Consider the following 72,089-nt stretch of genomic DNA (forward strand, 5'->3'; position numbering starts at 1 on the left):
CGGGATCGCTATACTAAGACAAGTACAAAACACTATCATACATTCACAATCACAATCTGGGTATTATAGGTAGACAACCAAGATCCGTTCTGACATTCACATTCGCATTCACCTTCACATTCACCATTACAGTAACGTACACCTTCACATTTACACAACCACATTCACATTTGCATTTTCCCACTCCCTAAGACAAGTACTAAACATTGTCATACATTCACAAACACAATCTGGGTATTATAGGTAGACAACCAAGATATGTTCTGACATTCACATTTGCATTCACCTTCACATTCACTATCACAGTAACATACACCTTCACATTTACACAACCACATTCACATTTGTATTTTCCCACTCCCTAAGACAAGTACCAAACACTATCATACATTTACAAACACAATCTGGGTATTAGAAATGAACAACCAACATTATTTCTGACATTGACATTCACATACACCTTTATATTTTGAGTCACATTAACATTTACATTCACATCTACACAACCACATTCACACTAATGTACCCAACATTCTTACTGCCCTTAACTTCCTACTGACATTACTGAATGACACATAAAACCATATTACCAAAACCAAGTGCATACAAAAATAATGAATTAACCATTGTAACATATTCCCAAAACAAAATGTACGAATCCTCAATCCATATTGACAATACAACCAAAAACATCAAAAACTTCCAAAATTTGTTTACCAGCAAACTTACTATACCATTCAAAAACAAATTAACCGTGAATTTATACCAAAAATATCGATGATGCACTTATCTACCACCATTGGAAGATTGTCAATTGATAGCAACAAATGACCTTTTCCGGTCATTCACAAATGACTTCACCATACTGGCTCGCATCGTTTTGCAGCTCTCCCCTCTCATTGACTTGTCCACATCTAGGTGACGCACAAGTTGCTTCATAATGAAGCAAATTATAATTCCATAATCATTCATATTACAAAAATTAAAGACATTAGTAACAACATCAAAACAGACCACGTGCAATGTATGGAAACATGAATGGTATATGTTGCAAAGAAACGTAACACACATTTAGGAGTCTGCTTTTTGTTGCGGACAATAATCAACCACTAGAAGTTCCTTCACCAAGTCTTGTGTTTCAACTGTGCCAACCTTCAGTCTCTGGTTTATGTAATCCTCAAAGTATTCCTTCTACGTTATTGTCAAATTTATATTACCAAGTAATTAGTTTTGTCGTCCAAAATAAAATACAAAGATCACTGCAATTAACTAATTCACGTTTACTAACCAGCAACCACACTTCCCAGTAATGTTTATCTTCCCTCCCACGTCTTTGTTTCATTGAGTTGTAATGCATCCAAAACCCCTCCTCAGTGTCATAAACCATTAGTGTCCAATGGTTATCTAAGTAGATTGGGAATTGAATATATCTGGCCTTGAGGGCATGAGGGGCATGCATGGCCAAGTACCTGTCACGTACATCTTCGCCTACATCTCTTATTGTAGATTGCACGCATTCATTTTTGTGTTCATTAGCACAAATAAAAAATGACTACAATCAATTCATCAAAGGCCACGTCTTACCAAACATAACGTGCTGAAAATGTATGATTTTTCCTCGTTCGTGGATGCAGGTGCCTTGATCTGTTGCTCATACATCGGCATTTTTGTGTATACGTCAATTACCTACGTGCACAAATAAAACATCTATGATTTTGCTTCCCTCATATACATTTACGTAAATTGCATACGCATGTTAAGAAGCTTCAGAAGTTTGACAAATAATTATGAATACCATACTTATATTGCCTTGTAACGTCAGCCCCTTAACGATTACTCGTATATCATTGAAAGACACAAAATTGGAACCATTTTGCCCAGTCCAGACTTGCACACTACCAGTTAAATAAGACATTTGTTGAACACTAAATTCATGTACAAATGCAAAACGATAAGAATAAGTTGCGAAACCTACCTGTCTTCTCATTTCTCGTATGCTTCTTTAAGCTTGTCTTTCTCTTGAGTTGATAACAACTTCCAGATTGGTAAACGATTAGTCAAGTCGAACCGAGAAAATGTCCTCTCCGGCTCTGCAAGGTCATCAACCTCTATGATCTCATCTTGTATTTTTTGATTATCGGCACACTCACGCCCATTGACCACACCATTATCAGATGGTTTCATTAACCTCCCCAAAACCAATGGATATTCATACTCTGGCAGTTTGTGCTCCTTCATATTTTTATTTTTAATGTTTTTCACAAGCAAGTTCTGTAACGCAGTTGTTGTTCCAGTGTTTTGATTAATCCCAGACATTATATCCACATCACACGCCACATGCCCAATGTCGTCAGTCGGGGTCACATGAGTATCCATCCCTCGTAACTCTGTCTTCTCATTCACATTAGATGGAGACGACGTTGATAATGGCATAATGTCAAGTATGTTTGCCTCACAGTGGTACATGTCGTGATTACTTTGCTTCATCTCCTGTACACCAGTAGCTGTTTGGGTGTATTCATACACTGCGTACTCCTCCAACTGTTCCATAAGCTTCGCGTTTTTGCCGTTAAGCTCATCCACTAGTTACTTCATCCTTTCAATGTCACATTCCTTCTGGTTATTGGTCAGTGTGATTTCATGTGATAATTTCCTACATTTTTCTTCGTATGATGCCCTAATTATTGATAGTTGTGTCTCTAAAGCAAATATGACATCAAATTTACAGCGGAGTTCTATCTCGAGCACACCAATTTTATCTAATGCTTTCTGGTATTCTTCAACGTAGATGCACACTGTCCACAATGACCATTACTATCAGCACCACCTCTGTTGACATCCCTTTCATTTTGTACATTTTGCTTTACGTTGTCCAGTCCATGGACACTAATACCATTAATTGAACCCAAAATAATTCCATCTACAATTATCCCAGTAGTCGACCCCATGTTCCCACCAACCCCACTGCGATACGAACATTCGGCATTTGCTCCAATTTCCTTGACACCTTTCGCCTTCGTGATGCTCCGTTCAGAATGACTCATGTGCAGCTCTCCTACCACAACCTGTAAACAAAATAAAAAATAAAGATCACAAATAGTAATTGTCACATCTAATATTTACACTAATAGTACATAAGTTCATACTTCAACATCATGCGGCTGATCGATGTCCACTACTCTTATCTTTGTGACCAACTTGCTGATGTTCCATTTCATAAGCCTCAAAAATCCATCTCCACAATCTGCTTGTATCAAGTTGGTGTGCTCACATATCTAAAACTGTGTAACCATGGGTTAAAAAAATAAGTTGTCAAATTTATTCGAAACAAATACACGTACAAAAGCTACCAAACAAAATCAAAATTATAATGTGGGAAAAACAAAAAATCAGAGCACTTACAAGCAGGGCAGTTACATATCCAGTAACTTTCTCAAGCTTAGAGTAAAATCCATTAATTGACTCCATCAAAGTTGCGTAGATTGCTCCAGCCCAATCATATGCTTTTATGTTCTCTAGATCCTCAACAACAGACAAACCCCCATCTCACGGTCTCGCCCGAAGTGGCAAAGAATAACTTTCCACATAAGTGCAAATACAGTAACTTTGTAACATCCTGGCGGTCCTGACTAGTGTTCCCAAGTAATGCATCCATTAACAGTTCCTTAATAGTATTCAAGTTTATGCGTACTATGTTTGGACACCTTCATTGGATGAAGTCAGTCGGAAGTCTTGGCCCATGTGACACATCTAAACTCTTCTTGCCACCATGAATTCCAAATATTAGTTGCATATCAATGCTCGTCAACTCAATGTGTTTACCACCAATTATGAAAGTAGACTTTTCTGGAACAAATGTTTAAATGATCCTCATTACAATGTTATTGCATTTTTGGAATTCATATTGGTTTAGATCAGTTTTTCACATTGCATCCAACAGAAACCAAAACGGTGTTTTCTGAAGATGATGCAATTGCTTATCTTTCAGATTTGACGCTGTCACCAGGTTCACAATTCCAGTGATGTTGAAACGGTAGCAAAATCTTGGTTGTTTGGTCAGTGGTTATTGAGGCTCATATTTCAGCTTCTTTCTTTTTCGAACAGTGCTTTGCCCTACTGCGTTCACATTCCATGACGGAGTTTGACACCGTCGTCTTTTACCAGATGTAGTCTCTTCATAGATGTTCACTTTCGCCTTGTAACCCTTTTGTGATGTACCTTTAATTGTTTCTCTTGAAAAACATGCCACAAATATTTCACATTTGGTATACAAACAAGTTGCCACTAATAACTTATGTGAATATGTAAATTAATAGCAATATGTAACTATATATGTTAGTATGTTCCTCGTGAATATTAGAATGTGGTACGATAACGGCCCTGTTTGGTGTAGCTGTTAAAACAACTTATAGATTATAGCTTAACAGATTATAGATTATGACTTTAATTAGAAGTTGTTAATCTGTTTGGTGTAGTTGTTGGATTATAGATTTAAGTTGCTGGGTAGTGTTTGTTAAATAAGCTGTAAAATAGCTTTTTCAATTAATTTTTATTTTTTGTTTGACATTTCTCATAAAAAATAATAATAATAATCTATAGTCCATTTGAGTCTTTTTCTATTTTTAAAAAAATAAAAAATAAAAAAATTTAAGAGTATAACCATAAATTAACATGTCCACAGCAGAAGCTGATAATCAGAAGCAAGGGGTGAGCAGCTTCTCAGAATCAGCTTTTTTGAGTTAAAATAAGCTGTTAGAATCAGAAGCTGTTTGAAATAAGTTTAACCAAACAGTCCAAAATAACTTTTTCAAAGCTAAAAGCCATAAGTTGGCTCTGAAAAGCTGAAACAAACACCCCCAACATGTGGTTGTACACGTATTCAATTCAAACCCATTCACATACCCACACCGTACATTGACATCATTATAATTGGATGACAATACAACATGTGAAGACCACAACATCCTCTACGTATGCCTCAACAATTGTGTTTACTTCATTCACTAAACGTTAAAATTAATTACAACATTTTCACATTCCATTACGCTTTACTCGTGTTAGTTTGACATGCCTTTTTTGAGTAGACACCATTTAATTCACATCATTCTTTAGTATGAATGTACTTATAAATCATGTAAACATAATCCAAATGACAGAATAACATTGTGATTCGAAGCACAACAACACTGTTGGTTCATTACAACAGATTAAAAAAAAAAAAAAACATGGGGGTTAACGTCTTCAGCCCAAAACATAACATCTAGCATAACGTGGCGCATGCCATTTTATCAACTAATGTCACAATAAAAGCCATACTGTAAAATGAGTCAATTTCCATGTAACACACCCCGAACATGAACGTGACAACATTTAAAGGACATGTGCATGTGCCACTTTGTGCATGTGCTGTTGTATCCTAAATATTTAGTTGCACATTCACAGTTCAAATATGTAATTTGTTTCCCTCGAATTCCAATAGACATTATAACGAAAATTACCATCACACAATTCAGAAATTTAGAAGTAATTACGCACCCACATACACGACCATGGTTCAAATGTGACTGTGAAGTACTCAACGTAACCATGAATAATGCCACACATGCCGATTAATGCGGTAATCTGAACCAAAAAATAAACAAATATGTGCTACGTGAAGCTTGATAACCAAAACCACTACAAACACGAACGTGACCTCTTCACATGCTGACATGAAACCATAACCACACACCCCAAATCATGTTACTTTCGTTGTTCCTCTCCATGTCACAATCTACAAACACTGTCCCTCGAATATCTTAAAGTACATCAAAATAGGACGTGACACCAACCACGTTCGATAACTTACTTTTATATCTAAATGAAAACAACCAAACGACACCGTACCACAACGTTGCACTATACACACAGTCCAACAAACATGTGCTTCCACTCACATTCAATAGTAATTTAACATTGGGTCACAATCACATTCATTAACTGTATAACACATAGCACAAAGACGTGGCACCATTCATATCCAACAACTGATTTTTTAAAGTTAATGCGCAGAACCAAACGGCATCGAACCACAACGAGAAACCCCCAAAAACAGTCTACCAAACACGATACTTTGCATGGATCGGAAAAAAACAAAAACAAATAGGCCACGTACTAGGCAATACAACAAGGAATCAAGCACAAAACACCCACACTGGACAACCCGCCTAGCCCCCATCCTACAACCCCCACATACATACTATTTTCAAATCGGAAACTGTAAAATCCTTTTGTTCCTCACAAAACATACAAGTAACATAACATATTATAACTGAAGTTTACCGAAATTATCAAAACCCCATATTCACATAAGCCTTAGTTCTGGGTTGTTAATCAAAATCAAATGAATGAACATTGCAAAATAGGGGCAAATCCACACTTACGTTTTGGAGCCATCATTCCTCATTGTTCATCGGAAACGGTATTTCGTTAGCACATTCTCGTCGAGCGTATCGGTCGAATCACGCCCCTTCTCTTGTTCGTGGTGGGTTTCGAAATGTTATCAACTGAATCAGCCGTTCACATTAATGTAGAGCCACAAAACATATCTACTTCTTTTTTATCCCTAAAATTTTGCCTAAGTGAACCTGTGATTTCCACAAATTATGTGTATTTTGAATTTTAAAATCACATTTACATGAATACGATCTATTGTAGTATTCAATTTCTTATATATGATTTTTATATTATTTATGATATTAACAACTACTAATAAGGGTAAATGTGTCAAGTAACTTCTCATAGGAACATAAATTTTTGCTTAGGACCATATGTAACATAAGACTCCAAAATAAGATTTATAAATAATTCTCCCTTTATTTTAATTGATAAAAAAAGTATTTTAATCATTAAAATGAATATAAATATACAAAAAATGTCTAAATACCTATTTTAATTGAGTAATGACCAGAATATTTATCTTTTATTAATTTTACTTAACAAAAATAAATAAATAATTGAGATGAAAAACAAATCAAAATTTAAAATTTAAATTGATAAAATAAAAAAACTCAATTTAGTTTGATATAAGAGTTAAATTCAGATTTTAAAAAAAAAATTAAAATACATTCTCTTTTCATTAATTTATTTAATTTTTTCTCACTATTTTTTTTCTCCAATTTAATTTATTTAATTTTTTCCCACTATTTTTTTTCTCCAATTTAAGCTAGGACAGTCTCTCACACTGCCCAACAAGTACTACCCAATAACCCAATCCAAAAAAAAAAAAAAACCTAAATCAGACACGTAATAAAAGTCACAAACTCAGAACTCAGAGAGAGACAGAGAGAGTAATTTCACATTCAGATTTCATTAATGTCAACACGAACTCATCATCTTCATCTTCCTCAAATCTTCCATCTCTCTCTTTCTCTCTCTCATCACTGACTCCACTCCATCATCCCAATGGGCCGCAACTCAGCGAGTCCCGACCACGATTCCTCCGGCGACGACGACACTTTCCCCGCCTCCGCCGGCGGTGGCGGCGGCAAAGGCGGCGGCCTAGGGCTCCGCTCGATCCGCGACCGCATTCGCTTCAAGCGCAACCCTAACCCCTCCACCACAACCTCTTCTAATCGCGCCAAAACGGCGTCGTCCGCGGATCGGCAGTGGCGTGCCGGCCACGGCAGATCGCACCACCACGGCCGATCGGCGGCTCGCCGGTTCCTCCTCTTTCCTTTCAGAGGCAGCTCCTTGTTCTACTTCTGCTTATTGTTTGCCGTTTTTGCCTTCGCCTTGGCTTCCATGGTGCTTCAGAGCTCGATCGCGTCGGTGTTCCGAACCGGGACTGAGAGAGGGAGGTCGGTCCGTGAGGGGTTGAAGTTCGGGAGTTCGTTGAAGTTCGTGCCCTGGCGGGTGCGGCGAGGACTCGGTCTCGATCGGTTGCGGAGCGAGCTCAGGATTGGTGTTCGCCCTCCCAGAATTGCACTTGTGAGTGTTCATAAATTGAATTTGAAGTACTTGTTTTCCAATTTTGATTCAAAATTGAGTTTTTCTTTGGTTCGATTTAGTTTCTCATTATAAAATCACAATTTTATTTTCTTTTAGTAATTGAAATGAATAGAAACTAGTAAGTACTGGCTTGGTTTGGAAAGTTAAATTAAAGTACTATGAGACTATGAGAATAGACCTAATATGAATTTTTCAAAGAACAGGGTGATCAAAGTAATAGCTAAGAGAATTTTGGAAGTTTTGGAGTTTATGATTGTAGGTTTCTTATGAAAATGGAAATTATCCCGTGTTAATTCCCATTAATGGAGGGTGTTGAGAGGGTGGGACTTGACTTATTGAAATGGATGAGTTAATTGTGTACTATATGATTTTTAAAAAAGTAGTTTTGACAAACCAAAGTCTATAAAGCAATTTTTGAAGAGCCATTAAATGCTAATAGGCACATTCCATTGGAGGATGTGGACCGTTTGGGAGAAGGAAACATGATGGCATTAAATGCTTTTATGTACTTTTTTCTTTTGGAGGGGGTGGACCATTTGGAAGATTTGGAAGTTAGGAATGGTTACTGTTACCTTGGGACCTGGATGAAGGGTCCCAGAATACTCTATAAAGTTAGATTTGGAAAGAATTATCGAGTCAGATTTGGAACGAATAATCAGTGTGCCACTGTTTCAAATCTGTCCCTTTAGGATTGATTATTGATGACATTAAGATCTTGTTGATCAGTTTGATAATCGGTTGCTCTTGTCATGCTAAGAGGGATGGATATGCAGCAGCTTATCACTGAAAAAATTTGTGATTCCAATGTATGAATTTTTAGTTTGAGTGGACATGGTCGTCCCTAGGTCTCTATGAAACACGTCTCGTCTAAGTAAATGTTGGCCATACAAAAATGTAATCTAAATCAAACCAAACCAAATTAAGCCTTAAATCCCATCAAATGGGGTCGGTTACATGAATCCTTCTTCTCCACGCGGCCCTATCGAAGGCCATTTCATTAGTCAAATTAAGTAGATTCATATCTCTATTTAAAACGTTAGTCAACATTAATCTAGGCCTACCCCGTCCCCTAACACTTCCATCTACCGTTACAGCATCGCATCTCTTGACTACTGCCTCTGTTGGTCTCCGTTGAATATGACCAAACCATCTCAAACGATTCTCTCTCAACTTATCTTTTATCGGTGTTACTCCTACTTATCTTCTATGCTTTCATAAACTAGGAAGAAGGAAAGTGTTAGTTCGGCAATACTTGAAGACTGCCCTTGATCTGACTTGGTTGGCATGAGTTAAGATTACCAAAGACACAGTTCTTGGTTGAGCTCGTAATCTCTTGGCTTTGAAGCTTCAATCTCAGAGGTGTCTTCTAAACCTTATTATCTAGGATTTGAGGGGCTGCAAAAATCCTCATTCAATAAAACAATTCACTTTGATTATTGTGCTCTTAGATACTAAGTAGCACGAACACGAACATGTGACAAGACATGATAATTTTAAAAAAAGCAGGACATGATAGATGGAGGGAGGAGGGCGCACACAAAATATATAGTAAAAAATATATATATATATAATAAAAAAAAGCAATTTTTTTTTATTTTTTTTATTTATAAAGATGAATGATTAATAGATATAAATTTATATTATTTTTCTTTTATCATTGAATGCAAAGTTATTTTGTTTATACTTATAGTATGTTTCATGTGTGTATAAGTGATGGATATGTGTGATTGTCCAAAGAGTGTCTGGAACTAAATTTTTTTCCAAAAATAATAGGACCCATTTGCATGTGTTCAATGTGTTGAAAAGTATCCAATGAGTGTACCTTTGTGTTGAACGAAAAATAACATCTCATTACCAAATCCTCAATTTTTCGGTTGCTTTTATTTCTTCATGGCATACCTTTGTATACATGATGCACCGATGCCTTCTATTTTTCTGGGATAGTAATGTAAACTAAATGTTCTTGAAGGAAAAATAACATGATTTCTTACATTTGAATATAATTCCTGTAGATCAATGTGTTTGCTTAACTGTATATTCATCATTCAGAAAATTTGATATTTGAAGAAACATTTTATTTAAATTGGTGCATTGAAGTGATTAGACTATGTCCCCTAAATAGTGCTTTTGTTTTGATGGACGTTAGATCTTGGGAAACATGAAGAAAGATCCAGCGTCGTTGATGCTGTCTACTGTTACAAATAAACTGCACGAGCTTGGCTATGTGCTTAAGGTGATTCTCTCTGAATCATTTGTACTTGTTTGTGCTAGTTACAGATAAATATGTTGTTTATATTCTTCATTGCTAGTGATAGCAAATGTTGTTTTGTTTTTATAGGTAAATATAATGTGATTAACAAAGAGTCTTTTGGATTATCACACTTTTTACATAGGTTTACAAGGTCTTTTTTTCTTGTCCTTTTGTGGGTCCTTCAAATTTCTGGGGAAAAGTAAAGCAGTCATTCTGATTCTATTATCTTTTCCACAGATGAGAGTTTCTTTTTGTATCCTATAACATTTAAATGTTATGCAAATCAACCAGGTTCGGTAGGTTGCTATGATTTGTATAGGGAACCCTTTTGAAGATAAGTTCTTTGCTAAAGCTAATTAGTCATTATGAAAAACCTGCTGAGTTATGCAGATCATACCTCTAGAATTTTGATTGTTGTACACTTATACATCCTTATAATGTTTCTTTGACAGATTTATGCAGTAGACGATGGTAAAGCGCGTTCTATGTGGGAGGAAATAGGAGGTCAAATCTCAATCCTAAGTCCTGACAGATATGGCCATATTGATTGGTCAATGTATGTGTGCTATTTGATATAGTGTGGTTGCTTTGTACTTTGTGTAGTATTTTTTGTTTTATTGCCAACTCTTTTGGTGACATCTGTTACTTTGTTTATTTTAGTTGGTACAGATGGTTCATGTTTTATCTTTTTTGCAGCTTTGAAGGTATTATTGTAAATTCACTTGAAGCAAAAGATGCTATTTCAAGGTAGGCCTTTCATTGACTTAATTCTCATAGACACTATTTTAGTTGGTCTTGTTTATTACTTTTTTAAATGTTTGGCCACACGTAAAAGGTTCATATCTTTTCCTTTTCTCTTTCATTATATATATATATATATATATTTGATAAACAGAGCTAAATATGAGAATGAGCATCAAAAGGGGATCTCAAAATAGCTTATACCTCATTCTTTACTTAATAAACTATATGAAATCTAAAATATAATGGTGTCATCTGCTTATAATAAGTGAGATAATATTGTAGGCGAACCACTCATTTGCCCCACAAGGAAATTGTCAAAAAAACCATCTTGAATTGTTCTTATCAAGAATTATAGATGGACACTGAGAGAGACCAGACCCCTTTCTTTTTTCTTTGTTTCCCTCCTTACTGCTCAAAGAAGAAGTCGTTCTGTTAGGTGTATACAAACTTTCTATGAGAAACAATATAGAAATAGTGGTTGTCTAATGAGAGATACTATGCATAATAAGCTCTTGCCTTGGGAAAGTCGCATATTGTGCCTCTATAACCAAAGTGAACAAAAAAGATGACAATTAATCTCCTTGACACAAGACGTCCAGAAAAAACCTGCAGTAGATCCATTAACCAGTAATAAAACTCACACTGGCATATAATTATGTTACCTTTCTCCAAAACCCATCTTCTTCATCACATACAACAAAAATTCTTAGTTTACATGATAATACGCTTTCTCAATATCCACTTTGCAAACCACCCTTGGGATACCACAACCTCTAATCCACACTCTCATTAGCTACAAAAGCAACATTCAAAATCTGTCTACTCCTCTGACACTACCTTTAGAAGTACCTTCTTCAATGGTCTAGCTAAAACTTTAGCTAGGATCTTATATTCCTTCCAATAAGGAGATGGGCCTAACATCGTTTGTATACTCTACCCTCCTTTCTTAGGAATCAATGACACAAAAACATTGAAACTTTTCTAAGAAACACCATGCTCAAAAAATAAGGATATCATGCCCAACACAACTATGTAGGCTTATTTAACGCCTTCCTAACGCTATTGGAAAAAGGCAATAGTCATATCATCCACCAACCTACCCATGACCTTATCTCCTTTTTGAGACTTCAATGCCACGACCACTTCCTCTTCTGAAAATGTCTTTCTAACCAATCCTTATCAGTGGTCGCGATGCCACCAAAGTCCAACCCATCCTCCTGGATCTGAGTAAAGCTCCTCATAGGAATCCTCTGTACTAGTTCTAATCTTCTCAACCATCCACACCCTAGCCCCAGTAGGAATTTTGCCTATGTATGAGCATTAGCCATTCTCTAAGAAAAATGGGTATTTCCAGCACCCTCTTTAAGCCATAAAGCCTTAGCCTTCTGGTTTTATCTCGTTTTCTCCATCTTTGCAATGCTACCAAATTCTTCTTTCAAGTACTCGGTATGCCCCTTTGAGATAATGAGATTACGAACACTCTCAATCTCATTGAATTGAAGGCCTTTGTGTCCTTCAGAACTGTTGGCTTTTGAATCCTGATTCCATTTCTTCAAATCTTCATTCAAAAGCTTTAATTTCATGTCTGAAATCAAACTAGGTCTTTCTTCAACATGATAGCAGCTCCTCACTCACCAACCATTTCCTTGACCCCATCCACTTGAAGTCTTTTCAAAAAAAAAAAAAAAAAAAACTAATTCTTGAAGAATGATCAGACACCATCTCCAGTTACAAACCCTGAGCCATGTATGAGAGATGCTTCTCCCAATTTGTGGAAACAGAAAAGCAATTAATTCTTGAAATATAAGACAAATCATGATTATTTGACCAAGTAAGGTTAAGTTGTTTTAGCCATTTATTACTTCCGTATTATGTTCCTCGGATAGATGGTAGAAATGTTATTGCTAGTCTTAAGACAGTTGACAGTTGAATAGAAGGTATGACTAACTTACCAAATGAGCCAAAATAATGATTTGTGGGGCATTCAACTGGAGTGCTTGTTTTTAGTGGTTACATATGAAGAACTTTATTGTTCGTTTGCTTCAATCTGAGATGCTGTAAGCAGTGAGTTTTATATTTTTGCAGCCTTATGCAGGAGCCTTTTTGTTCTGTACCACTTATATGGATAATTCAAGAAGATACCCTTGCAAATCGCCTTCCGGTGTATGAGGATATGGGCTGGGAACATCTTATTTCGCACTGGAAAAAAGTTTTTAGCCGAGCTGATGTTATCGTGTTTCCAGATTTTTCTTTACCGGTAATTTTTCTATTCAATAATCCTTGTTTTGTTAATTTCCCGCACACAATCTTTGTAGCTTTGTATTAGGCATTCTCGTATTGTTTCTCAATTACTATTCCTTCCTGTGTCAGATGTTATATAGTGTGCTTGACATGGGAAACTTCTTTGTGATTCCTGGATCACCAATAGATGTGTGGGCTGCAGAAAGCTACAGTAAGACCCACTCCAAAATTCAGTTGAGGATGGACAATGGGTTCAGTAAAGATGATATACTGGTTCTAGTTGTTGGAAGTTCTTTCTTTTACAATGAGCTATCTTGGGACTATGCAGTGGCAATGCATGACATAGGACCTCTTCTAATCAAATATGCAAGTGAAAAAGACTCCATAGGGGCATTTAAATTTCTCTTCTTGTGTGGAAACTCCACTGATGGATACAGTGATGCTTTACAGGTATTCTACTGTTGATTGCTCTATTTTGTGTTAATTTGTTCTCCCATGTAGGTATTATATTATGAGGTTTTTGAATCATGTTTGAGTGTGCAATAAAAGGACTTCGTAATAGGGAAGGGAAACTATAATGAATGCTTTGTAGTTGTTGCATGGATCAATCTGCATTTCTCAATACTTTAATTTTGTTTTCTGTTTTTACCCGACTTTAATGATGATTCTGATGAACCAAGGTTTTAAAAAGCGGCTGCAACCGTTACGTAATGCCGTTACGTAACGGTTGTGGTAGTTACCGCCACCCGTTACGGCTGCTTTTCCAGTGTGATTGAGATTCACAGGTGTATCGGCCGTAGCGGCTGCTATAGCGGTCGTAACGGTGCCGTAACGGCCGTAACGACCTGTTACGCACCGTTACGTAACGGTTCCGAATTGCTTCTTTCAAAAAAACACAAAAAAAAAAAAAAAAAATTGAAAATGAGGGAAGAGAGATAGAGAGAGAAGAGGGAAGATGGAGGAACAAGAGATAGAGAGAAAGAATAGGGAAGATGAAGAACATGTTATTGATTTGTTGAAGTTGTATGACCTATGTTATTCTATTCAGCTGCTGTCACTCAACCATTTTGTTTGTGTGCGTATCTATATATTGTTTGATAATAATAATAATAATAATAATAATAATAATAATAATAATAATAATAAAAAAGTGTGGTCATTATCTATTTGGCTTGATTAATATATATATATATATAGGCTTTTATTTATTCTTACTTTTGTCATTGTTTATCTTATATATAATAGTTAGTGATTGATTTTTTGTATAATATAAAGTCATTAATTATTAAAATAAAATGTAAAAAATTTAGTTTATAGTGATTTAAAAATATGAAATATATTGGATCAAACTTAAAAATTTATAAAAATTGATCAATATTTATTTTAAAACCCAATAAATATGATTATGGAAAAAAAATGTGCGTATCGGTAAGTTTTTTTCAAATTGTGCGAAAAATAGAAAAATTCACGGTTCCGGTTCCTGCAACCGTTACGCTACGGCCTTTACACCCCGCAACCGCGCCACCGCCACCGTTACGGCAACCACAACCGCTTTTCAGAACCATGTGATGAACACATCATCTAGCTTTGTGACTCAGTTTTAATGTTTACAATTAAATCTCTAAGTGCTAGTCAAATGAAATAAATATTTATGTTTTTCTATTTGAATGGTGCTATTGAGAAGCTTTGTCTAATGTTTCTTTGCAACATATAGGTTACATGATGGAGATTTCTGGATCTGCAATTTAATAGGCTTGTAGGAGAACTAATGGAAAGATTTAAATTTCAAAAAATACCCTGAGCTCTTATTTTGGAAAAAATCTTTACATTATATATCAACCAAACCAAACTAAACCAAGTCTTAAGTCCCATCAAATGGGATCGGTTACATGAATCCTTCTTCTCCACTCAACTCTGTCAAAGGCCATTTGGTTAGTCAAATTAAGAAGATTCATATCTCTATTTACTACACTAGCCTACGTTAATTTAGGTCTACTCCTTCCCCTAACACTTCCCTCTACTGTTACTGTATCGCATCTTTTCATTGCTGCCTCTATTGGTCTCCGTTGTATATGATCAAATCATCTCAATTTATTCTCTCTTGGCTTATACATTATTATATATACATTATGAATGAATATATATGTGCTTATATGGGAACTTGTGAGAGAGGGAGAAGTGAACTTTTTAAGATGTTGCCTTAAAGATAGATTGTAAAGAAAAATTACCATAAAATTATTAGGAAAATCTGACAGGGGCACACATAGAAGAGTTTGGGGGAAGAATTTGCTCGTCTGTGCAATTTTCATGAAGTGTTCTTTGTTAAGTTGTGCATGCAGTCTGTTCAACTTGTAAGCTTTTTGTATGTAAATAGTATGGGAGCGCTTTTAAATACACCCTAATAATTTCTCTGTACCCTCACTTTTATGCATTTAAACCCTTGTGGCTTGTACCTTTAAAAAAAGTGTAACGAGAAATTTTTATGGTGTATTGAGAAGTTCCCAAATAGTACGGTCGTGAGTTGGGTGCGACTAACTCCAAATATGGGAACTTGTGAGAGAGGGAGAAGTTTTTTAGATGTTGCCTTAAAGATACTGTAAAGAAAAAATATTGTAAAATTATTAGGAAAATCTGATGGGGGCACACACAGAACAGTTTGGGGGAAGAAGTTACTCGTCTATGCAAGTTTCATGAAGTGTGCTTTGTTAAGTTGTGCATGCAGTCTGTTCAACTTGTAAGCTTTTTGTATGTAAATAGTATGGGAGCGCTTTTAAATGCACCCTAATAATTTCTCTCTACACTCACTTTTATGCATTTAAACTCTTGTACCTTAAAAAAAGTGTAAAGAGAAATTTTTATGGTGTATTGAGAAGCTCCCAAATAGTACGGTTGTGAGTTGGGTGCGACTAACTCCAAATATGGTCTTTTATTGGGTGCACTGAGTCACCTTTTGTTATGTGTGTATGTGCGCATGTGTGTATTTTCTTTATTTTACATTACTGGTGAGCCCTAAATCTTAAATATTAAAAAGAATGCTTCCGGAACTTGAACCTTTTTTATTTATTTATTATGTTTATTTGATTTGTTTGCTATTCAGTCATGAAGTTTATGTCCTAAATCTTTACATCACAAAACTAAGTAATTATTTAATATGCTTTAAATTTTCAATTGATCTGCCCTAGCTCTATTTGTGTAGGAAATTGCTACACATTTAGGACTCCACCGCGGTACAATAAGGCACTATGGCGTGAATGGTGATGTGAATGGTCTGTTATTAATGGCTGATATTGTTCTGTATGGTTCCTCCCAAGATGAACAGGGTTTTCCTCCATTACTTACACGAGCCATGTCATTTGCGATCCCCGTTATTGCACCTGACTACCCTGTCATAAAAAAATATGTGAGTCCATTCAGTTTTTTTAATTATTCTTTCATAGTTGCCTTCAGAGGGTTTTTGTCTCATGTAAATAGTGAACTTTTTTAAACTGTTCAAAATTTTCAGGTTGTTGATGGTGTTCATGGGATGATTTATCCAAAACATAAGCCTGATGCATTGATGAGAGCTTTCTCACTTTTGATATCAAAAGGAAAACTCTCTAAATTTGCTCATGTTGTGGCTTCCTCTGGAAGGCTGTTGGCTAAGAACATGCAGGCATCAGATTGCATTGCTGGCTATGCAAAACTTTTGGAGAATGTCCTCACTTTCCCATCAGATACCCTGCTCCCAGGTCAGATATCTCAGCTCAAACAAGGTGCATGGGAATGGAATTTGTTCAGGGAGCAGAGAGGTATTGACCTGGGAAGTATGGACCAGATTTACATGAAAAATTCTAGTGTTGTTTATGTGCTTGAGGAAGAGTTGACCAACCTTATTGATTTAAGGAATGCCTCTGAGAGTGAACCCAAGGATCTGGTGCAGGACATTCCAACTGAACTAGATTGGGACATCTTAATGGAGATAGAAAACTCTGAAGAGGTTGAAAGGCTTGAAATGGAGGAGGTATGGTCTTTCTTTTGCAAATGGCTGTTTTTTTGGGTCACCTCTCTCTCTCTCTCTACATTTCAGGATGACAGTTAATGATGGAGTGTGGTTTATTATTTGTAGAGTGAAGAAAGAATGGAGAAAGATTCTGGTGCATGGAACGAGATATATCGCAATGCTCGAAAAGCTGAAAAAATTAAGTTTGAAGGAAATGAAAGGGATGAAGGAGAGCTAGAAAGGGTGGGTCAGCTACTATGCATATATGAAGTATATGATGGAGCTGGGGCGTGGCCATATTTACACCATGGTTCTTTGTATCGTGGGCTAAGTCTTGTGAGTTTTCTTGACTCGGATCGGACTGTTAGTTTTTTTCTTCTTTTTCTTTCATCAATATTTATTATATATATGTTTATATATATTTCTGAAAGAACCCAGTTAGAGCAGTACAACTTGATGCCACTAATACTGTGCTTGAGATTCAACTTCCTTTTACTATAAATACAATATTGCACTGTGTGAATATGCACTTTGTAATGCATCTACTACAGACAAACTTGTTTAAGGCCAAGAAGTTGTTTTTGTTTTTGAGAGCTCCAAACTTCATTGTTGCTTCCTTGGAACATTTAATTCCATTTTATCTTGTTTAGCATCTGTCACTGGTTTAATGTTATTTAAATAATCTATTTTGTATATAAAAAAATTGTTGATATTGTACTTAGTTCAGACAGGCATCATAGTATTTATTCCTTCTTGTTGATCTTTAATTTACTTCATATAGGCTTCAAAATTTTATTCCTTTTGAATGTGTTATTTTGTTGCTTATAATCTTCCTACATTATGTCAGTCCACATCAGTGCGAAGATTGAGATCGGATGATGTGGATGCAGTTGGACGGCTTCCCCTCTTAAATGACTCATACTATCGGGATATTCTGTGTGAGATTGGAGGCATGTTTGCTATTGCTAATTGTGTGGATAACATTCACAAGCGACCGTGGATTGGATTCCAGTCGTGGCATGCTGCTGGCAGGAAGGTAAAATCATATACTGGTTGATGCACAGACATGCATATACAATAAGCAAAACCATACTACTCTTAGTAGTTGTGCTATTGAATTTAATTCTTAATATAGAATATAATACTCCGCGTATGGTTGCAGTCTGCAAATTATAACCATCTTCTCTCTCTCTCTCTGTGTCTGTCTGTCTGTCTCTCATGTAATCTGAAAGCAGGTTTCATTGTCGACTAATGCTGAAAATGTTCTGGAAGAAACAACACAAGAGGAAACTAAAGGAGATGTAATATACTTTTGGGCACACTTGGACATGGATGGTGGACTTTCGAGAAATAATGATGTGCTTACTTTTTGGTCCATGTGTGACATCCTAAATGGAGGAAACTGCCGGTATGTGGTACAACTTTTGGTGATGATATGTGGGTGCCGGTCATGTTTAATATATTGTGCTGATATCCGCTGAGTTGGTGACCTGGCTGTTTTATTATATTCTAGTTTTCCCCCCCTTTTTTTATTTTTTTATTTATGTGTGTGCGTGGGTAGAGGGTTTGCCTGCATCCTAAATGGAGGAAACTGCCGGTATGTGGTACAACTTTTGGTGATGATATGTGGGCGCAGGTCATGTTTAATATATTGTGCTGATATCCGCTGAGTTGGTGACCTGGCTGCTTTATTATATTCTAGTTTTCCCCCCCTTTTTTTTATTCTTTTATTTACGTGTGTATGTGCGTGGGTAGAGGGTTTGTCTGCATCCTATGTTGTGCACCTTTTTCTTTTTTTTCAAGAGAGTCCCCAAAAAAATGATAGCGAAGCTTATGGTTGTTACTGAAAGAATCTTAGGTTCCTTTTTCTGGTTTTATCCTTTCATATTCCTAGGGTGCGCTTAGAACTGCTGGAATATTGGGTTTTTGTTTATCTGTTCCCAGTGTTCAGAATGAATTTTTTAGGGTGCATTTTGAGGCTAGTTTTGTGTATAATTTTCTTTGACCATTAGCTGAAACAATCCTGGATTACTGGAATCACTCTCTTTGGGAGTAGTTATATGGTTGATCATCTCAGAGGTTGGAAATGTATATCTGCTGGAAATTGCACTCCCAAGCACCTCATTTCACCTTGTTTTTTTTTTCTTTTTCTTTTGAAGAAGAATAAATTTTACATATTTCTTTAAGATGGTGGACTCATCCTCTACGGATATACCATTTTCCCTAATTCTTTGAAAACAGCATATTTTGGACAATATTATAGACGTAGTTTAGTGGGAAATTTTTTGTTCAACTGTAGCATTGCATAGTGTTGCTAGCCGTAAATCTAATTGGGTTAGAAAGGTTCACAGTTTCCTTGACGTTCCTTTGAAAGGACATATCTTATTTAATTCACTTGTGACGTGCTACAAAAGCACTTTTCAGTATTCCCATACATATAATTTTTTTTCTTATATTATATTTTTTCATTTTTTATATTTATCTTGTTATCTAGGGTTTCAAACAAACTAAGCTGCTTGTGAACAACTTGTTACTGCCTTGTTAAGAAGCTTGTTCATGCCTTCTTTCCTGTTTAATTATCTTAGGTTTTAAGCTCAATAGCTTCACATGAAACAGTTGAACACCTTGCTTGGCTTTATCACACAAACCGTTGATATATGTTTAATAACCTTAGTAGGTTTCTGGACTCTGATGTTTTGTGCAAGCAATTAAATTTCTACCAAGTGCACTTGAACTACTTGATCATTCAGCTCTGCTGGCTTGATCATCATGCTATTCTCAGCTAAAATGAGTTGATTATTCCTTACTTGGGAATTATCTAAATCTTGTTTGAAAGCCTAAGTTTGGGGTATAGATGCGTAGAAGTTTTTCAATCTTCCAAACACCTTTATAAGAGTAAGCATGGCTTATAGTCATGTCTTACGGGTCTGAAACCTCTTGAGCTTTCATTTAAATCCAGTTTAAATTTTTGACAGATAGCCATGATTTGAAAACTGTTCTCTTTTTCTTCGCCTTTTGCTTCTCTTACGTCATCTTCTTCTTTGTCCCAAATGCACGCAGAACTACCTTTGAATATGCCTTCCGCCGTATGTATGCTTTGCCATCACATATTGACGCTCTTCCACCCATGCCTGAAGATGGTGGTCACTGGTCTGCTCTGCACAGCTGGGTGATGCCAACCCCTTCCTTTCTAGAGTTCGTAATGTTTTCCAGGTATGTTTCTTGGGGGAAAAAAGTTCTGTTTCTTGTAGCATCTCATTACATTGTTTGATCACAACATGCAATCAAAGGCAGTTGGTTGCTGATATAGTATATATGAGATTCATATTATTTATTTATTTTTTCAAAAAAATTGAAACAACAGGATGTTTGCTGATTCTCTCAATGGCTTGCACACAAATTCAAGCAAAATCACAACTTGTCTTTTGGGCTCCACAAATCTGGAGGTAAGCCCTGTGGGACATAAAGCACCTTGCTTGCAGTTTTCAGTGGGATTTAGGTGGGATTTTGCCAATTGTTTTTAAAAAATAAAAAATAAAAAAATTGATGTATTTGGTAATTTCTTAAAAAAATTGTTTTTTTTTTTTTTTGTTAGTGGGAAAGTTGGCTTTTTAAGCCGAAGACAAACAAACAAACAAACAGACTTTTGAGGATGGCTTGTTTGGGAAGAACTAAATAAGTAGCTTTTTTGGTTAAAAAAGCCAAAAACAAACAAGCCGGTTTAGGATAGCTTCTCCATAAAAAAGACAGCTTTTTAGCAAATTGTTGAAAAAACAATTTTACCCTCCATAGTCTTAGAAATTCTACTGTGTCTCTATAAGGTAATATGGTAGTTTCTCACAAAAAAAACAAGTTTGAAAAGACCGAAAAAAAAGGTAATTTTTTTAGCAATTACCAAACGCACCAGCTATTTTAGTTTTTAAAAAAGAAAAAATACTACTTAAAAAGCAATTGCCAAATCCTAACCTTAGCTAAAGCCAAACTGGTATTAGTCAGATTAGGATTTCTCATTTTTGCTGTTTCATGACTACCAGAAAAAGCATTGTTATTGCCGGATTTTGGAACTCTTGGTCAATGTTTGGGCATATCATAGTGCCCGGAAGATGGTTTACATTGATCCACGCTCAGGTGCATTACAAGAGCAACATCCAATTGCACAACGGAAGGGATATATGTGGGCAAAGTACTTCAATTCTACTTTATTGAAGAGTATGGACGAAGATCTAGCAGAGGCTGCAGATGACTATCCAAACGAGACATGGTTGTGGCCGTTAACTGGAGAAGTATATTGGCAAGGCGTTTATGACAGAGAGAGAGAAGAGAGGTATCGACTAAAGATGGACAAGAAGAGGAAAACAAAGGAGAAATTATTTGACAGAATGCAACATGGATACAGACAGAAGTCACTCGGAGGATAGGAAAAGCTTAAATGTCAGCTTAAAAGGTTGATTCTATTGATGAAATATGCTTGACTCCTAACATAGCAACCCAACCAATTTTTGGTTATTGATTAAAACAATAGGGAAAAGGCTTGTACAGATGAAGCGGAGCTCGATTCTTTCCAACGTCATCAAGATTTTTGACTGATAGAAGCTCCTGATAGCATACTTCTAGGAGTGGAGAACATAACCGGAGATCGCTAGCAAGTCGAGTTCACTAGCATTTTGAAGACTTCTTGCTCTGATATTTATAGCGGCTCTGAACACATACTACGAGATTTGATGTGCACCCAATTTTAATTAATTAAATTATTATTTTTCGGTAATTGAAAACATGATGCAGGCAATGTATTCTTTCATCCATGTATATACCTATGGAATAACAAATACAATTTTGATTGGTATACCAAAGTGGCTTCATGCTTGGTTGGTGTCTTTCTGGGTTTTTTCATGGAATTGATTTTGGAACTATGGCATACAGGTGATCTTATTGATGTGGTGGGAGTGACCTGCTAAATTTTCTTACTCGTCAAACATGGTTGTTAGGAGTGATTGTCAGTAGCAGAAAGTGTTGGCCAACCATTAGAGGCGGGAGTGACCTGCTAGATGTTTGTCGATTGTTGGGTTGGTGGCTTGAGGTGGGGGTAGCTCACCTTAAGTGATTGCCTACAATGGTGGTCTAAAGGAGTTTGGCGATGGTGGTTAGAGATAGTAGCCAGGAGTGATGGGAAAAGGAATAATGAATACAAATTTATTTTCAAAACAAGTAAAAATAATTTCTGTGTTTGGTTTCAATATTCTGAATTCAATATTTTAGAAATTGAGTTTTTTATTTTTTTGCGTATTTTTTTTATTTTTAGTGAATATTTTTAAAATTTTAGATAATTTTTTTTTTTTTTAAATTTTTAGATGGATTTGACTTAGATATATCTAAAAAGTGACATATTAGTAAAAAAAAGGGAAAATTAGTGTAAGGTTCATTTCTCATTTTTAGTAATGGAAGAGATCCACAATATTATTTAATGATGTCTGAGGTCCCTCAACCCCCGATACCCATATATCACTAAGAAATTTGATCCCTCAAATCAACAGCCTTTCCCTCTCTTCCTCTCTCTCTGCTCTTCTCTCTCCGATGAACTCTACCTCTATCACTAAAGTTCATCGTCGTCATCGTCTTCTCCAACTCACTCTCCTCTGTCAAATGAAGCTCAAAGCATTCCAGAGAAGGAAGAGCAATGAAGAAAAAGTTGGTCTCCAGTGGCGCCGCCATTAGTCTCTGAATTTCTTCACCGAATTGAAGCGATTCAACTCCGATTTCTTCAGTTTTCTCTCTGCAACTCGCGGATCTAATTTCAGTACCAGAAATTTGCATGGAAATTCCCCGAAGATCGACGAGGATCTTCATAGGCATCACCATCTAAGCCGATGATGGAAGTGATCTTCACAGCAGTGGTTAAGTTGATCCATCAAAGAAGTGGATATCTTGCAAAGCTGTTGTGATCGTTCTGTTAATATGTGGTCTTCTCACAACTCTGGCATTTACTACTTCTATTAGAGTATGTCTTGTGAGTGTTGGCTGATAATATAGTTTGTATAATCTAATCTAGGAATTTGGAATACACAGATTGCATCTTGACATCATTGATTGAACTATTTTTGGAACAAACATGATCTTAGTTTACTAAATCACTATAAATCTGTAATTTATTACACGGTGCATTCACAAGACTTTATTATTATTCAGAAGCAAAAGAAAAACAATAATTATAAAAAATCAGAGAATTTGGAAAAGATGAGGAATGGAGTTGGAAGAGAAGAGAGAACTATAATTTTCTCTGGCATGTTTAATTTTCTTTGTGATGTTCATTTTTCTCTAGATTTCTTTGGTTTGAATAGAATTTCTCTAGAAGAGAAGAGAGAACTGCAATTTTCTCTGGCATGTTTAATTTTCTCTGTGGTGTTCAATTTTCTCTGAATTTTTCTGATTTAGAATTTCTCTAGAAGAGAAGAGAGAACTGTAAATTTTTTTGGTTTGATCAATTTTCTCTGATTGAGTCAAAACACAATTTTCTCTGTCTTGAATAATTTTTGCTGTGATGTTAGAATCCTGTGACAAAAGGGGACAAAAGAGAAATTTTCAAGTGCATTTTGTTGAGTGATGGAAGTTAGAATTTTGTTATTGAAGTAGGATCAATATTATTTGTGAGTAATTTTTAAAAGATTGTGAATTAGATTGTCATAATGCTGGTATTTACCTCCACAATTGGTACTAGTTTTTGAGTTGCAGGTTGCAAAAATTTGAACTTAGAGAAATTTCAATTTTCTCTTGGTTTGGAAAGTCCAAAATTTCTCAATTTTCTTTGGTTTGAAACCACCACTCAGACCACCGTTGCATTCATCAAAGGCAGTGTGGTAAAGATATCATACATAGATGAATTGTGGGAAAAGAGTAAGCTTGAAGAGATTTGTAAACTAGAGAAAATAGTGAAGAGATTTGAATACTAATGAAGCCTTGTGAATTTTCTTTGGAGAGTGGGAAGTCTAGAGAAATTTGGAGAGAATTTCTCTGGAGAATGGGAATCCATAGAAAGTCCAGAGAAATTTGGAAAGAATTTCTCTGGAGAGTTGGAAGTCTATAGAAAGAATTGCTGTGGATATGGTAAAAGCAATAGTGGTGAATGGGATGATCTTAAAATAGTAGCAGAAACTATTACTGGTAAATAGTGTGTGGCAGTAATATATTTAAGGCATCAGAAATGTCCCTTAATAGAGTTTAATGCAAAGAACAGGTTTCTAGTTAACCCAAGGCTTTTCTATATCTAATCTTTTTGCATATACATTTGTCTTTTATATGTGATTGATTATCATTAGTCGCTACCTCTGTCATATCGTAATGAGCTATTCAATTCTAAACTTACATGTTAAGCTTGGCAAGTGCAAAAGCAGGTTCTAGTTTTTCAAAATTTATCAAAATGTTGCTTATTGACAATAAAATGGGCAAGGGAAATCCAAAGAAAGTCCAGAGAAATTTTGAAAGAATTTCTCACAAATTTCTCTAGAGAACTCTCCAGAGAAATTTGGGGAGAATTTTTCTGGGAAATTCAGAGGATTTCTCTGAATTGAAATTTCTCTAGATCAATGTGTGAGGGACCTTAGATATTATGAAAATATTAGATGTCTTTTATACTATAAAATCTTAATACCAAGGACCTTAAAAAAAAAATCCCTAAAAAAATATTTTAAAAAATTAATAAATACACAAGAATATAAAAAATGTATTGAATTCTCGTATATTTTTTTGTATTTTTTGGTAATTAGTGAATTTTTCAAATTTTTTTTAACAAGTATTATACTTTTTAAGTGTATTTATATTAGATGTATTTAAAAATTAAAAAAATTACTTAGAATATTAAAAAAAAATCTAATGAAAACAAAAAAAACACGAAAAATAAAAAAAATTAATTTTTTAAAAATTAAATCCTGAAAAATCAAACCAAACAATTTTTATTTACATATAGAATTTTGTAAGTTTTGTAACTATTTACATTTTCATTCATTAGAAACGAAAATATAACGCCAAACGAATTTTTTAATAATTATTAAAATGTTTGCAAATATAAACAATCACCAAATGGAATTATACGCAAGTTATTGTGTAGTTGTTCGGAATATTAAATTGAAAATTGACTTCAAATAATGTCATGCAATCTTAACTTAAAAATTTCGTGTTAGAAATTTGAATAATTATTAATCTTTTTTGTGGAAATTTTAAAAAATTAAAATTTTATTGTGTTTTGATGTTTTTCTCCATTTCATATTTTTCAATTGCTAAAATTGCTATTATGAAATCGTTAAAATAATCAATTTGTCAATTTTAAGAATTTAACAGATTAAGATTGGGTAAGAAAATTTTCAACCCTCAAATTAAGTTTGCGTCGATGATTTTTCCTCAAAATCCATACCGACTCGCAGGCTAATTACGATATGATTAAATAGATAATCATTTTAAATGCCGATTGTTTTTAATTTTTCTATTTTTTAATTAAATTAGTTTTTAATTTTATTATTATTATTTTGATTTTAAAAAACAAAATTTGAAAATAAAACCAAACCCTGCATAAAACCCAAAACCATGTTCGGAGTTGTTTGGAGTTTGGAATGTTTCCTTCACCTCCGTCAGGGTTTTTGCGCAGTGGGGACTAGGGTTTCCTACGCATTTCTCTCTCTCTCTGAAGGTAACACTCTCTTTCTCATTTTCACTTTCACTTTGATGATTCTCGGTTTGAAACCCTATGGAATTTAGCTGCTGTCTGTTTCAGTTCAGCTCAGTTCTGGTTTGATCACTGGTAGTTTTCTCCATTTTAGAACTTAAATTTTAATCTCAAGTTGTGATTATTTGTTTTCGTGTAGACATTTCTTAGTCTCTTGAATGTTATTGTTGAATTGTACTTCCCACGTATGAGATGACCTTTTTTTCTTGTTAATTTGCTTTGTTTGGTATCTGAGAAAATATGAGAAAAGAGGAAAAGGAAGTAAGAAAACAACAAGTTTAATCTTATTATGCGCCATACTTCTTAGGTTTCTGGAGTGAAAATCTTACTCCAAGCCTAATACTTCGGATTATGCTCAGTTGATCAAAGAGGAATTTGAGAACCAAATCATTAAATTCCTTTTAAAAAGAAAAATCCTAGGTTTTCTTGGCGATGAAATGGATGATCAGCTCAGCTCGTTCTGTTTGTTGTTGTTGAAATTTCACAAAAATGGGTGGGCTTAGATGAAATGTTTGTTGGGTTGCTTCTTTTATGCGAAGTTTTATTGGGGTACTGGTGAGGGCAGTGCCTTATTGCATTTACGGATTTTGTTAGCAACATAACTAGACCTCAAATTTCTCCAAATTCTGATCTTTCAGTTTCACACCAGTGCCTTCTCTTTGTTGGACATGCAATAGAATACTTATTTATTATTTATTTTAAATCCAAGGCATTGGTTTTTTTGTTTCAATGCAGAAAGTATACAATACTGTTATGTTACACTCAAAATTTCATATTTGCCATGTAGGGTTCTAGATGGGAGTAGACCTATAAACTCTGGTGTATGTGCTGGTGTATATGAAATCTTGGGTTTGCTCCTTCACAGCCCGGCTGTTCTTTAGGTAAATTATATATAGGATCTCCCAAGTCCTAACCTGTACCCTAGAATTTCTTGAGCAGATATCTCTCTGACATCACTCTGTTTAGATGGGTCACTATGTGGTCATTTATGTGGTTGTAGCTTAGCTATTCATACTGACAAGATCCTGACACAGAAGGCTGCACTTTTGATTTTGTTACATGAAGGTTTGCATCCTGAGGTCTGGTGACTTTCAACTCCATGCATGTTAGGGTGGCTGGGTTAGGCAGACAATTGCTCTAACTAAGTGATTTTGTTACATGAAGGTTTGTGTCCTGAGGTCTGGTGACTTTCAACTCCATGCATGTTAAGGGTGGCTGGGTTAGGCAGACAATTGCTCTAACTAAGTGCAATGACTCTGGAGGGATGAAACTACGGATTCGGCGTTCAAAAGAAGAGAGGAAGGCAATGGTTGAGTCTTTTATAAAGAAGTAATTGCATATTATTCTCTTGCTTTTTGAATTCATAATTTTTTTACCAAGGCTTTATGGTTCAAAGACATTTAGCTAAGGTTTTTGGCATCATATGCATCACTAATCATGCTACACATCTTTTTTTCTCTTGTATTATGTACGTATGTTATCTGCCAAAAGTTATAAATGAAAAGTCCCAAAGGATATCCCATATAAATCAATTATAATCTATCCTTTTGAAGTCTTTCCTGGATGCTCAGTCTATGAGCCAACTTGTACAATAATTCTTGTCACCGGCTCGGCTAGATGAATATTTTGAATAGAAGTATACGTTTGTGATGGAATTTTAGATTTATATAGTGTGCGTAAGTACTACATTCTTTTGTAGTTTTCATTGATTGTTTTGTTGCTCAATGGAGTGCCATAGTGTTTACATTTTGTGTATGTGGGCCTTAGTCTCTCTCTCTCTCTCTCTCTCTCTCTCTCTAGTAAAGTTCCCCATAAAAACCCTAAATTTATGAAAAACAAGTTTTTACTTGTTAATTAGAGCCTCCTTCAAGTTTAATTACATTAGTGTACTCAATTATACCTATATAGGTGGTTTGTATACTTAGCTTCAGTTCACCAATAAAAAGGCCATTATGCAGTGCTGGTCCTACCAAGGCTGAGTGCTGGAAGCGTAAACAAAGGATCAAACTTTTGGGGGGGAAAAAAAAAAATTATTGCACAAAATAGTTGCTTTTAGATTGGAATGGACATGCTTACACTTGATTTGCAACTTTTAGTATTGCACCAAATGATGGTGCTTTTTGGTTATTTCATGTATTAGAAACAAAAAATATATGAACAAGTAAATATATGTACATATATACTTGGGAAATTAGGACATTACCCCTGCTAGTCCTTGACAATTTGAGGACTGGAGATGGACCTAACCTTGGCAATAATTGCACGAAGTGGCTGATTTTGGAGTTGAACCCACATTCATGATTAGCAGCCTGAGCTTTTATCCTTGTGTCAAGTAATGCCCCTGCATATGTATATTGTAGAAAACAGTTCTGTTTCATTAACTTGCAATTGAGAACATGGCAATATTCATCTCGATGTTCTAAGATGATTGTAAGCTAGAAAGCACGGATACGGATACGGATACGAGATATGGATACGATACGATACGGATACGGCAATACAACAAAACCTAAAAAAGTAGGATACGAGTACGGTTAGGATACATTTGTAAAAAATAAAAAATAAATAAATTATTAGCAGTGAGTTACACAAAAGCTCAAGAATGTTGAGAAACCACAGTAACTTTATGATGCAAAATACTAATCTTTAAGAATTAGGTATTAATTTAAGGCAGTAGCTAGTTTAGTTTTTAAATTTTCAATAGGTCTTGCAAATATTTCATTTCAATATCAAGTCTAATATGTTGATATTATAATATCAAAACAATCCACAACTTGACCCTATACTTTTTCTTTTTGCACTAGTCAAAAATATTCTATGCAAGTTTATTTGCTTATTTATTTATTGATATTTAATTTTACTATTGTTATATTATCTTATTAATCCTTACTTCTATATAGTTATAGGGGACATGCATGATACAATGAAGATATGTCAATTTGATGAATTCTATACTTTAGCTTACTATGTTTTTTTTATAAAAAAACTAAGCAAAGTATTGTAAAAATATTTTATTTATCTTCGCAATTATATTATATTATGATGTTATGCAAGAAATGATATAATTCTAATTTCGTAAAAGGAGTAATATGTGACTTGGAGCATTTGATACTTCAAAATTAATTAAGAAGTATCCGATAATATGTGACTTGGAGCATCCAATACTTCAAAACTAAGTATTCGATACTTCAAAATTAATGAAAAATTAATTAAGAAGTATCCGATACTTTTAATAAGTATCTGATACATATTCGTAAGTGTACGGGGAGCAGATATTCCGGCGTGCCCGTATTCCTTTCTTCCGAGCTCCGTCGATGTCCGATCACCTGCGAGTCAATAAGGATGAGCTACCCGGCGGTGTGTGGCCGGAAAAACCCCTCCGACGGTCAAGTTAGCACACACCTTAGAGGGAATAGAGAGAAGGGAGAGAGGGTTTGTGTGTAGGGATTTTCTTACAGAGTGTTCGTCCCCTCCGTATGGGGGGCGCAGACAGGCTTATATACCTTCTGTGCCCCATATCCACTCCCTGTCATCTCCTGACACGTGGCTCTGCTATCCCATCTGTCAGCTTAAACCATGCCGTTCATCACCTGCTCTCAACTGCCTGCCAGCATAGCTGGAGCTCGGCAGCCGAGCTGCCCTACCTCGGTCATACCATGCTTCATACCTTAAGCGCCCGACCGGATAACCGAATGAAGGACCGGGCTAGGCGGCATCTCGGCAAAGCTTAGCCCGGGATCCTCCTTTGGTCGGTCTTCTCGCCGGTCAGTCAGCTACCTCGGCTGACCGCGCCTTTCCGAGCGCCGGCCTCTCGGTCTGTCTGATCTCGACAATCCTCAGACCGAGCATCCTGGTCTGACCGGTCACTTCCTGGCCGAGCACCTTCTGCACGGTTCGGGGCAGCACATAGTCCAAACTCTGCCCGGCCCAAGTTCTGGTAGCCCATCTCCGGGTGAACAGTCGATTATCTCGGCCCACTGCTCTGCTGGGCCCCCAACCTGTTCGGTTTATACCTCGGCCCAACGCCGGAGCATAAATCACCCTCTCAGTAAGTATTCAAGGAGTATTGATATCCGATACAGATACGATACAGATACGTCTTCCTATTTGAAGTATCCGTGCTTCATAGATTGTAAGGTTGACAATACTGGGTCTGTAACAGTGAGATTGTGTTATGCCAGGCAGCTGACTATTAATTAGAACGGTCAAAACTTGTTAATGCCAAGTGTGAGAATGCAAGTTAAAGTCACTGGGTAGCCGTTTCACTCGAATTATGCCAAAATTAGGTCTCTACCCAATATATGCCTCTTAGCACCTGGTATCGGCATCTCCAATGTTGAGTAATGGCCTGTTTCTTGATTAACTAAAATTCTAGTAGCGGTGGTTACTCTTCTTTGTAATATTATGTTCATATTTGCTAAAATTTTGGGTGAGCTGACTGATATACTGATTTTTCTAGTGGCTATTGGACTTTCAAGTTTCTATTTGCATAGTTCTAATTGTGAGAATATTAGGTTAGGTTTGTATGTATGGTACTGTATATTGTGTATATATATGGCAGTGGTAGTGTTTCCTTTTCCTATATGGCAATGGTAGTGTTTCCTTTTCTTATATGACAGTGTTTTCTTTTCCTTTTTAGTCTTAGTCTTAGGGTTAGGATTATTATATAATCAGATGTATTCTTTGAATTATGTGACAATTAATATAGAGATTCATTCAGAAAACTTACATGGTATTAGAGCTAGTTTTCAAACCCTAGCAGCCATCGTGAAATCTTCTCTGGTTCTGACTTCTGGTTCGACTCTGTTCTTTGGACTTGATCGAGCTCTCTCTGGTCGCCAACACGAATCTCTCTCTGGTTTTGATCTCTGATTCAATCAAGTTCTTTGTTCCTTTCTTCATTTGGTTCTTTCTTCTTGATTGATTCGAAGTTGACTTGAAGTTGGCTCCATCTGGTTCCTCTACTCCCTCTCGTCTGATTCATCATTGGGTCATCTGCTTCGTTCGATCGATCCTCTAATTCGTCTGGCTTGTACGACTCATCTGAGTCCGTGACCCATCTGGTTCAACTCGCGACCCATCAACTCGCGAAGCTCTCTAGTGTGCCTCTTGCTTAGGGGTGGAAATTTGGTTCGGGCCGGCCCATGTCGGGCCTCGCGGGCTCCCGTCAAAATTCGGGCAAGCCTGGGCCGGCCTATGGGCCAAAAAATTAGGCCTAGGCCCAAGGGTATTCGGGCCTTAGGCGGGCCGGGCCGGTGGGCTTAGGACTGGCCTCAGGCTTGGGCGGGCTTGCCTGTTTCTTTTTTTAAAAATTTTTTCTACAAAAAATTTATTATTTTCCACTAAAAAATACATTGGGTCTTGGGCGGGTCGGGCTTCAAACTGATGGCCCAGGCTCGACCCGGCTCTAGCCTAAGGGCTCGGGCTAGGCTTGGGCCCGGGTCCAAACGGGCCAGGCATACCCCGGGTCGGGGGCCATTTTTACACTCCTACTCTTACTCATCTTAGTTGGTTCTCTGATTTGTCTTGGCTGGTTCTGTGGATTGTCTCTCTCTGGTTTCTATTCTCCAAACACAAAGCACTCTCTCCCTTTGTGTTTGATATCTGATTTCGGCCCACCAAGTCTTCGACCCATCTGTGCTAGCTTTTGGGTTATTATAATTTAACCCCTCAAATATTTTGAGTTATTACACTTTGCCCTATCAGTTCCCTTCTCTTTTCTCTCTGGTTATTACGATGTCTTTGACTTTTGATGAGTGTGCCTTCTGCCACCAAAGGGGTCATTGGAAGTATCATTGTCCCAAGAAGGGATATATGTCTGCCTCGTCTTCTCAGCAGTTTTCGATCTAGTTTTGCGCCCCTATTCCGAGTACTTTTTAGCCTCTTGCCAATTCTATTGCATCTGCTCCGACTCCAATCCTGACTTGGCTTCCTTGAGTGCTCAGATTATTCAGCTTTAGCATATACTATCTACCTCTCAGCCATCTCTATCTGCTTCTATTGTTTCCTCTCTTCATTCAGGTTTGCTTGGGTCTTTTTCAGGTATCTCTTCGTCTGACTGGATTTTTGACTCTGGTGCCTCTCATCATATGACTCATCATCTCTCCTTACTTCAAAATTATACTCCTCTTCCTTTTCCTATTACTGTTAATGTTGCTAATGGGTCTAGTATATCTGTTATATTTGTTGGGTATGTCCTACCGTCTGCTATGTCTGTTGTCTCTATTCCATCTGTCCTTTATGTTCTTCAATTATTTGTCAATTTATTATCTATCAGTCAGCTTGATGACTCCGGTTTTGATGTTATTTTTTCTTCTTCTATCTGTTTTGTGTAGGATTGGATGTCCAAGCAGCAGATTGGGACCGTCCGTGGAGTTGGAGACCTCTATGTGGTGGAAAGCTTGAATCTGCCTATGACAATCTCTTCAACTGTTTTTCTCTCTTTTTAGTTAGATTCTCTGTTTAGTCCTTTCTACTTGTGGCATTCTAGATTAGGCATTTGTCTGCTGACCGTTTATGGTCTTTAGCTCAATAAGGTATATTGGGTAAAGTTTCTCATAGTGAACTTACTGAGTGTCGGGGTTGTAAACTTGCCAAAATGATAGCCTTACCTTTTCGTAAAAGTACTATATTTGATACACGATACACCGTTTTCTTTAGTTCATACTGACGTTTGGGGAATATTTTAAAAATGAGTTCTGTAAGTATTTGGCCAATTTGAATACCATTCATAAACTTCTTGTACTGATACCAATGTTTTAAAAACCGGACCGATGAGTGAACCGGAAAAATGATCGGGTGGACGGGTCACCGGTTCAACCGTCGGGTTGAACCGGAATCGAACCGTGACGTCATAAATATATTAAAATTATATTTAAATAAAAATATAAGTAATAAAATTATAAATTAAATTTTTTAATAATCTTAAATATTTCTCTTAATATTTTTTTTATTAAAAAATATAAAAATATATTTAAAAATATTATTAATTTTAATTTTGGAAGAAGAAATCAAATATTCAATATTCAATATTCCCTCCATATGATTTTAATTCAAATAATTTGATTGAAAGAAGAGCAAAAATTTTGGAGGGATATCAAAACTTTAAGTTTCCCTCCAATAGATTTGATTGAATCCCACATAGATTTCTTGAGTTTTTTTGGAAGAATTTTTTTCTTATAAATAGATAGAGGCTTTCACAATAATTTCAAGCTCTCAATGGGATTCCTCACAAGAGGAGACCCTTAAAAGAGAGTTTCCAATTAAATTTTTATTATATATATATAATATAATATATATATATATATATATATAATATAAGAAAGAAAGAAAGAAAGAAAGAAAAGAAAGAAAGAATAAAAAAAAAGAAAAAACAAATACAAAAAGTTCGTTTTTATCAATCCGGTGAACCGGAACCGGGTCGACCGGTTCGCCGGTCCGACCGCCGGTTTTCCCGGTTCTCCCAAAATAGGCCGGTTTTTCACTGTGACCGGTTCTATGGGTGTACCCGGACCGGAACCTCGACCGGTCGGCGGTTCAACCGGTTGAACCGGCCGGTCCGGTTTTTAAAACCATGACTGATACACTTGGCTAAAATGGTCGAGCTGAGCGTAAACAGTTAGGTCTCTTCTTTTCTCTGTCTCAGTTCCAGCTCCGTTTTGGGGGGAGGCAGTCCTTACTGCTGCTTTTCTTCTTAACCTCATGCCTACTCCCCTTTTTTCTGGTCGGTCTTCTTATGAGGCTCTGTTCTCTCAAATTCCTAATACTCCCTTCTTTGTGTGTTTGGGTTTGCCTGTTTTGTCTTTCTTTCCCTTAAAGATCGGACCATACTTAGTACCCGATCTGTCCTATGTGTCTTTTTGGGTTGTAGTTTTACTCAGAAAGGCTATCGATATTATGACCCTGTTTCCCGTCGTCTTTATGTCTCCCGTCATGTTTCTTTTCTCGAACGTCTGCCTTACTTTCAGCTTTCTCCTCTCACTGCTCCGGTTTCCAAAGAAGATTTGGTTCACATTGATCCATTTCCCTCTTAGGTCCCTTCCGATGAGTACATCTCTACTGTTCCTCATGAACTTGTTCCCTCTTCTCTTCCTACCACCCCTTCTGATGAGTCCCTCTCCACTGACCCCCATGAATCTAGTCCTTGCTCTCCTCATCTTTCCTCACCTGCTCCTTCTTTTCATTCTCCTCCGTTATTAGTCTATTCTCGTCGTAAGGCTCTTCCTCCACTAGTTGTCTCTGCCCCTGCTGTTGATCCTCTTGCTTTTGACGACTTTGATCTTGCTAACCGTAAGTATTCCCTTGGCATTCGTAAACACATCGTAAAACTTAGTTTTGCTAACACATGTTTTTCTCCTTCATATTGTACGTTTTTGTCTGCTATTCACTCTTTTTCAGAACCTTAATCTTACAAGAAGGCCTGTCAGGATCCTCATTGAATTCAAGTTATGGAGGATGAGTTGTTTGCTTTACAGAAACTAGTACTTGGGAGTTGGTTCATTTGCTTGCTTGTAAGAATCTGGTTGGTTGCAAATGGGGGTAAAAAGTTAAGACTCATTCTGATGGTTCTCTTGAGCGCTACAAAGCTCGTCTGGTTGTCAAGGATTTTTCATAGGAGTATGGTATTGATTATGAGAAGACCTTTGCTCCTGTTGCCAAGATGACCATTGTCCGTACTTTGATATCTGTCGCTGCTGTTTGTCATTGGCCTCTTTATCAGATGGATATTAAGAATGCTTTTCTTAACGGCCATCTCCTGGAAGAGGTTTACATGCATCCTCCCCCTGGCCTTCACCATTCCTCTGGACAGATTTGTCGTTTTCGGCATGCTCTGTATGGTCTGAAGCAAACTCTTTGTGCTTGGTATGATCACTTTCAGACTGCTGTTACTAAGCTTGGGCTTTATCCTTCTGCCCAGGACTCTGCTGTGTTTTTCCTCCACACCTCTGTTAGTTTTGTTGCCTTATTACTGTATGTGGATGATATGATTATTACTGGCTCTGATTCTTCTGCTATTTCTAAGGTCAAGGAGCATCTCATCCGCACCTTTGAAATGAAGGATTTGGGCCCATTTGGTATTTTCTTGGTATTGAGGTGACTTCTTCTCCCAATGGCTACTTTTTATCTTAGGCCAAGTATGCTAATAAAGTTATTCATCGTGCTTGTTTTGCTGACACTAAGATTGTTGATATCCCCATTGAACTTAATGTGAAACTTAATACTACTGATGGTGTTCCTCTGCTTGATCCTACTTTATATCGAGAGCTCGTGGGTTACTTAGTCTATCTGACGGTTACTCACCCTGATCTTGCCTATGCTGTTCATGTGGTTAGTTAGTTCATTTCTCCTCCTCGTTCTACACATTGGGCTGCTTTGGTTCAGATTCTTTACTCTTTTCGTGGTACTATCTTCCAAGGATTGCTGTTGTCCTTTACTTCTTCCTTGGCTTTAGTAGCCTGTGCTGATGTTGATTGGGCTGGTGATGTTACAGATCATAAGTCCACTTTTGGTTTCTGTATGTTTCTTGATGATTCCTTGATTTCTTGGAAAAGCAAGAAACAAACTGTTGTTACCCGTTTTATTGCCGAAGCTGAGTACCGTGTTATGACTCATGGTACTACTTCGTTGTCTGGCTTTGTTGTCTTCTCTCTGACTTGGGCATCTCTCAGTCTTCTTTGACCTCCCTTTATTGTGACAATCTTAGTGCTATTCAGATTGCCCATAACACCGTTTTCCATGAGCGAACAAAGCACATTGAGATTGATTGTCACTTTGTCCGTCAGCATCTACAATCTTGCCCTATCTCGCTTTCTTTCGTCTCTTCGCTTTGCAACTTGCTAACTTCTTTATCAAGACTCACACCATTGCTCGGTTTTAGTTTCTTCTTGGCAAACTCTCAGTGTTTTCTATTAAATACCTTGAGTTTGAGCACAGTTGTGAGAATATTAGGTTAGGTTTATGTATATGTTAGTGTATATTGTGTATATATATATGCCAATGTTTCCTTTCCTATATGGCAGTGGCTGTGTTTCCTTTCCCTTTTTTAGTCTTAGGGTTAGGATTACTGTATAATCAGATGTATTCTTGTATTATGTGACAATTGAATATAGAGATTCATTCAGGAAACTTGCACTAATAGAAGGAAGTGTATGCAGCCCTTCTGTACCAGTTAATTGTTTTGTTGCTTGCAGTTACCAGGAGTTAAACAATGGGGATTTCCCACCTCTCTCTCTCACATACAAGGAAGTTGGTGGGTCTTACTACATTGTGAGGGAAATTTTCCGAAAGATAATCCAAGAAAATAGGGTGTTGGGTCCTGCAAAGTTTATGCCAAAAGAGCAGAGCCCTGATAGATTCTTCAAACAGCATCAATTGGGATCGGTTTTCATTGAACCGGAAACTGATTTATTGCTATCAAATAAATCTCGTGTTGTAACTCATATTTTACGCAGTCATCATCAGGGTACAAGTGAAGAACTGGTTTTAAATTCTAGTGTGCAGTGTCCTGAACCTGAACATGAGAGATTTGATGAATGGAAAATTATAAATGGGTATAGTCAAGCAGTTGAAAAGAATGAAGAATATGATAAAGCAGTATATAGAGAGTCTCAAGCTAGAGAAAGTTTGGAACTGGAGGAAAATGTAGTGGAACTACAAGGATCTAAAGTTGAAGTAACCCATGTAGCAGCAGACACAATGGTAGAGACGTTACCATTAACGTCTGGTTCTAGGATAACTTGTGGCTTGGATGAAAAATCTATTGAACACAGTGAAGTGACTGGAACTTTGGTAGAAGAAATTGAAAAGTTGGAAATGGAAACAGGCAACAATTCTGTAGTGGGCAAGCTAAACTTTCCAGAGAGCTCTTGTGATTTGGGCAATAAAAAAGATGAGGCAATCCTTGCAGGTTCGTTATTGGAAAACTCAAATGGCTCTACAACCAAAGAAAGCAGTACTCTTGGTACCAACGATGGCACAGACCCTGAAGTTAAATATGCCTCACCTGCTGGAATTAGGGTAAGTTTTATTTCCCCTTTTTTGTTATATATATCTATAGAGAGTAAATTCCGATAGCATTGTCTGGCATATGTTCTTGTCTCTATTTTGATTTGCTCATCGTTTTGTTTTTGTTTTTTTTTTTTTTTTTTTCTTTTCTTTTATTTTGATGTTGATGTAGATTAATATGTTCACCAATTCTTTTAGCATATACTATTTATCTATTATTTACAAAGTTTCTTTTGCCTTGGGTGTCTTTCCTTCATTTCTTTCAAATTTATATGTTTTGAGTGGCCCTGTCATAGTTAAAACTGTAATTCTATCTCAACTTGGTCACAGTTTTAACTTGATTCTTGCTCTAAATCACAGAATTGTGGTTCTAGTGTATGCACTATTATGTGAGAATTTCATTACCTGTTGCTTTTTCCTTATAACGTTCAAGGGGCAGAAGTTTTGATCGGTAGCGTTTCTTGTGCTTTTGCAGGCCACAGATGCCTCAGAGAGCATTCTTGACTTGAATCTGAATGACACTAATCCAAGCAGTTCCAGTGAGAAGTCAATTTCTGCGAACGCAATAGATGGTCAAAATGACTCCAACATGTAAGCATCTCTTTTAACCCCAACTTTAATGTTGCGTTTGGGTATGTGGATTTAGATTCGAAATCTATGAATTTCAAATACTTGGGTATTTCAAATCTACTGGTTTTTAAATCCTTTGTTTGGATGAAATAGTGGTCAGATTTAAAATTGGTAAAATTATGTCATTCTCATCAGAATCTCACCATATTGCAAGAATCGAGGCTATGGGGTGATTTTAGAATCCTTTAAAAATGGGTCCAAAATCTTTTGTGGATTTAACCTGGATTTGAAATCCATATAAGCACAAGTGATTGAAACAGGAGCTGTGAATTCAAGTCCAGTATTTGAAATCTTATTGGCTCAAATCCTGGAATCCAAATGTAACCTAAGATCTGTAGCGTGTGGATTCAGAAGCTGATGAATTTGTGGAATTCGAAATCTATACAGTTCTTTAGTGATCGATAATTTGCTTTGATTTGTGTCTTTGGGCAGTGAATCATGGGAAACGTCATCAGAGAAATCTGCTAAGCCGGAAATGAATCCACTTTCAGCCTTCTTCAAGTCATCGGTTGCTGCATTTGTGAAATTTTGGTCCAAGTGAGCTTTCTCTTTTTTGTTTCTCTCTTTTAGGAGTTGAAGAAGAGTTCTATACCTATAGCAGCAGTGTTTTTGCATATATTAGAGAAGGTTGTCCCAATCCTAATATTATTGTAGAGAATATTTGTAGCAACTGTGATGGTATACTGTCGGATAGGTCTCCTAATTTAACTGGAAAAAAGAATTGATGGTCAAGCACACAATATTAATCTGTGTTACTGAGTATCAGAGGTGTGTATGGATCAGTTTAGTTCATGTAAATTCAGAATTGAATTAATCTGAGTTTTTGGCAAGATTTTGGTTTGTTTTTTTTTTTTTTTTTTTTTTCCACTAAAAGACGGTTTTTTCAAAGCCAAAAAAAATAAATACGAATAAAGTATTACATCCAATTCCATAATCATTTCACTTTTTCTCTCACAAACATCACATCAAATCACAAAAAAATCTAATTATTTTTCCAAATACCAAAAAAATTTTATCTAATAATATCCTACAACTAAAAAAACTTACATAAAAATCCACTTCTCAAAAACTCACTTGGATTGGGTTGGTTTGGTTTTGAACCGCGGTTCCACCATGTTTACATAAGTGAATCATTATTTTATAAAACACAATCTCAGTTTCAATCCTACATCATCAATTTTTTTTAAAATAAATTAATAGTAATAAATAAGTGCAATAAACAAGTATTGAACATTGTACTGGTACACAAAGAAAACATTTTTGTAATTTTAAGGAATATAATGAATGCATAATATAGATAGTGAACACTTAAATTTAGATACAAAATAATATATAGCAGTGAAGAATGCATATGTTTAATTTACAAGACTAATTGTGAGGTATTAATAATTCTATCAAATTAGTGTCGTATTCATTATCTAATTGGATTAATAGGATAAATTATCCATTGGATAAATAATTCCACCCCTATTCCATTATTAATAATCTTACAAATTTGTTGGATTAATTATCCATTGGATTAATAATCCTAAATCAAAATGTTAAAACAAACATACGATAATTGGGTTCGCGGATTAATAATTTCAATCCCATATTTTAATCCATACAATCAAACATGCCCTAAAAATCTTGTTTTCTTCTGTACATGGGGTGGCACACCTACTCCCGTTGATGTTGTTTATGATTTTATTCTTATTCTTTTTTTATTTTTAGTTTTCAGTCTCACTCACCAAACCAAATATTTGGATAAAATTTTTAAAAACAGAGCAACCATCCGTTTCTTATTTTCTTCTTTCGGCTACTGTATAAATGCTTTGAAGTTTAATCTAATTTAAGGGTACATTTGGTAAGATGAAAAGGAGTGAGAATAGAATATGAAGTTGAATGAAATAAAATTTTCATTATATCGATTGTTTGCTAATTTGGAATGACATGGAGAGAATAAAGGTGAGAGAGAGAGAAATGAAAAAGGGAAAAGGATGAGTGACCTTTACTCAACTAACTTTCATCTCAAGAAAAGTGAGGATTAGTTGGATGATCTTCTTTCTACTTTTTCTTGTTTTTTTTCTTGTGTTTTGGGGGCGGTGGGAATAATTTTGGATTCATAGTTTGGTGTTTTTAAATGATAAATAGTGTGGCTAGGGGTTGGGATTGGATTAAAAAATCTTACATAATTATTTTCTGAGATAACAAATTTTGAAAAGTCTTTTATTCAGTATATATGAAATAACGATAATACTTTTGTTCCAAAATTTTAAAAAAGTCATTTTCAAAAGGAATAATGCTTGGGACTCCCTTTGGGGGTCACTCCCTCACCCCCCTTTGCCACGTGGCGGAGAGTGATTGGAGGAGCAGGAAAAAAAAGAAAAAGAAAAAGAAAATATGATCAATGAGAGAGAGAGGGGGTCAAAGGGGTGGGAGGAAAAAGGGGATGAATCATTGTTGTTTCAAAAGTTGCCTCAAGATTATATATTTTCAAATTATAGTGGTGAGATAACATACCTATCTTAATGTTGTTAATAAATCAAACATGGCATGTAGGCAAGAATTAGGAGCACTTACGTGTAAATCACAATATGTAGACTTATTGTTTAATAGATCTTATGATAATTAATGACAAATTTTATCAAATACTATTAAAAAAGTCATTAATTGTTAATTTTTAATGAGTTTTAAAATTGTCACAAAAAATATAAATTTTAGTGACAGTTTAAAAAAATCGTCACAAAAAAGTAACTAATTTTCAACTTTCAATGACAGTTTAAAAAATTTATCATAAAAAAAATCATTAATTGTAAGTTTTAGCGACAATTTATAAAAATCGTTAACAAAAAAAAAATCACTAATTGTCAAATTTTAGTGACATATGCAAAAAATTATCAATTTTTAAAATAAATTATTTTTAGTGACGATTTTATAAAGACTTATTTTCAATAGAATTTGATAGAAATTAAGTCTAACTATTAGGACCTGCTGATAGTTTACCATAAGAAACTAACTAATAAGAGTGTGTTTGATAAGTTAATTCAACACTTAAAACTGAATGTATTAAGTAATAATTAATCAAACTCGTTTGATAATTACAATTGACATGACGTAAAAATTTAAGTATCTCTTAAAAATAAAGCTAAAATTTAAGAAAACTTTACATCATAATAAACTTACTTAATTTTGACTAAATTTATAAATACTAAACATAACCATTGATATACACTATCATAAACTCACCACCTCACCAGTATCATCATGTTACTGACACCACCACCACTACCATTACCACCACAATCGCTACTACCACCGCCGTCATGACTATGGCTAATCTTATCACTACTACCACCACCACCACCACCACCACCACCACCACCATCATCATCACTACCGCTACTACCACCATTATGTCACCACAACCACCACCATCATGCCAACGCACCACTACCACCACCATCGTTACCATTACCACCACCACCCTGACGCCATAGCCACCACTACCATTGCCGCCACCATCACTACTGCCGCCACCACTACCACCACCACCTTCATCACCATTATTGTTGTTGCCATACGTACCACTATCATTTTACTACCGCTACCACCACCGCCACCATCAACATTACCGCTACTACCACCACCACCATGCTACCGCCACCACTACCACCACCACCATTACAATATAAAAATTGAAAATAATAAATTTCAAATTTGATTTTATAAATATCAAATAACTTATTTTTAGTTTAACATTTAAATTTTTATCAAATAATTTTTCAACTTAAAAAATTTAATATTCAATTTTTAATACTTAATTTTTAATCTTTAATTTTTAATTTTTAATTTTATCAACCACCTCCTGAGTGAATCCCCAGATTTAAATTTCACATGAGGATCTTAAATGGCTGCAATTAGTAAGTGCTATATATTGCTTTTTTAATTTTTAATTTTTAATTTTAAATTTTAAATTTTATCAACCACTTCCTGAGTGAATCCCTAGATTTTTTTTTCACATGAGGATCTTAAATGGCTGCAATTGGTAAGTGCTATATATTGCTTTTTCATGTGTATGTATTGCTCACAACATAAGTAGTTAAACAACTTTTATCGACTATTGGTAATTTCATTAAAGAATAGTAACATTTTTATTTTTTTATTTTTATCCTTTTCAACAACTTTCAATGGAGTTAGGTATCACCTATTGCTTTGATCCCAAATGTTCCGTAGGGGTTGCGGGTACAGTCCTTACACTTAACTTCCCTTTTTTTTTTTTTTTTTTTTTACAGCTATACAATATATTTTTTGTATTTTAATTATGTGCACGTAGTATTTTTAGAATAAATTGGATACTGATAAAAAATTTAAAAAACGCAGAAATCAATTACAGAATTAGACATAACCTTCATATGAGATGAAAATTTTATCTGATTTTATAATTAATTTCTGCCGAAGTAAAAGAGTCGTTAAGCTGTGACCATAATTTGATTTGCTATAAATGGGATTGGACATTTGCAAAACTAACCTCTACACCCAATAACTACCCCTACACAAAATGCATATCTACCACATGAAAATCAATATAATTGCACCAAATAAAAGGAGGTAAGGTAGAGAAGAGGAGAGACCATTGTTAGTCAGTGAGTCAGCAAAAGCAAGCAAGCAAGAGCAATAATAAAATCACCAGCCTTTAGAGAGAAGTTTGCCAACTTTTTGCTGTCTGGTTAGTGAAGCATGCCTACATTGGTAGAGGCGTATATGATTAATGCTGCCCCATTCCTATTTTGAGCCCATAATATCTACCCTTTTTTTATTAATAAAAAATTATAGGTAAGGTTAGGGATACCAAATTTTTTATCAAATAAATGATCAAATGTCTCATATTTGATTATTTATTTGATAAAAAATTTAAAACTTATAGTATTTTCCAAATAGGAAAATGAGTTGGACCCCCTCAAGGAAGCATCCCCTTTGACCCCCTCTCTCTTTGATTGGTCAATTTTTCTTTTTTCTTTTTCTTTTTTTCCTTCTCCTCCAATCACCACCCGCCACGTGTGTGTGGGGTGGTGGCAACAATGATTCATCCCACTAAAAACACCATCACTAATAGCACTAATGCATTAATAAAGTAAAAAAAAAAAAAAAAAAACACAACTCCAAGACCAAAACATTACATCATTAATGACGGGACCCACTGCCACCTAATTAGTGGGAGCACTAATTAGTGCTCCCAAGCATTTTTCGGGGTGGTGGGGGTGGTGATTGGAGGGGTCTCAATCACTTTCCTTTCCAAAAATTATATATACCGAATTCAGATGGAGTTTGATGCAAAGTTGAAGTTAATGAAGGGAGAGTTTTAATGTAACTGTCATTAGAGTTGTTAAGGTGGTAATGTTGCAAGTTTCCTATTTATAAAAAATGACTTCTTTTGGAAAGTGATTTATAAGTCAATTTATTGACTTTTTAGTTTATTTGAATCATATCATCTCTCTGTTTTTTGTACGTCTTTGCGTAATAAGTAGAAAAACTAAGTCACTTTCCAAAACAATCCTAATAAGTTTTTACCTTTTATTTTTTTTGGATAAAGAGCAAAAAATTATTTGGTGTAAATTTTTTTTAAAAAAAAAATAAGTGAACAAAAATAAGGAAACATGTTTGGTGTGGGCGGTGGCTGGTGGAAGAATGTAGTGGCTAGGAATGAGGTGACTAGAGTGTCGCAGGGTGACTGGAGGTCACGAGTGGTGAGTGGAGGTCAATACTGGCTAGTAGCAGCAGTCGGTGGTGGTGTGGGAGGAAAGGGAGAATTTTGAAAATAAGTATTAGAATTAATTTTGAAGTGGCTAGTGGCAAACAATTTTTTGTTTTCAAGTTTAAAAAAAAAAAAAAAAAAAAGCTCAAAAAAAAGTTTTTTTTTTTAAAAAATTGGCCTCAGGCAATTGTCCAAGAAGTCATGGAGAGGTGATTTAGGTGCCAAGATGAGTAAGCTTTCAGATTTGTATTTATAGAGAGATATTGGTTTATGTTATAATCTGACTACTAACATACTAACAATTATGTTGTAAAAATTAAATAAATAAATAAATAAAGGAAATGCGAAATCAGAGCCTTACCAAGCTAAAACAATATCGGCATTGCTATTTTTGTACCAAATATTTTGGACTAGAGATTCTCTCTATTTCTTTCTTAATTGGCTCAAAAATGTCATTTGTATTTGATATTTTGTAATAAAAAAAAGGTCACTTTTTTTTTTTTTTTCCAATTAGAATACGGTTGTCAAATTTTAGCATTTTTTACTTTGATATATCATTTAAGAGTGAATGCAATGATATCTTTTAATTTAAAATAATTATAAATATATTTATATTTTATAGTCATTAAATTTGTATTGAAAATTACCCATTATATACATGTAAGGGGAGTATCAAAATCCCATCTAGTCCAATAAATTTTGAAAGCTTAAATTTTTTTAAATTCAAAAAAAATCAAAAAAAAAAAAAGTGAAAACAAAAATCAATCCCAAATAATTAAGCTAGTGAGATTTGAATACTCCCTCCGTCCCAAAATATTAGTCCCTTATTCCATTTTTCATTGTCCCAAAATATTAGTCCCTCTTCAAAAATCAAGTACAAAAATAATATAAATTTCCTATTTTACCCTTCTTTTAAATTAATAAACAACATAAAAAGTACAATTATGCATTGATATTCCCAAAAAATATACTATCAAAAGGATAATTTTGGAAAATCAACTTTTTTCAAATGCAATAATTGTACTACCAAAAAAAGTTGAATTCCCCAAAAGGGACCATTATTTTGGGACGGAGGGAGTACAAAACTTGAATAATATTATGATTTGTGGATACGATTACCGAGGCATTTCTTGAGTTTCCGTGCAATCATTGGACAAATGATTACTGAGGCAATTACCTAAACCCTAGTTTTCTTTACTTAAAAACCAAAAAAAAAAAAAAAAAAAAATCAACGTTAATTTTTCATTTTTTAAACTTTTTATAAATAGATTTTTAGAGTGATTAAATTAAGATTTTTAACCCTTCTAAAAAAATTAAGATTTTTAGTAAAAAATAAATTTACCAAATTTTGTTTGAATTGATTAATAGTCATTGAAAATAAGCATTTAAGTTTTGGGATGGATTAATTAAAATAGTCAATAAAATAAAATATCGTATTATAACACTCTCTTTTTTTTTTTACATATATTTTTATAAAAAGTTAAATAACTATCCTACTCCCAAATTAGGCCATCTCATTTTACAAATGTAACTATAGCCTGGTTTAGGATGCCCATTTAGATTAAAATAATTATATAGAACAAAATAAATTATTTTAATCAAATATGATAAAATATCATATTCAATTCATAATTATTTTATTTCTTCTCTCACAAAAATCAAAAAAATTAAAAAACTTATCACAAACGAAATTTTTTAATCCTAAATTAAAATAGTCAAAAAATCAAAAAGTCAACTCGCATCCCAAACCAACCCTATGCGGAGGCTGGTCCAACTGGAACAGTGTTCCTGATATGTGTGCTGTGCTCTCAAGGGATGCTCACTTTTGGGACCACTTTCATGATTTAATTTAAATCCTTCAATTTATTAATTAAATTATTCATATAAAAAAATTAAAATTAATAAACATTGATAATTATATGATCAAATTATATTTATCTTAATAAAATTTAACTATTTATTCTTAAAATTACATTTGTCACTTTTCTTTTAAGATAAATATAATGTAATTATATAATGCTGTTAATGTCAAATTAATTTATTTTTTTACATAAATAATTTACTCAATGGACAACACTAGGGGTTATTTGAGGTGTCTTAAATAAGTGTACTTTTTATCTTTTTGGACTAAAAGTTGAGGAAAACAATATGAATGTTTGGGTTAATTTTTGACTTTTTATGAAAAAATGTGTATTAAAAAATTGTATAAAAAATGTGTAAGAGAAGTTAGTGATAGCCCGTACAGCAGTCTGGCAGAGCAGTGGCAGATTAGGAGTTAGGAAATTATTGCCTCCTTCTCGGGCTTAAATTGGCGGTGTTCTCTGGCCCTTGGGGGCCACCACAGGTCACGTTTTGTTAATCGGAACTGTTGAATGTGTAGAACTCGTCGATCGTCGAGTATTATATGTTTGTAAAAAATCATAGTGATCGGATATCGATAGCTATCTGATCGTGTTAGTTTTTTGTCAACCGTTAACTATAACACCATCCATTTTTTATACAAAATTAATTTGATCATATGGTTAGCGATATCCAATTAACGTGATTTTTTACAAGCATATAGTACTCGACGAGTTCTACACATTGAACGGTTCAGATTATTAAAAAGAGATCTGTGATGGCCCCCACTGGCCCAATATTACCCTCCAATTTGATGAATAGATATACCTAATTTTTTTTTACCCCATTGATAGCCCAATAAAGTGCATTGCCACCCCGGGTACCACTAGTCACGTCGTTGTATGATAATATTGTGTAAATTAATATTTTTATATTTTTAATTTGTGAATAATGATAATTTTTTAATTTTTTAAATTTTTCTTAAGATGCCAAACCAAACCTAAAGGACAACGGGGACTCCCTTCCTGGTGGATTGTTTGCCTCAAAGGGGTGAGACTCGTTTTTGGGGACAAAAGCTGAGAATGAATCTTTTATAATCTTAATAATATAATGTACCCACAAAAAAAAAATAAAAACTTTAATTTTTCTAATTATAAGTCCTCTCTTTCTAATTACAAGTCCTCTCTAACAAGCAACTTTTTACAGTGAAAACCAAGCAAAAATGGCGGGTAGGGACACTACACGTGCAAAGATTCAATCAATCACAAATCATAATTTGGTAGGTGTATTTGGTAAAACCAACACACACGGTGAAGACCTCATCTGGTAGATGTACTTATTCAAGGCTCCACCTTGGCATCCTATGCAATGTTTAGAAAGCAACAATGATTCATTCCACTAAAAATATCACCACTAATAGTATTAATGTATTAAAAAAGTAAAAAAAAATAAAATAAAATACAACTCCAAGACCAAAACATCACATCATTAATGGCGGGACCCACTGCCACCTAATTAGTGGGAGCACTAATTAGTGCTCCCAAGCATTTTTCGTTTAGAAAGAGAGAGAATGAAATTACGTACACCAACGGTGCTAGGGACTTCCAGCACTCCCAGTTTTTTGCCATTGGTCAATTTTTTTTTTTTTTTTTTTTTCAACACCCACAGGCATGTGGGGCTGGGAGTCATGGGGCTGGGGTCTGCCGTATTTTTGTTACGTACACCATACATCATATAAATCAATATTTTCTCTAGAGTTTTATTTTTTATTTTTTATTTCAACTGTTGGAAGAAACATAGAGGAAAGAGAAGTTATATTATGGCTTCCGTTGGCCATAGAGGTTGGGGTTAAAATAGTTACTAATAATAAAATAAGTTAAAGAGTTAGTAAGAAAAAATATTATATCTAAATCAAAATTATTTTACTTTTTCTTTCATAAAAGTAAAAAAAATCTAACTCAAACAAATTTTTTAGACTCAAATTAAAAAAATTTCAACTCCAAAAAGCTTACTAAATTTTTTTTTTGCCAAACAACAACTATGTAAGAGTGAGATTTGAACTCGGATTTCACATTCGATAAAAGAACATCTCATTCTTCAGATTAACTCTTCAATGTTTGAATAGAACCGAATCATCAGGGTGTTTTGGAAACATACTTAAAAAGTTAAAAGTCAACTTTTAACTCATTTTGGGTTACATCATTTTTCACATGAAACAGTGAAAAAGTCAAAAAAAAAAAAAAATCAAAAAGTCAACTTTTAATCATCTTCCCAAAACATCCCTCAATTGGGTCTAATATTTATTCTTTTTGTACATATATATATGTATATGTCTATAAATTCTCATAAAATAAGTTCTAGTAAACTTGTTAATAAAAATAATTTTTTTAACGATTTTTTACACATGTCACTAAAAATTAACAATTAGTAAATTTTTTTATTGTGATTTTTATAAATTGTCGCTAAATCTTACAATTGTTAATGTTTTTCGATAATGAATTTTTCAAATTGTTACTGAAAGTTGAAAATTAGTGAATTTTTTATGCCCTTTTAAACTGTCGCTAAAATGACATTTTTTGTGACAAAATTTCAAACTATAGCTAAAAATTAACAATTAGTGACATTTTATAATAGTGTTTGATAAAAATGTTATTAATTCTCACAAGATCTACTAGACAATAAGGGTGTGTTTATTTGATTGGACGGATTGGATAAGGGGAGATTAAAATCCATCGGACTTGAATTCTGAGACTGTGAATCCCCAGACTATTTGGTTGGATTGGATATGTATCTCGTGTTTATTTTCTCATGAGATTAGATGCTTGAAAAAGACTATTTTTAGTGAATTCAATGTTTAGTTGGACGGATTAGATAAGATAAATGAGCTACCCTTTTTCAATTGTTTACTAAATAATAGCAACATTAAACATATCTTTAATATTTTCATTATTTTTCGCTAGATTAAATAAAAATTTGTTTGATTTTATTTTTTACACAATTAAATAAATTTATTTTTTGAAAATTAAATAAATAAAATATCAATAAAAATATATGTTATTTTTTAATTAAAATTTTAAATAAATTTATTTTAAAAAATAATAATAATTAAATAATGAAATTAAATAGAACATCTATTAAAATTTAAATAATGAAATTAAATAAACTATAAACAAAATTTTAAATAAAACATCAATAAAATATCTATAAAAAATTAAACAAATAAAACATCAATAAAAAGTTAAATGAAATTAATTTATTTTTAAATTGAGACATTTAAATTTTATTAAATTTTACTAAATATAATATATAATTAAATAGTAGAGAGTCAAAATGGTCATTTCATCACATAATCCCAACAGTAAATAATCCCATGAAAATTGTCCCACCCCCCCCGGGATAGTGTAATCTTTCATATGGGGAATAAGGAGTCCGGCGGACTAAAAGAAAAACAAAACGCCGGATTGAATTCTTCCAATGGATTACAATCTGTACAGTAAATAGTCTCTCCTCTTATCCCTTCAATCAAAGACGCCCTAAGTTCATTAATTAAGATCTACATAAAAGTCCAAAAAAAAAAAAAAAACACTACAATATTAACGTGGTAATTTTATTATTTAAATAATTTAAATAAAAAGCATTGCCATGTATTTTGTTCTAATATAAGAAGTTTATTTTGTTTATGGTTAAATATCTATAAAAATAAGCAAGTGAAAAGCTGCGAGGTGTGTAGAACTAATTGACCCATGTTCTAGGCTAAGTGGTCATGGGAGAGTAGTTAAGTGTTAGTGAGATGATGTTTCAAGATTGAATCAATAGAGGGACGGCAATATATTGTAATAATCTAATTCTAATTAACTTGCTAACATCTTAGTGTGTGGCAACAGAAGAGTTTATAACTATTATTCTTGTGCCTTGCATTAAAATGTCTAATTTAACTGAAATGTTACAATGTGCACTTGGGACTTGGGGGTGTGCTGCCTTTTAGGTCTCAAGTTCAAAACTTCCTAGGTGCAAACAATTTCTTAGGGTTAGTACATACAGGGCAACGCTCTACCTTCCATTGAGACGGTTGCAATTGAACGGTGGGATTGATCTCCCAAATTAGTCAATCCAATGAGTTGGACACCAAGTTATAAAAAAAACATTGTAAGAAAAGTTTCAATTTTTTTGATAAAAATTATGAATGTTTTATGATGATAGTTACGACTTTTGTTATAAAAGTCATAAATGATAAAATTATAATGTGCACCTAAAAGTTATATATGACCAAAGTTATATTTCTTGCGATAAAAGTTATACATTTTGTGAGAAGTAAAAAGTAATATTTTTTGTGAAGAAATAAAATTATATTTTTTGTGACAAAAGTTATACATTTTGTAATAAATGTTATACTTTCTACGTAAACTACATACCATAAGCACCCAAAAGAGGTGCACATAGTAGCCTTTTCCCTAATTCAATATTAAATAGATCAATGAGTAGGAAAGATTTAATTTTTTTTAAAAATTATTTATATAAAAAAAAATTACAAAATGACACAAGCTAAATGCTTGAACCAAAGGGAAACCGTTCTCGTTGTTAAAGCAGAAACACAACCCACTAGACCAGAAAAAAATTCAATGTAGACGTTAAAAAATTATAATAATCCCAAAGCCTAAGCTTAGAGAAAATTGTATTAAAAAACTTGAATAGAAAAATACAGCCCATCAAATGAGTCTAAAGTCTAAACCCCCATGGATAAATTAGGTTACTTGACTCTCATATAGCATCAAATTGAGAACATGAGGAAAGTTTGTTTACAAATTAATACCAAATAACCATCACAATAGAAACATTATCATAAAGTAAATGTGAAAAGCCAAAAATAGGAATTTCTAATAAGTATTTTAAAAATTGTTTCTTAATTGGCACAATGTATGAGTAAGAATTTTGATGGCATAATAATAAGAATATTAGCTGAAAGAATTTTGATATTTTCCCACTTTATATCAAGTAAATTTGTACCTGTCATTTTCTTTTTATATCCAATTTACATGGTAACACTAAAGCTCAAATGATTATTATTCCCCCCCCACCCCCCCCTATTTGGAGCACACATTGAAGGCTTTTTTTTTGTGTGTGTGTGAAAGTGTTTCTTGTAATTTTTGCTTATGAGCTAGAAACAATTTAAATAAACTGTGAAAACTTAATGGTAAATTACAATTTGTGTCTTTTATATTTGATTATTTTTTATTTTGATCTTTAAAATTTATTTTTCCTCACTTTGACCCTTTATATTTCAAGTTTTTCCCAATTTACTCTTAAAACTAAATTTTGTTCAAAATTAAACAGAATATATCATAATAACTATCACATAATATAAAATATATATTATTATATTAAAATTTAAGTTTATGTTAGAGATGTGAGTTATATATAATAAAATATTTTTATATCACGTGACTGTTAATGTGTTATTTTCTGTTTAATTTTTAACAGAAATTAATTTTAAGAGTATATTGGAAAAAAACTTGAAATATAAAAGACCAAAGTAGAAAAATGACCAAACATAAAAGAGGCAAAATGTAATTTACCCAAAACTTAATTATCTAAAAATTGAGAGATAATTGTTTTTAACTTCTACTTTATTAATAATAATTTTTTAGAAAAACTACGTCAAACAAGCATTTTAATTAACCAGCCGTCAAACCGTGAGAAATAATTTTGCATGAATAAGTTTCTCATATAATTATATCTGTACTTAAATAGTATGATTTATCAAAATAAAAATAATAATTTGACCATTTATATATAATTTTAGAATAAAACTAACCAATATTATACGAATAATAAAAATACTTGAAATCATTATTTTTTGTGACCTCCACAATCTTTAATTGATCTGTGACTACACATTATATCTTCTTTTTTTTCTCTCTTTCGTCCCTCTCTCTCACAAATGATGTGGGGGTCTTGGGAGTTGTGAGGGTCTGAAACATTACTGAATTATTATCCATATACTTAAATAGTATCATTAAGTTTCTTTGATTCAGTTACTTCTTTTGACACAAGGAATTTTTTTGTCCACAATTCTTTTTTTCTTTTTCTTTCAAATAATTAATTTATATTAGTCAGATTCAAATAAATTTGTCATCTAGTCTAGAAGTAATTTGCAACACGGTACGTTATAGAGATAAGGACAGAAATTTTCCTGTTTTTTTTTTAGCCAGGTAAGAGTGCCAAATGGAAGTGTGAGAACAGTACATGTAGGCAAATATTAATTGCATTTTAATTAATAAAATTACATTTAAAAACACATGTTTCTGTATTTTATATATGCATTTTAACAGCACTTTCTACTATAAAAATTAGTTTGCTTGATCTTCAAAATTCTCCAAATATAATCAGTAGTATGAAGCAAAATGTGAATTATATTATTTATTCTATTGAAGTTCCATTTTGTAATGAAGTTAGGTAAAATGTCTAAAATATTCTAAAAGAGTAATGATACATATCATGAAAAGTTTTGTGAAATTAATTTAAGGGTAATTGCATAATATACAATAAAACACTAGAAACTAATCCAAGAATAGAGAATCTTTATGAAGGTTTTTCATAATTTTTTTTTTCATGATACCTAACATTATTGATCATATATTGTCTTTCTTGTTGGAAATGTTCTACATGCTTCTTCTTTTTTCTTTTTTCTTTTTTTTCATATAGTGAATTATTAATAAATTAATAGAGTTAGGTTATTGAAGCTCCATTCTGTAATAAAGCTAGGTAAAATGACTAAAATATTTTAAGAGAGTAATGATACGTATCATGAAATAAATATCATGAAAAATTTTATGAAATTAATCTAAGGATAATTGCATAATATACAATAAAACATTACAAACTAATTCAAGAGTAGAGAATTTTCATGAAGATTTTTCATAATATTTTTTTAAGATACCTAACATTATTGACCTTAAAATATCTTTTTGGTTGGAAATGTTATACATGCTTCTTTTTTTTCTTTTTTTTTTATATAGTGAATTATTAATAAATTAATAATTAATAGAGCTAGGTTATTACCTACAACAACTTAGGTTACAATAAAATGGTAGGAGATTAGTAAGTTAAATTATAATGAAAGGGCCATAGTCTCTTCATCAATTCGAATATTGAACTTCTGACATTTTCACTTTGGAAAATGACTCGTAGCTCGAATTCGGTAGCCTGAATTCGGCTCGAAACCCAAAACGACGTCGTTTTGGGTTTTGATTTTTTTTTCTTCCTGCCTTTTCTTTATCTTCCTTTTCTTTCTTTCTTTTCTTCTTCTTCTTCGTTGAACACAGGAGAAGAGCAGAGGAAGAAGAGAGGAGAAGAGAAAGAGGACGAGAGAGGGAGAAAGAGAGAGGAGGAGAGGAGATCGTCGTAGCACCACCGCCGTCGCCTCGTCGCCGCCGATCGTCGCAGCACCACCGCCGTCGCCTCCGGCCCCGCCTCCGCCTCCTTCTCCCCCTGTGATTATGCCCCCTCCAGTCCTCCTCCTTCCTTCTCCTCTTCCTTCCTCCTTCTCTTCTTCTTCTTCCTTCTTTTTCTTCTTCGAATTCGAGCCAAATTCGAACTACCTATCGGAACCGTTTCACTTTCTCAAAAACACTACATAGACCATTGAACTAGTTGTCCTGTCTATACATGTAAAATTTATAATTTTGAATTTCACATTTATACGTAAGAGAATAGAACACAATATAAAATTATTAAGTAATTTAAAAATATTATGTAATATTATTTATGTATTATTTTAAATAAATTAAAAAATATTTTTTTCACACATAAACTGTATTTTTGGTATTGACAGCGTCAAGTGGTTACAGTAGATCAGCTTGTTTGGTTTTAGTTTTCAGAAAATACTTTTAGAAAATTCAATTTTTTTTTTATTTTTTGTATTCTTTTTATTTTCAATGAATTTTTTTTAATATTTTAAGTAATGTTTTTTTAATTTTTAAACACACCTAACATAAATACACTTTAAAAATATAATATTTGTGAAATTTTCTTTAAAAAAATTTACTAAATACCAAAAATATAAAAAAAAATATATGAAAATTCAATACATCTTTCGTATTTTTGTATATTTATTAATTTTTTAAAATATTTTTTCACAAATATTTTACTATTTAAATACCTCTAAATAAAGTACATCTAAAAAAGTAAAAAATATCATTTAAAAAATTTAAAATATTTACTAAAAATAAAAAAATACAAAAAAAATAAAAAAACTCAACTTTTAAAAAATTAAATTAAAAAAATAAAACCAAACACATTTTTTCGCTCTAATTACCTTCTATCGCACGCCTTCCCCCCTTTTTCTTCCTACAATTATAAATACAAGAGAGAGAGAGAGAGAGAGAGACGCACATCATACCTTCTCTCTCTCTAAGACTTCTCAAACACCACCACAGCAACAATGTCTACAGATCTAGAATTCCGGCAAGAATTGCCTCAACTCCGACTAGCGGCGATCAGAATCAGAGCTTCACTGCTCTCTGAAACCACCGGCGACGATTCCACCGCCACAATTCAGACACCAAAAAGCGGAGGCGATGACGAATGCCATACGCCAAAATCGCCTGAACACAAAATTCCGGCGATCCTAATCTGTCCGCCGGCGCCGAAGAAGCCGAAGCGCTCAGTTTCTTGCAAGAGAAAGCTCTGCGAGCTTGAGTTCTTCGAGATCGTGGCTCGAGAAGAGGTTGAGTCTTTTTTCAGATCGAGTTTTGATGAGTTCGTTGATGTGAATCTGAAGAGAAGGTGTCCTTGTATATGAATGAATCATCATTCAGCTCAATTTTCTCGGAATCCGGAGAAATTCTCTCTCTGTCTCTCTCTCTCTATATATATATATATGATCAGCAACATATATGCCACTTTGATTATTTGTTCTTTAAATATTCTTGTTAATATCAGTCAGTCTGGAAAATTCACGTAATTTGGATCTGAAATATAGTTTATCACCATGAATTTGTTGTCCATATTCTATTTAATTAAAGTCATTCTGAATTGTTTTCGAATTTAATTTCAATTTTGCTTGTAATTTTTTTCTCATTTTTTTGATGTGGTTTTGAAAAGTGGAGAGAGGTGATTGGTTAGCGCTTTTGTCTGAACTAGGCTATGAGCTTTGTGCTGTGATGATTTCATTTTCTATAAAAATAAAAAATAAAATAAAAAATCAATAAATTATAGGAGTTTTTAATTTAAATTTCCTCACATTAGGATTTTATAAAATAAAGCACCTACAACATTTTCATAGTAATTGGGATTTCTCAGTACTTTTATAGATAAATTTTCAGTTTTTCTCAGAGAAATTAACTCTTTACAAAAAAAATTCTCTAATAATATTATTGAGGAGCTTGACTAATAAAATAGTATATATATTGGACCTCTCCTACTATTTAAAAAAAAAAATTCACTAATTTTTTCTAAATTATATTGACACTCTGATAGTTAAAAAAAATACAATTAACTTTTATAAATTTGGTCTAATTATAAGATGCTCCTATAAGTTTTTAATTCATGTGATTTTAATTTTAATAAAAAAATATATATAATTATATCAAATTTATGAAGTTTAATATTATTTTAGAATTTAAAATAATTTATTATTATTATTTTTTGAGTTGGTTAAGATGGTTGATCTGTATTTTGTTGACAATTATGTTGAGTGATTCACACGGCTTTGAGATCTATAAACAAAATTTTCTCTTTAATAATACTAGTCAATATATATATATATACAAACATACATACATCATAAAGAATAGATAGGGAAGAGCTATAATTAGGCTTCGTATGTTGAGTGATTCACACGGCTTTGAGATCTATAACAAAATTTTCTCTTTAATAATACTAGTCAATATATACATAAATACATACATACATATATGTCCATGATATCATAGAGAATTAAGAGAGGGAAGAGCTATAATTAGGCTTCATTTGGAAACAATATATTTTAGTAAATTTTTAATTTTTTATAAAAAAATATACAGAAAAATAAAAAAAATAATGTGACAATTTATAGTAATTTTTTGATTTTTTAATATATAATTGCCAGACGAGGTGTTATTAAATATTGTAAACAAAAATAAGACAATGTGCTACTTTGCTATTTCATACAATAGTATTTTAAAATGTTAGTTAAAAGTTAACTTTTTGATTTTTGTTAAAAAAAAAACATATAAAAAATGTAAGGGATGATATAATCTAAACTAGATTACAAATTAACTTTTAACTCACTTCTCAAAAAGGCTATAGTACAATTAACGTGCAGGTTTGTTTTTTTTATAAGTCTAGAAATTCAGAAAGAAAATAAAAAATAAAATAGAATAATGAAACCGTATTTATAACGCGTACTTCGTCACCAAATCTTTCGCAATCCCTATATAAGTTCACATTCATTTTTTTTTTTTTTCCTCTGATAAGTTTTGAAGCACGTCATTTATAAGGATTTTATATTGGAGAAATAACAATTTAGTGTATATTTGTAAAATTAATTTTAAAATTAGTAATAAATTTTTATAATTAAAATTATAATTTATTTTTTCATTTTGGAAAGATAACACTGATATATAATTTCTATTTTTCTATTATCAAATATAAATAATAACGGGTTTTGTGTGAAACCCTTTAACATGTAACACATTAAGCCTCCGTTTGGCAAGGGCTTTTCAGGCTTTTTTGGCTATTTTAGCCACAAAAAATAAAATAGGCTATTTTAGCCATAACAAACAAAACATCACATCCAATCCATAATCATTACATTCTTCTCTCACAAAAAAAGTCAAAAAAGCCAAAAAGTCCTTCCCAAACCAAGCTTTTTAGCCCAGGCTAAAATAACCAAAAAAGTCAAAAAGCCAAAAAGCCAACCCACTTCCCAAATGGAGGCTAAGTAGTTAGTATGAAAAATATATAGTACTACTTAGGAAAAACTACAGACACACTGCTGTGATTTACTAAGGGTTGGTTTGGGATGATCTAAATAAGTGCATTTTTTGACTTTTTATAAAATATGGGTTGGGTATGAGTTGGGTTTTAAGTGATGTGGTAGAGAGGTAATATGACTTAAATAAGATGATGTGACTTAAATAGAATAGTAACTTTTTGACTTTTTTAGTGTGCCCCAAACCAAGCCTTAAAATAAGAATTGTTTGTGTAGTTCTAAAAATTGTACATTCCACTCATATAAAATTCGGCAATGATTCGTAGCTCGAATTCGAGGCTCGAATTTGGCTCGAATTCGTCGGAGTCGGAGGAGGAGGAGGAGGAAGGGGGAGGGAGGGGAGGGGGCCATAAAAATGGCTGGAGGAGGAGGAGGAGTCGGGGCCGGAGGAGGGGCTGCGCGGAGCTGCGGCGTGCTGCGACGATCGGCGGCGTGCTGCGACGGGGACGGCGGGCGGAGGCGACGAGCTCCTCGCGACGAGGACGGCGGGCGAAGGCGGGGGAGCTCCCTCTCTCCTCTTCCCCTCTGTTCCTGGTTTCAACGAAGAAGACGAAGAAGAAAAGAAGAAAAGAAAAGGAAGAAAAAGAAAGGGAAAAAAAAAAAAAATGTAAAACGACGTCGTTTTACAGATTCGAGCCAAAAGTCAAGCCAATTATTCGAGCTACCAGGAATTATCCTATAAAATTTATACATTCCACTCATATAAATTTTTAATTTTACAACAAATGTCTCATTTTATTAATAAATCGTCAATTCAATCAACATTTAATAATATTATAAATTTGTTTTAATTAATAATTCAGGTAATTTTATTATTATATAAGAGAGCAATTAGAAATTTTATTTTTTTAGTTAATAAATTCTAAAAAGAAGACATTTGTAATTTTTCAAACAGTAAGGGCAATTCGTAACATAGGCAATTATGCTCCAATTACTATCTTTCCATCCTAATACATTATCAATTGTTAGATCATGTGAAGATCTGGAAATATAAAAATTTCAATACTCCTATATAATCTCAATATTGTAAGTGAAATATTGAAATAGAAAAAATTGAAAATAGATGATCTGACATCTATTTATTATCACTTTACTCTACTGAAATAATTATGAAACATTAACCATGATATGTGTATGTGTTGTGAAATCCGACCAGACTTTCACATTTTAAGAAATGGTAAAACATGATTTCAAACCTCAACAAGGGTTGAAGGTGTGTTTGTGGCATAATTACAACTTTTTCTTTTTTCTTTTTTTTTTTCTTTTTGGTATAATTAGTCTAATAGTTTCATATGTAAGTAGGAAATTGGCAAACCACGTGATAAAAGCATAAAAAGGTTCACATGGCCTTCCTCATGCCTCTCTCACACAGCACATTCCACGTTCTTTAAGGTGATGTTTGGCAATATTAAGTGTAACTTTTTTTTTTTTTTAAATTAAAAAATTACTAGAAAATTAAATTCCCAATGAATGTAAATCCTTCTCAGACCATGCAGTCTGACTGGTGGGATACAATAGCGCTATTTGGTAGAGTTATGGAAAAGTGATCTTATAATTTATAATTGTGAATATAAGTTGATTTTTAACTTATAAATTAAGCTTCTCCTCCCTCACTCAAAGAATAAGTTGATTTTTGACTTACAAAAAGCTATAAACTGTATTATTAAGCTGAATCAAACACATTAAAATAACTTAAATTAAGCTAAAAATTAAAATAAGTTGGAAATAAGTTCTACTAAATATGGCCAATACCAGCCTTACTTTTATATAATTTTATTATTTGTTTTAAAAAAAAAAAGAAGATAAGTGTGAGCTTAAAATTTGAGTGTTCATTTTTTTGTTTTTTTGCAAACAAACGATAAAATTATATGACTACGACTCTTAGGTTTTTTTTTTCCATAAATGATTGAAACACTAAAATCTAAATAATGACTGGATTAGAGACTATCAAAGTAGGATTTGTAATAAACTATGACCCTATTTGTTTAGAGTTATAGAGAGAGGATTGAGATTGATAGTAAGGTGGGATCTACTATATGCCATAGGGGTGGGCGCGGATCGGTTGTAGCCACGGAACCTCCAATCCGTCATCCGTCTGTTTAGATTGGCGGATTGGAGAAAATCAATCCACATCCGTCCGCTAATTCGGCAGATGTAGATTGAGTGGATTAGTGGATGGATGCAAATCGGTTTAGCGGTTTAATATTTTACAAATTTTCAACATAATTCAACTTGTACACTTCCTCAACAAAAAAAAAAAAATTACAGTCAATAACTTAAAAAAGTATTACAATTACCGCATGCCTCATCCAAAGAAAGCAAGTTTGAAACTTTAGAATATTACAATCACTACATACCTCATCCACATATTACAATCACAGCATGCCTCATTCACATAAAGTATTACAATTTGTGATTCTTAAAATATAAAAACAATTCAAACCACCAAAATCATAAACCGAGCAGTAGTAAAGATTGTATGCCTTTGTATTGTTACATCTATATATTTGTTTTTTAAAACAAAAACCAACCAACATATATCATCTTTTTTATTTATTATTTTTTGAGTTAGATTTTAAAACTAAAAAATATAAATAAATAATACATTTATTTTTTTCAATTCAAAAAATATATTCAAGTGGAAAACTCTTTTTCAACAGAACATATTCAATAGAATATTTAAACACTTTTTCAATTGAAAACACAAATAGAATATCTAAACAAATTGAAAGCACAAAGTCTTACAAATTATCAAGGGTGCTCGTGGTTTGGCGGTTTGGTTGCGGCCAAAAGAACCTCAAATTCGCCATCCGTCCAAAACTAGGCAGATTGAAAAAAATCAATCTGCAACCGTCCGCACATCATCACGCATCCGTTCAAAATACGACATATTGGTTGGGTTTGGGCGAATCGGTATATTTGCTGCTCACCCCTAATATGTCATGTTTGTTTTGAGAGATGGGGAGGGGACTCATATTAGGATGGAGGAGATGGAGGTAGTATTAGAATTTTAGTCTGCTGGACTATTTTTTATTTATTTATTATTTTTTAGATGTTGGGCATTTTTTTTTAACATTAATGTTTAATTTTTTGTATTTTTTGTTAAGTAAAAATCATTGTTTTATTTGTTTTATTTTTTTCTGTATTTTTTTTTATTTGTTACATGTTAGGCATTTTTTTTTAAACATTAATGTTTAATGTTTTTGTATTTTTTTATTTGTTTTATTATTTTATATAAAAATAATTTAACAATGCCTACACCAATAACTATCATCAAAACGAACACAATTTTGCTTAATCCCTTCACTATCAATCCCCTCACTATAAATCTCCTCCATTTCACCTCTGAAAACAAACAGAGCCATATGGGTTAAACTGGTCCACTAGTGTATAGAAGCTAGGTTTTGAATATATATATATACATATAAATATATTTGTGTTAAATACTAAAAATAACAAAATTAATTATCAATTGAGAGATAGGATGAACCCAAGAGTACATCGAGCGGTAAAGACTTGAGAATAAAATTTAAGATTTGGAGTTCGAGTTATTCCTAAAAATTTGTCCAATCATTAATTTTACAATCTTAAAATTAATCAAGGTGCACAAAATAATATGGACACTTAGTTATAAAAATGAGAGGTAGGATGATTAACGTGAGCCAATTAGTGGGCCGTGTGGTTAATCTAATTTAGATGTCTCATGCACCAATAATTACTTGAGATTTAGGATATAGCCCAATATTTTTATAAACTTTAAAAAGGTAAATCTACAAAATAAACTTTAGATAGAGGCCACAAAATATCAATTGTGATCAAAGATGTGGTTGGGCTCAACCAATTGATGTTGACAGAGCAAAGTCATATGCTAATGACTATAAATAGTTTGATTAGATGCTTATATTATTATTATTATTATTATAATAATCTAATGATTTCATTTAATGAGAGTAAACTTCAATCTTACTTGTGTCTTCGCTGGTCCATTGTAAAAAAGGTTGATTGTAATAAAAATTGATTAAATTAATACTTCCTCCGTCCCAAAATATTAGTCCCTTATTCCATTTTTCATTGTCCCAAAATATTAGTCCTTCTTTATAAATCAAGTACAAAAATATTGTAAATTTCCTATTTTGCCCTTCTTTTAAATTAATAAACAATTTAAAAAGTACAATTATGACATTGATATTCCCAAAAAATATACTATTAAAAGGGCAATTTTGGAAAACCAACTTTTTTCAAATGTAATGAGTGTACTACCAAAAAAAGTTAGATTCCCCAAAAGGGACCAATATTTTGGGACGGAGGGAGTAGTAATTATTCATGCATGATTAATGCTTCTACACGTAGCCTAGTCAATAAATCACATGACAAACTGAAAGAAGAGAAGCCCTTTATGATTGAGCTTAAACAATAAGCTACTACTAGCTTAATTTTTACGAAATAAAAGAAAAAAAAATAAACTGTATTTGGATTATAGATTTGAGTAGAAATTTAAAGAAGAAAAAAAAGTAAGTAAAATATGAATAAAATATAGTTATATATTGCTTATATCTTATTCACCTTTATCTTTTCTCTTACTAAATTCGTGCACAGATTCATCATCCAAACACAAATTACTTGTGATTCAAAAATAAGAAAGGAGAAGGGGAAAAAAAAATACTAGATTTGTAATTTTTTTGTTTAAAAAAAAAAAAATCCTTCTCTTTATTGGAGAGAAGTCCAGTCCATTTCACTCAGCAATTTCAATTGTTCATCTTATAAACTCTTGTCTGTATGTCATTCAAGATAAAATCATGTTAATCTAATCATAATAGTTACACGATTCCATTAAATTTATTTTTTTTAAATAAACAACAAATATAATATTCAAATAATCCATCTATTTTTTTTATAAATAAATATAATGAAGTTATGTAAATATATGATTATTAAAACCAATTTAATTTTTTCATGATTGATCTATAAATAGAAACTTATAAAATAAAAAGTCCATATCATCTAATCCAAATGTGACTTAGAACCCACAAACTCAAATTCATCAAACTGGACATCTTTTAAAGCAGAGAGAAGTAGACAAAAACAAATAAATAAATAAATAATTTTTATTGTCCAAAACAACAGCTGCTAAAGTTATTTTAAGAATTTAATTATATTTAGCATTATGTTACGTATTATTGCCACTTTATTGCCTAATATTATGTTTGGTTGAGGGATTTGGGGAGAGATTTAGAAAGAGAAAGGGAAAAGGTATGTGAAACTAGGTGAAATATAAGTATATTTTATTTACATTTTATCAAACTTTTTCCTCTCCCTTTCCAAATCCCTCTTCAAATCCTCCAACCAAACACAGCGTAAAGGAAAGACAATTACACAGAGAATCAAAACTGGGAAAAAGAGGGAGAAAAAGCAAAGGAAAGAGAAAATCAAGAGGAAAAGTGAAGGAAAAGTTTTGTGATTTGTATGGGGCTCACGAGAATCATGCAAAAAATTTTGTTACTTCAAATGAATCCCTTGTGGAATCCCTTTTTTTTGTGGTTCAACCACCATCCTATCAATTACATTAATTCTGATTGGCCAACTCAGTAAAAATGAAATTTACGATTTTACTTGATTGATCTCACTTTCTTAAAGGAGAAAAAGACAGAATCTAATTTTACTTTTAAACTAAAGTGGACTGATCATAATTAATTAGGATTACTAATGTGGGAGTTTCATACCACTGGAAAAAAAAAAAAAATTCTTCTGTGTTTATTTTTGAGTATATATATGGTGATATCACCTAATATCTTTTCTCCTTCTGCCTTTGTTTTTTTTTGTTTTTTTTTTATTTTTTAAATATCAATAAATAATTTATATTATTCAACCTAGGTGGAGAAGTATTTGGAATGGGGATAGGGAAGGTTCTTGCACCTTGATTGATTGATGAATAATGGTATAGCTATCTTTTGAATCATGAATTTGAAAAGGAAAAAGAAAAAATGAAAAAAAAAAAAAAATTTGCCTTAAGATTAGTGTTCCTTTGTCTATGAGTTTTTGTATGATGCTGCTATTTATCACGGATGGATTTCATAATTATTTGTAATTTTTTTTTTGGTTGAGTAAATGATATACAAATAAAATATTCATATATTATTTTTATACATAATAATATAGCTTAATGTGAATATTTAATTTTAAAATAAAAATATCTTCTATTTACAAAAATGACTAATTTTTGTATAAATTCTGTAAAAATATAACTGAATTTTCAATCGGGTAATTGAACTTGGGCTGACCTCTAGGAATCTGGTACTTTTCAAGTGAAACAATGGCCCTTACTGGTTTGGGCTTGATTTCAAATATTTTAGTTGTGATTTAATATGATATTCACTGGGCCGTAAATGGAATAGGACCAGCTGATCACAAGCCCAGATAATTGGGCGGGCCTAGATTTTTTTTTGGATATTTTAGATTCAAAAGAAAGAGAAACACTTTAAGAAAAGACCATGGTATAACACACCCAAACCAAAATGGTAGTCCCTTTACATTTTTTCCTTTTTTTCCTTTTTTTTTAAAAAAAAAATCAATAATAATAAGACTATTACAACTTCTTTTTTTTTTTTAAACTATAATTTGTTTATCTCTATTGTTCCCGGCATGTGCCGACGCAAACAGTTACAAATTGCGTCAACCTTTGATTATTAGCGTCCGCATGGTGTGCGACGCAAAAAGTACTTTTTCTATTTAATGTGTTTATATATGTATTTTTTCCTTTGTTGGGGGCACTAAGGATCCTCTAGAGTGAAACTTTCCTAAAGTTTCATAGAGTGCTACATTGTGATGTGACTTGCCAGTAAATCTGAACCACACAATGTAGCACTCTAGAAAATTTTAAGAAAAAATCACTTACGTTTGGTAACACTTAGGATTTGTTTGGTAACGTTTATGTTTTCAGTTTATATTTACAAAAATTTTATAAACTGATTTTTGTTTATTTTTTGTTTATTTTTAGAAAAACATAAACTACAAACGCGTTTGGTAATTGACAAAATGTTTAAAAAAAATTTAAAATATAAAAAAGAGTAAGAAATGACAAGTGGCGGCAAGTGGCGGCGGAAGACGGTAGTGGAAAGTGGTGACGGTGGGGTAGTGGGTAGCGGGTGGTGGTGGGAGGGTGGTGGTGGTGGGTGGGTGGGTGACAGTGGCGGGTAGTGGGTGGTAGCGAGTGGGTGGTGGGTGGTGGTGGGTGGTGGTGGCAGGCAGGTGGTGTTGGTAGTGGCGGGTGGTGGTGGCAGGTGGGTGGCGGATGGCGGGTGGTGGTGGCAGGTGGGTGGCGGATGGCGGGTGGGCGGTGGTGGGTGGGTGGGTGGGTGGGTGACAGTGGTGGGTGGTGGCGGGTGGGTGGTGGTGGATGGGTGGGTGATGGTGGTGGGTGGTGGCGGATGGGTGAGTGACGGTGGCGGTGGCGGTGGCGGGTGGTGGGTGGTGGGTGGTAGCGAGTAGTGGTGGTGGTGGGTGGTGGCGGGTGGGTGGTGGCGGGTAGGTGGTGGGTGGTGGGTGGTGGTGGCATGTGGGTGGCGGGTGGGTGGTGGTGGTGGTGGTGGCGGCGATAGGTGGTGGTAGTGGGTGGTGGTAGGTGGTGGTGGCGAGTGGGTGGCAAGTGAATGGTTGGTGGGTGGTGGTGGCAGGTGGGTGGTGAGTGGTGGTGGCAGGTGGTGGTGGGAGATGGGTGATGGGTGGTGGTGACGGAAGACGGTGGCGGTTGGTGGCTAGTGTTGGGTGGTAAAAAAAAAAAACTGAAAACTCAAAACGGAAACACATTTTTTGTGTTTTCATTTTTTTGGCTAAATTTATAAACTGAGACCATTGATTTATAAATCAAAAATTTTACCAAACAAGTTTTTATTTGAGTTTTTAAAATTTTTGTAAATATAAACAGAAAACTGAAAACGTAAGTGTTACCAAACGACACCTTACGTTTTCAGTTTTCTATTTATATTTACAAAAATTTTAAAAATTCAAATAAAAACTTGTTTGGTAAAATTTTTAATTTATAAATCAATTGTCTCAGTTTATAAATTTGACCAAAAAATGAAAACACAAAAAATGTGTTTTCATTTTGAGTTTTCAGTTTTTTTTTTTTACCACCCAACACTAGCTACCACCCCTCACCATTTTTCACCACCGTCTTTTGCCACCACCACCCATCCTATACCACCACCTGCCATTACCACTCACTACCCATCACCCGCCACCACCACCACCACCCACCAGCCACCACCACCCATCCCATACCACCACTTGTCACTACCACTCACTACCTATCACCCACTACCACCACCCACCAGCCACCACCCACCTGCCACCCGCTTGCCACCACTACCTACCCCTCGCCAACACCCGCCACCACCCACCACCGCCTACCACCACCACCACCCACTACCTACTTGCCACCACCACTCACCACCCACCTGCCACCACCATCCACCACCCGCCACCACCACCAGCCACCCACCAGCCACCACCAACCACTTGCCACCCACCCGTTACCACCACCCACCACCACCACCACCACCACCACCACCATCACCCGCCACCACTACCTACCCACTACCACCCGCTATCCGCCACCCACCCGCCACCACCCGCCACCACCACCCACTCGCTACCACCCACCACCCGTTACCGTCATCCATCTACCCACCACCACCCACCCGCCACCACCCACCACCTACCACTCATCTGCCACTACCCACCACTACCACCACCCGCCACCTACCCCACCACTACCACCACCCGCTACCTACCCACTACCACCACCCCCCACCACCCACCATCCGCCACCCACTTGCCACCACCATCCACCATCCGCCACCCACCTGCCACCACCACCCACCACCCGCCACCACCACCCACCACTCGCCACCACCCACCACCCGCCACCGTCACCCACCCACCCGCCATCACCACCCACCTGCTACCCACTACCCATCGTCACCACTTTTCACCACCGTCTTCCGCTGCCTCTTGCCACCACTTGCCATTTCTCACTCTTTTTTGTATTTTTAAATTTTTTTAAATATTTTGTCAATTACCAAATGCGTTTGTAGTTTATGTTTTTTTAAAAATAAACAAAAATCAATTTATAAAATTTTTGTAAATATAAACTGAAAACGTAAACGTTACCAAATAGACCCTAAGCATACAAAATTTATAAATAAAAAACTCATATAGCGCATAGTGATGGTTTTTTTTTTTAATGTAATTAATTGATAAAAACTAGACGCATCGTTTTATATGAAAATTTTCTATTTAAATTCTATTTCTACAATATTACTCAACAAAATATAAAAAATATAAACAATAATATGTCTTTCTAGAACTAATCAACCACGACTTAAAGATTTGGGAAAATAGAGGGATATTATAATCTAGGATTTTTTTTGTGAAATTGTCAATCTAATTAATTATGATATTAGGCAAGTTTCAAATACATGAATAAAGCTGTGGGAATGGCATTCTTAGATTTTATTTATTTATTTATTTTGCGTTTCTTTCGCGAATGCTCTCATAATCGCATAATGTAGTATCTCAAAAATTAAAAATTAGTTAATTTATTACATCGTATGACACTTGAGAGAGAAGTCAAAATTTATATAAATACCTGAGAAGTAAAGTCATAATAATTAATTAGAGAAAAACACTTTTGACTTGGCATAAACTTGTAAGTATAAATAAATAAAAAAGAAGAAGAAGAAATCCAAAATGTTTGCTTTTAAAAAATAAAAATATGTCTGAAAAAGGGTGTCTAGGACCTGAGAACCATGAAAAATAAACAAATACTATATATTAAGAAAAAATATTTTAAAAAATGTTCAAAATTTGAATATATAATTTAAAATTAAACATGATATGTTATGGATACACTCAAAATAAATTTGATGCATATCTTTTAAGTTTTGAACACCTTTCAAATTCTAGACATTTTTTGACGGCCTTCCAACCAATAACGGACTATGATGCTCTAAATTAATACCAAGGATCCTCTAGAGTGAAATTTCCTTAAAGTTTCCTAAAGTGCTACATTGTGTGGTTGAGATTTACTGGCAAGTCATATCAGTTTTTTCTGATGTGACTTGCCAATAAATCTCAACCACTAGGAAACTTTTGGAAAAAATTACTTTAGAGGATCCTTACTCCTAAATTAAAATGTTAGGACATAGAGGGAGAGAAAGAGCATCCACGTGTCGTGTATAGAAAGTACTTGAGAGTCACCATAGATGGATCATGAAGATTCATTGACTTTTGTATTAGTGATGATCAATATATTAATAATTTGGTTTGTATAGAGCATGGAGCCATCTTAAATTGTCAACCAGATAACATACAAAATCAATGATCAAAAGTGTGATTAGGTAAAAGAACTTAAAATGTGTTTTTATATTTAGAGATGTTTGTTTTGTTAGAAAGTAGTAGATAGTAATACGACATTTGAAACAAGGTAACCTTTTTTTTTTCTTCAATTGATAGGCTATTAATTGTATGTATGAAAAAACATTATATTAGACTAGAAAATCATACATAAACACAAATCTATCAATTCAACAATTAATACCAACCACCAACAATGGCGATTTCAATGGTTTTTATAGATGGGGTCATTTCATAATTTTGAATTTTTTATTCTTGGTGTTTTGTTGGTTTTAGGAATTTTTTTTTCATATTTTAGCAAAATATTTTTTTTAGATGCACCTAACCTAAATATATTTAAATGTAAAATATTTGTAAAAAAATTTAAGAATAATTTAGAAATTGTACTGAATTTTTGAATTTTTATATCTAATGATTTTTTAAAATAGGTTTTTTTACAAATATTTTACTTTTTAAATCTATCTAGATTAAGTGGATTTACAAAGTAAAATAATGGGCCTTACTGGTTTGGGCTTGTTTTTGAAAAATTTTAGTTGTGATTTAATATATTCACTGGGCCATAAAAGGAATAGGACCAGCAGCTCACAAGCCCAGATAATTGAGCTGGACTAGATTTTTTTTTGGATCTTTTGGATTCAAAAGACACAGAAACACTTGAGAGAGGACCATGGTATAGCAAACCCAAACCAAAATGGTAGTCCCTCCTAGGTACTTCTAATTTTCTTTTTTTCCTTTTTTTTTTTTTTTAAATCAATCAACTTGTTTGGTTTTGATTTTCAAAAAACACTTTTTAGAAAATTTTCTTTTTTATTTCAATGAATTTTTTTTAATATTTTAAGCAAATTTTTTTTTAAAATTTTTAGACACACCTAACACAAATACACTTAAAAAGTGTAATGTTTGTGAAAAAAATCTTTAAAAAATTCACTAAATACCAAAGATGCAAAAAAAAATATTAAAATTTAGTACATTTTTCAATTTTTTTGTATTTATTAATTTTTTATAAAAAATTTCACAAATATTTTACTATTTAGATACATCTAAGTAAGATGCATCTAAAAAAGTAAAAAAAATTATTTAAAATTTAAAAATATTCACTAAAAATAAAAAAAACAAGAAACTAAATTCAAAAAACTAAAATCAAACATACTGAATAATTTTAACACTTACTATTTTTTTTACTATGATTTATTGATCCTCTATTTTTCCCGGCATGTGCCGACGCAAACGGTTGCAACTTGCATCGCCTTTTTTGATTATTAGCGTCTGCATGGTACCTGGCGCAAAAACTTTTTCTATTCAATGGGTTTATAATATTTTTCCCCTTAAAAAGAGGGGGAAAAAAATTCAATGGCTGAAAATGAGATGCATATAATTAATATGCAATTTTCTTTGAATAAGTATAATAGAATTTCCTTAGACAATTGCTTTATAAGCTTAAATAACAATGGTAATAATGAGAATGGAAAAGAGAGATAGAGAGGACGTGGCATGGTTAATAAATTTGGTGGACACTTTAGTCTAACAACGTGAAGCATATGTTGAAAGGATTAATCAAGTTCTTTAATTACAATTGACAAAAAATAAACAAAATAAAAAAAATACTAAGGGTGTGTTTGGTAACGTTTACGTTTTTAGTTTATATTTACAAAAATTTTATAAATTGGTTTTTGTTTATTTTTAGAAAAACATAAACTACAAACGTGTTTGGTAATTGACAAAATGTTTAAAAAATTTTAAAAATAAAAAAAAGAGTGAGAAATGGCAAGTGGTGGCAAGTGGCGGTGGAAGACGGTGGTAGAAAGTGGTGGCGGTGGGTGGTGCGTAGCTAGTGGTGGTGGGTGGGTGGTGGTGGTGGCGGTGGCGGGTGGGTGGGTGACGGTAACGGGTGGTAGTGAGTGGGAGGTGGTGGCGGGTGGTGGGTGGTGGTGGCAGGTGGGTGGCGGATGGCGGGTGGTGGTGGGTGACGGGTAGGTCGGTGGTGGTGGGTGGGTGGGTGACGGTGGTAGGTGGTAGCAAGTGGGTGGCGGTGGCGGCGGGTGGTGGGTGGTAGTGGATGGGTAGTGATAGTGGGTGGGTGGGTGGGTGGTGGGTGGTAGCAAGTGGGTGGTGGTGGTGGTGGTGGCGGCAGGTGGTGGGTGGTGGTAGCAAGTGGGTGACGGATGGCAGGTGGTGGCGGGTGGTGGTGGTGGTGGTGGGTGGGTGGGTGACGGTGGCAGGGTGGTAGGTGGTAGCGAGTGGGTGGTGGTAGGGGTGGTGGGTGGTGGTGGCAGGTGGGTAGCGGGTGGTGGTGGTGGTGGTGGTGGTTGGTGGGTGGGTGACGGTGGCAGATGGTAAATGGTAGCGAGTGGGTGGTGGTGGTGGTGGTGGTGGCAGGTGGCTGACGGGTGGGTGATGGTGGTGATGGTGGTGGTGGCGGGTGGGTGGCAGGTGGCTGGTGGTGGTGGTGGGTGGCTGGTTGTAGCAGGTGGTGAATGGTAGTGGTAGGTGGGTGGTGAGTGGTGGTGGCAAGTAAGTGGAGGGTGGTGGTGGCGGACGGTGAATGGTAATGGCAAGTGGTGGGTGGTGGCGGGTAGATAACAGTAGGTGTTGGTGGTGGTGGTGGCGGCGGTGAGGGGTGGGTGGTGGTGGCGAGTGGGTGGGTGGTGGCTGGTGGTGGCGGGTGGTGGCTGGTGGTAGCAGGTGGGTGGTGAGTGGTGGTGGCAGGTGGTGGTGGTGGTGGTGGTGGAGGGTGGGTGGTGGTGGTGGTGGAGAGTGGGTGGTGGTGGTGGAAGACGGTGGTGGAAAATGATGGCGGGTGATAGCTAATGTTGGGTGATAAAAAAAAAACTGAAAACTCAAAATGGAAACACATTTTTTTTGTTTTTATTTTTTAGCCAAATTTATAAACTGAGACCACTGATTTATAAATCAAAAATTTTACTAAACAAGTTTTTATTTGAGTTTTTAAAATTTTTGTAAATATAAACTGAAAACGTAAGTGTTACCAAACGGCACCTAAGCATACAAGATTTATATATAAAAAACTCATATAAAGCATAGTGATGTTATTTTATTATTATTTTTTTTTTACAGTTATATGTAATTAATTGATATAAACCAGACACATTGTTTTGAACGAAAATTTTCTATTTAAATTCTATTTATACAATATTACTCAACAAAATATCAAAAATATAAAAAATAATATGTCTTTCTAGAACTAATCAACCACGACTTAAAGATTTGGGAAGTAGAGGGATATTTTATAATCTAGGATTTTTTTTGTGAAATTGTCAATCCAATTAATTATGATATTAGGTAAGTTTCAAATACATGAATAAAGCTGTGGGAATGGCATTCTTAGATTTTATTTATTTATTTATTTATTTATTTATCTTGTCTTTCTTTCGCAAATGCTCTCATAATCGCATGAGGTAGTATCTCAAAAATTAAAAATTAGTTAATTTATCACATCGTATGACACTTGAGAGAAAAGTCAAAATTTATATAAATACCTGAGAAGTAAAGTCATAATAATTAATTAGAGAAAAACACTTTTGACTTAGCATAAACTGTAAGTATAAATAAATAAAAAAGAAGAAGAAATTCAAATTATCCTATGGCTAATATATATGTTTCTTTGTTTGGTGCAAAAAAAAAAAAAAAAAAATGTTTACTTTCAAAAAATAAAAATATGTCTAAAAAGGGTGTCTAGGACCTGAGAACCATGAAAAATAAATAAATACTATATATTAAGAAAAAATATTTTAAAAAGTATTCAAAATTTGAATATATAATTTAAAATTAAACATGATATGTTATGGTTACACTCAAAATAAATTTGATGTATATATTTTAAATTTTGAACATGTCTTAAATTTTAGTCATTTTTTTGACCGCCCTCCCACTAATAACGGACCATGATGCTCTAAATTAAAATGTTAGGAAATAGAGAGGGAGAGAAAGAGCATCCACGTGTCGTGTATAGAAAGTACTTGAGAGTCACCATAGATATGGATCATGAAGATTCATTGACTTTTGTATTAGTGATGATCAATATATTAATAATATGGTTTGTATAGAGCATGGAGTCATCTTACATGGTCAACTCCATAACATACAAAATCAATGATCAAAAGTGTGATTGGGTCAAGAACTTAAATGTGTTTTTATATTTAGAGATGTTTGTTTTGTTAGAAAGTAGTAGATAATAATACGACATTGGAAACAAGGTAGCCATTTTTTCTTTTCAATTGATAGGCTATTAATTGTATGTATGAAAAAACATTAGGTTAAACTAGAAAATCATACACAAACACAAATCTATCAATTCAACAATTAATACCAACCACCAACAATGGCGATTTGAAGAATTTTTATAGATTGGGTCATTTCATAATTTTGAATTTTTTATTCTTGTTGTTTTATTGTTTTTAGGATTTTTTTTCATATTTTAGACAAATATTTTTTTTAGATGCACGTAACCTAAATATATTTAAAAGTAAAATATTTGTAAAAAAAATCTAAGAATAATTGAGAAACTGTACTGAATTTTTGTATTTTTTATGTTTAATGAATTTTTAAAATATTGTTTTTACAAATATTTCCTTTTTAAATATATCTAGATTAATCGGATTTACAAAGTAACATAATTTAGTTAAAATATTTTAAAAGTTTACTAAAGATAAAAAAAATGAAAAATATAAAAACTCAAAAAATATTTGTATAAACACTTCAAATAGAGTGATGTAAACTTATCAAGTAATGTCTTTAATCAGTGTGAATCAAAATTTGATGGGTTCATTAATTTTTTTAATGAAATTAAACTACATGAAATAAAATATTAACAATATAAATATATTATTGATTTATTTTTTTATTTTTTTTTGAAGATTTCTGATAGCATGATGGGGTCATGAGAACTAGGGGTGTAAATTTGTCCCGGCTTGGCCTATATCAGGCTACATGGATTCCAGCCAAAATTTGGGCCAGGCCCAAACCCAGGCTCATGGGGTGTTTGGGTTGGACCGACAGACTTGGGCCTGGACTTAAGCTTGAGGTGGGCTTGAACATTTTTTTTATATTTTTTCACTAAAATTTTATTCTTTTTCCCAAAAAATGACGTTGAACCTCAGGCGGGTAGGGTGGACCAGGTCTCGAACTGGGCTTTGAGTAGGCCTCGAGAGGGCTGATGCGTCGAGCCACGGGCTGGGCTCATAGGCCGGGTTTCAAAATGACGACCTAGACCTAAAGTCTCAGATTGGGCTCGAGTCCAAATTTAATCAGGCTGAGCCCATCTCGGATTGCGAGTGGGCTTCAGGTCACCCACGGACCGTGGACTATTTTTACACCCCTCATGAGAACCCATCAACATCCATGTGGAGTGGCCACTAATCACAAGTATAAGAAAGAGAAAAGAGCAGAGCAAATAAACTCAGTACAACAAAGTTTTAAATTAGGATTGGGCATAGAGTTATCCGACCTGTAAAAACCGCCCGACCTGTAAAAACTGCCCAAGCTGCATACAAATGAACGGTTTCGAGTGTAGAGTAGGATCGGGTGTGGTTTAGATTAATCCTTCATTGCGGGTTGCGGATTTCT

The 72,089-nt window shown here is 34.0% G+C and overlaps 3 protein-coding genes across 33 annotated transcripts; all 3 read left to right on the plus strand.

Moving 5' to 3' along the window:
- Nucleotides 1–7,231: 7,231 nt before the first annotated feature.
- LOC114321226 (UDP-Glycosyltransferase superfamily protein) lies at nt 7,232–22,054 on the plus strand. Of its 3 annotated transcripts, XM_028268406.2 has the most exons (14): nt 7,232–7,968; nt 10,136–10,222; nt 10,693–10,796; nt 10,937–10,987; nt 13,070–13,241; nt 13,355–13,675; nt 16,422–16,625; nt 16,728–17,225; nt 17,331–17,540; nt 18,052–18,240; nt 18,440–18,612; nt 20,265–20,417; nt 20,569–20,650; nt 21,239–22,054. In XM_028268406.2, exons 1-14 carry the CDS (start codon nt 7,444–7,446, stop codon nt 21,620–21,622), a joined length of 3,153 nt encoding a protein of 1,050 aa, XP_028124207.2. In that variant the 5' UTR covers nt 7,232–7,443; the 3' UTR covers nt 21,623–22,054. The 3 variants fall into 3 exon arrangements, with proteins under 3 accessions (XP_028124207.2, XP_082728996.1, XP_082728995.1); XM_082872870.1 differs by lacking the exon at nt 20,569–20,650 and having other exon boundaries at nt 7,274–7,968; XM_082872869.1 differs by lacking the exon at nt 10,136–10,222 and having other exon boundaries at nt 7,274–7,968.
- A 3,503-nt stretch (nt 22,055–25,557) lies between these two features.
- Nucleotides 25,558–38,385, plus strand: LOC114321224 (uncharacterized). 29 transcript variants are annotated; one of them, XM_082872886.1, is made up of 8 exons: nt 25,792–25,878; nt 26,702–26,795; nt 26,881–26,993; nt 27,079–27,223; nt 32,250–32,362; nt 36,105–36,930; nt 37,394–37,509; nt 37,981–38,385. In XM_082872886.1, exons 4-8 carry the CDS (start codon nt 27,113–27,115, stop codon nt 38,087–38,089), a joined length of 1,275 nt encoding a protein of 424 aa, XP_082729012.1. In that variant the 5' UTR covers nt 25,792–25,878; nt 26,702–26,795; nt 26,881–26,993; nt 27,079–27,112; the 3' UTR covers nt 38,090–38,385. The 29 variants fall into 29 exon arrangements, with proteins under 29 accessions (XP_082729089.1, XP_082729093.1, XP_028124206.2 ...); XM_082872926.1 differs by having other exon boundaries at nt 26,881–26,979; nt 27,079–27,243; nt 32,250–32,306; XM_082872952.1 differs by having other exon boundaries at nt 26,915–26,993; nt 27,079–27,243.
- A 15,176-nt stretch (nt 38,386–53,561) lies between these two features.
- Nucleotides 53,562–54,083, plus strand: LOC114321142 (cyclin-dependent protein kinase inhibitor SMR13). The gene is made up of 2 exons (XM_082918999.1): nt 53,562–53,905; nt 54,062–54,083. The coding sequence occupies exons 1-2, from the start codon at nt 53,562–53,564 to the stop codon at nt 54,081–54,083; spliced, it is 366 nt and encodes a 121-aa protein (XP_082775125.1).
- Nucleotides 54,084–72,089: the final 18,006 nt, after the last annotated feature.

The sequence above is a fragment of the Camellia sinensis genome, chromosome 1, assembly GCF_055761805.1.
Source record: "Camellia sinensis isolate YWXY chromosome 1, ASM5576180v1, whole genome shotgun sequence".
Taxonomy (NCBI): domain Eukaryota; kingdom Viridiplantae; phylum Streptophyta; class Magnoliopsida; order Ericales; family Theaceae; genus Camellia; species Camellia sinensis.

Coding starts and splice junctions, on each gene's coding strand:
- LOC114321142 (XM_082918999.1), top strand. CDS start 53,562: ATGTCTACAGATCTAGAATTCCGGCAAGAATTGCCTCAACTCCGACTA. Junction 53,906..54,061: donor GATGTGAATCTGAAGAGAAG/GTGTCCTTGTAT, acceptor TGTTAATATCAG/TCAGTCTGGAAAATTCACGT.
- LOC114321224 (XM_028268392.2), top strand. CDS start 34,574: ATGACCATTGTCCGTACTTTGATATCTGTCGCTGCTGTTTGTCATTGG. Junction 35,008..36,104: donor GGTATTTTCTTGGTATTGAG/GTGACTTCTTCT, acceptor TGTTGCTTGCAG/TTACCAGGAGTTAAACAATG. Junction 37,510..37,980: donor GGTCAAAATGACTCCAACAT/GTAAGCATCTCT, acceptor GTCTTTGGGCAG/TGAATCATGGGAAACGTCAT.
- LOC114321226 (XM_028268406.2), top strand. CDS start 7,444: ATGGGCCGCAACTCAGCGAGTCCCGACCACGATTCCTCCGGCGACGAC. Junction 10,797..10,936: donor GGCCATATTGATTGGTCAAT/GTATGTGTGCTA, acceptor TCTTTTTTGCAG/CTTTGAAGGTATTATTGTAA. Junction 13,242..13,354: donor TTCCAGATTTTTCTTTACCG/GTAATTTTTCTA, acceptor TTCCTGTGTCAG/ATGTTATATAGTGTGCTTGA.